General features: G+C 57.9%; 3 protein-coding genes across 5 annotated transcripts in view; 2 read left to right on the forward strand and 1 right to left on the reverse strand.

Annotated features, from left to right (window-relative positions):
- The window catches only part of SNX7 (sorting nexin 7), a 16,694-nt gene extending 12,037 nt beyond the window's left edge, over positions 1-4,657 (forward strand). For both annotated transcript variants that reach the window (XM_045586823.1, XM_036453101.2), the window contains 2 exons: positions 1,294-1,446; positions 4,270-4,657. In XM_045586823.1, coding sequence (XP_045442779.1) covers positions 1,294-1,446; positions 4,270-4,347 — 231 coding nt within the window. In that variant the 3' untranslated portion in view covers positions 4,348-4,657. The remainder of the gene's footprint in view (positions 1-1,293; positions 1,447-4,269) is intronic.
- Positions 4,658-8,813: 4,156 nt separating this feature from the next.
- On the reverse strand, positions 8,814-37,481 carry PLPPR5 (phospholipid phosphatase related 5). Its single transcript, XM_036452692.2, has 6 exons — positions 37,253-37,481; positions 25,725-25,857; positions 24,729-24,979; positions 18,728-18,904; positions 16,457-16,576; positions 8,814-8,957 (listed from the first exon to the last, which is right to left on the reverse strand). Exons 1-6 carry the CDS (start codon positions 37,454-37,456, stop codon positions 8,925-8,927), a joined length of 918 nt encoding a protein of 305 aa, XP_036308585.1. The 5' UTR covers positions 37,457-37,481; the 3' UTR covers positions 8,814-8,924.
- Positions 37,482-59,524: 22,043 nt separating this feature from the next.
- The window catches only part of PLPPR4 (phospholipid phosphatase related 4), a 17,438-nt gene continuing 7,213 nt past the window's right edge, over positions 59,525-69,749 (forward strand). For both annotated transcript variants that reach the window (XM_036453103.2, XM_045586825.1), the window contains exons 1-2: positions 59,525-59,692; positions 65,780-65,965. In XM_036453103.2, coding sequence (XP_036308996.1) covers positions 59,615-59,692; positions 65,780-65,965 — 264 coding nt within the window. In that variant the 5' untranslated portion in view covers positions 59,525-59,614. The remainder of the gene's footprint in view (positions 59,693-65,779; positions 65,966-69,749) is intronic.

Here is a 69,749-nt window from a genome sequence, read left to right on the forward strand (position 1 = left end):
ACTGGTACACACGTGTCCAGGCGTGCACACTCACCCTGTGTATGACGAGAGAGGAACACCGATTGGCTGCCTCCAGCACGCCCTCTATCGGGAATGGAGCCCACCACCCTCGCCCCCCCCCCTCCCCACCCCGCGCCTGTGCCCCGCCAGCAACCCTCTCAGTGCCAGGCCAATACTTTACCAGCCGGGTCACACTGGCTAGGGCACACGATTCTCTCTCCAAGGGTTTCTCTCAAGAGGACTCCTAGAGGCAGTCTGACATGACTCCGCTTCGGTCTCATGTATTGGGGGCGCCCCCTGTGTGCAGAGGACTCAAAGGAAAGCATGTCCTAAAAGGGGGCCCCAGTGTTAGAGGGAGTCACGGGGACCCTCTGTCTGAGGGATGCTCAAGGCGCCTGGTCCTGGCTGGGGAGGGGACGTGTCCACGGCTCCTGTGGTGTTTCTGCTCCCTTGTTACATGTCACTGCTCACCTTCCACTGGAGCGCCGAGTCCCCGTGGGCGGGGGGGGAGGAGTGCCGTCGGCGAGGAAGGTGCTGCTCAGTGACCCCACTGCTGCCTCGGCCTGTCTAACCGGAGCCCCCTCTCTGCGCCCCTCTCCCCGCGCTCAGAGCAGCAAACAGCAGCGGTCCTCGCTGAGGGCCTCGGCCGCCTGCGGTGTGATTTCTCTGTGAGGGGGCGGGGGTGGGGGCGGAGGGGGGCTGTCAGATCCGAGTCGGCTATTGTCTCCTGGCAGAGGCCCATGGAATCTTTTTGTTTAAGCGTATTGTTTTCAAGAACGTTTCTGCGTTCTGGCTCTCCTGATTATGAAGAGATGTTCAGCGCTTGAATAAATGGGGTGGTTGATTTTATTCCATAAAAGGAAATAACAGAGAAGCCACTTCACCAAAAAAAAATCAAGGTCCCCCTCCCCCCAGTCAGAATAGCTGTGATGCTCAGATTGAATTGTTCCGCTCAGAAGCTGTGTGCCTCTGGGGTGGGGGCAGGCCCGTGTCAGGTGTCTGTGGTTGTATTTATTTATTATCATTATTTATTCATGAGAGAGAGAGAGACGTTGACTTGTTCCACGTTTCGATGCCCTGACAGGGGGTTGAACCCGTAACCTTGACCTATCGCGATGTCGTCGCTCTCGCCAACTGAGCTGCCGGGCGGGCCAGGCCTGTGTTTCTGTGATATTTTAAGTAAAGAAAAGAAACCTTGGGAAGGCGGGAGGGAGCAGGCCTCGATTTATTACCAGTATTTTCCGGCCTAGACTCGCCCACAGACCCACCTCTCTCTGTGTCCGTCCCGTCCAGCTCCGGGAGGAGGTCGGGAAGCTGGAGGACAAGCTGGAGTGCGCCAACACCGCGCTGAGGGCCGACTGGGAGCGCTGGAGGCAGAGCATGCGCCTGGACCTCACGTCCGCCTTCGCCGCCTCGGCCGAGCGGAACGTCCGCTACTACGAGCAGGTGGCTGACCGGGATGGCGTCCTCTGCCCTCCGCCCCCGCCCCGGCCCCGGCGGGGAGAGTGGGGAGGAGGCAGGTGCCACGTTCAGGGGCCTCTCGGTGCCCACAGACTGGCCAGGCGATGGGTGGCGCCAAGCCCGCCCGCTGAGACACGCGTGGCGATGACCAGGGAGGAGGGTGTGTTTTCTGTCTTCCTCTCCCGCACAAGCCCCCGGGGGGCTCACGCAGCCGAGCGCACCACGCGAGGGCATGCCGCTGTTTCCTCTGTGTCTTTCTACTCGTCTCTTGTTCTGGAGGATCCGGATTCCTGATGAGCACTTCGTCGTCTCCTCCCTCATTTCCTCTTTCCCTCCTTTGAAATATTTTAATAGGTTTCAGAGAGGAAGAGAGAGAGAGAGAAACATCAGCGATGAGAGGGGATCATTCACCAGCCACCTCCTGCACGCCCTCCCCCAGGGATGGAGCCCGCCGCCGGGCCTGTGCCCGACCAGGAATCGAACCCTGACCCCCTGGTTCACAGGTCGATGCTCAACCGCTGAGCCATACTGGCCGGGCTCACCCTTTCTTACGTGATAAAGGGTTTGCAAAGTGAGGAAAGAAAAAAACAATTTTCTTAGAAACAATTCAATTAGCATCACGTACCATATTGCCGTTTTGCAAGCTTAACACTTACCTCCAAGTAAATTACAGTTCTTTTTAAATTTTTAAGTATTTTTATTGTGTTTTTAAAATTGATTTTAGGGAGAAAGAGAGAAACATTGATGTGAGAGAAAAACTTTGATCGCTGCCTCCTGCAGCCCCAAATCTGGACAAGTGCCCTGGCCGGGAATTGAACTGGCAACCTTTTGGGGTTTGGTATCATGTTCAGCCATCTGAGCCACACCAGCCAGGGTGTCAATTATAATTATAACGAGAAGCCTGATGTACGAAATTCGTGCATGGGGGGGAGGGGACATGTCCCTCAGCCCAGCCTGCACCCTCTCCAATCTGGGACCCCCTTGAGGGATGTCCGACTGCCCTGAGGTCATTTTGCATATTAGGCTTTTATTATATGGTACGTGTGAACTTTATTGTAACTTCAGAAAAACACCCCCAGTTAGTTTTTTCCCAAGTAACTTCTCAGTGGTTGGCAGGTCAGCCCCAGCCCTTCAGGCCAGGCTCCCTCCCTCACTGGCACACAGACTGTGCGTGGGCCTGGACCGCCCCCCACTGCCTGCTGTTGTCGTTGTCATTAGCTTCAGCATCTCTCAGACACGCAGGGAAGTGGAATGCTCCAGAATCGTCCCCTTCCCTTTGTGAGTTTAATCACATTCTTATGGAAATACTTCTTTTTTCATCAACGTTTGCACAGACAAAGCCCCAGCGGGGTTTGTTTCCAGTGTGATGGATGAAATACAGAACGCACATTTGCCTCTGGACTTACTTTTATGAAGACAAATTGTCACAGCTGGTTTATAACATAAAATTTAAATACCAAAGTGATCGAGGGAAATCAGATTACGGATATAAGGCAGAGGTCTGTACCAGAAGCCAATTACTGTTGTGGCGAAATGTGCTTGGATGTGCGGATTTACCCAGAGGCGGTTGACAGCAAATATAAAGCAGGGATTTTATAAAATGAGGTCATTCCCACTTTGTCCTGTAGGATCGATAAGTAGGATGCATTTATTGAGTCTTTTTCTTTTTTTTTTTAAATGAGAAGAGCAAAACAATGAAACGTCAAATCCAGTTGGACGTGAGTGAATCGTTTCAAAGTCTACTGGTACCCAGGTAGCTGAGGACAGCCGTTCCCTGCCGCAGTGTGAGGGAGCACAGCCACAGCCATGCTGGATCAGCGTGGCCGTTTCCTAGCAGTAGCTGTTTGTGTATTGATGCTGATGATAGAAATGATGGTGTTAGAGATGCTGACATAGTGATGCTGAGATAGAGATGCTGACGATAGAGATGCTTATATAGAGATGGTGAGGGCATACCGCACGTGATGGGCTTGCTATGAGTAAAATGGATGATGATACGATGCAGCGAAAGTACACATGGAAGAGAAATGCCCCCGGATTGGCCCTTCCTGTGAGACTCTCCATGTGAGAATGAGAAGCGGAACAAAGGAAGTCCCTGCTCTCTCTTCAGCAGCCCTGAGTGTGCTCACAGGACAAAGCAGTAAAGCAATGGGCCACCAGGTGGCGTGTCTAGCCAATGAGTCCTTCTGCCTCCACCCTCGCAGTTCCTGTCTTCACAGAGGCACACGTTCACTTAGCAGATTCTTGAGAGAGAGAGAAGCAATTTTTAAGAAAATGCGCAGATCTCATCATTCTTAAGTTATTGGCATTCCTAAAATCGTACGTTGGCAGACGACTCTTAGACGTTTCTAATTCTCTGTCCCTCTCCCTTTGTCTGTAAAAATCAACAAAATATATTTTAAAAGTCAATGGAAAAATATGCTCCGATGAGATTAATAGAGTGTTTTAAAAAAAAAGAATTAAAGTGTGTGGAACATGCCGAAACCGGTTTGGCTCAGAGCATCGGCCTGCGGGCTGAAAGGTCCCGGGTTCGATTCCGGTCAAGGGCATGGACCTTAGTTGCAGGCACATCTCCAGTAGCGGGTGTGCAAGAGGCAGCTGATGGATGATTCTCTCTCATCGATGTTTCTAACTATCCCTCTCTCTTCCTCTCTGTAAAATATCAATAAAATATATTTAAAAAATAAAATAAAATGTGTGGAACAGGACAGGGGTCTGGTAAGCTGGTGGGAGAGGCGTGGGCGGGGGCTGTGGGCGGGTGAATGCTGACAGGAGCCACTGCTCACTCCCTGTGTGTTCCCTCCTCAGTGCCTTGCCACGTGGGAATCCTTCCTGGCCACACAGAGCGACCTCTACGCCAAAGAGCCCCCTGAGGACAAGCCTTAGTCCGCGGCCGCCGGCTTCAGTGGCCCCGGAGAGACCCATCGCCTGGCCAAGTGGTTCCCTCGGGATGGCTGTGTCCAGCAGGGGACGGAGAGCGTTCCCTTCGGTCTGGGATGCCGGCGGGGGGGAGCTGGGAGCTGGGAGCTCAGATGGCTGGCGTGAAGCGGGGTGTACGTGTATCGCCCAGTTTCCATTCCATTCTTATGTTGGTGTGCCCACCGTCCGTGAGATGGAGAATGCTTTGAGTATTTGTCCGTGGAACGCGTCATTCTAAATATATTGTAAAGACGCAATTTTAATAAAACGTTTGATACAAAAGGACGGGCTGTGGCATGTTCTTTTTCTGCAGAACCGGAAGGAGATTCTAATGTGAATTCAGCGGACAGTCACCCTGACCTCATCCCAGCTTCCTGGAGTTCGCTTCTACCTGAAGTATCGATTCCGAGGTCGGGTAGTCATCGCTCTTAGGTGCTCTATCGGAACCATCTGAGATGGTCACGTCTTCTGAAACCCTTGGCCTAACTATCGCCATCCATGCATCCCCTCGGTGCTAAGGCGCTGAGTGCACAGACACTCCCCTGCTGACAGGTGCCTGCCCACCGTCTGGGCGGCTGCAAGCAGTGATGGTCAGTTACAGAAGGGCCGTCAGCCCTCAGGAGCTTTAAGGCCCATGAGGAGACAGACATCGCACACAGACAGCAAGACATCTCCATGGGGCCTGCCTGGGTCCCTAGGGTCACCATAAGAAAGTCCCCCCCAGGACAGCAGGGAAGGGCAGTTAGGGGTGAACAGGTCACTAGGGGAGAGCAGTTAGGGAAGATCAGGTGGGCAGGGAAGAACAGTTGAAGGCGACCAAGCCAACAGTGGAAGGCAGTTGAGTGGGACCGGGCATGCAAGGGAGGGTAGTTGGTGGGGGAAGGGGGGCGCGCAGGCTTACGGGGAGGGCAGTTGGGGGCAACCAGGCCTTCAGGGGAGGGCAGTTGGGAGGACCCAGGGCTGCAGGGGAGGGCAGTTGTGATGACCAGGCTGAAGGGAGGGCAGCTGTGTGGGGGGGGGGCCAGGGCTGCAGGGAAGGGCCGTTGGGAGAGGGGGACCAGGTCTGCAGGGGAGGGCAGTTGTGAGTGACCAGACTGGCAGGGGAGGGTATCTTGGGGTGATTTGGCTGACAGGGAGGGCAGTTGGGGGCTATTGGGCCGGCAGGGGAGCAGTTAGGCATCAATCAGGCTGATAGGTGAGTGGTTCAGGGGTGATCCCGCTGGCAGGCAGAAGCAGTTAGGGGCAATCAGGCAGGCAGACATGCAAGCAGTTGGGAGCCTGCAGTCCTGGATTGGGAGAGGGATGTCTGACTGTGGGTTCATCAGTCTAAACGCCAGAGGGGTCCCCAATTGGAGAGGGTGCAGGCTGGGCTGAGGGTGCACCAGGCCGCTAGTTTCATTATCATCTGCCTGCATTTTGTTGGAGACAGCTCTTGGGGGAAACTCAGTCCAACCACAAATACAATATATTGAGGAGTCAGGGGTGCAATTTTTATTCTCTCTCTGCCCAGTCTTGGCTGCGGGCTGCCAGGGACCTGGAGCTCCCCGAGCAGACGCTGCCCTTTGAGCACGTTCGGCCAGGAGATGCCCTGGTCCGGAGAACGTGCCGTCTGCCCACGCTGGTTTGACTGTGTTTGAGGTTGTATCTTATAAACTGCTCTGAAAATGGCCACTTTATCCAAAACCGCCAACATCTGCACTGAAGAAGGTACGCCTTCCCCATGGACCCCACAGGCACCGGGCGGCGGATGGAGTGTCTCCCCCACCAGCTGGGTAGCTGGACCCTCTGCTCTTAAAGGGCCGGGAGCCGCCATCACAGACGACGCGTGGACACGCCTGTGTCAGGAATGAACGGAGAAGGGAGCTACCCTGGGGCCAGGCAGCTGGGTCGCCGGCGGGGTGACGAGCACGGATGTCCCTGTAGGGCAGTGGGAGGAGGAAACCGGAAAACAGCGCCCACGGGCGCCCACAGAGCTGGGAGTCCTGTCATCGCTCCCACCCGCATGGCGTTCTGCCCCGGCTGCTAAGGGACCCGGTGGATAGACAGCGCGTCACCTGTTTCGTGAGGCCTTGGGGCTCAGGAAGGGTTTGGCAGCATGTGTTTCAGGCCAAAACAACAGCGAGGCCTCCTGGGGTCACTGGTTCACACTGCACACCAGGCAGTGGGTGTACGTGGCCGCTCTGGCCACTAGGAGGAGCTGCAGGCCGCTCCATCCACGGCACATCACCCAGGACTCTGCTCACCTGCAGCAGCCAAAGACTTCAAGTGCCAGCGTCTAAAGCATTGGCATCTGGCCCGGCCAGTGTGGCTCAGTGGAAATACGGGTCCTCCCCTGAAGGTCTGGGCCTTGAATGGAGGTCTGATATCCAGACCGAGATCTGAGCCTTGGGGGTCTGTCTAGTAACTAGAATCTTTCCAAAAATCGGGACTTTTTTAAAACGCGGGACAAATTGTTAAAAATTGGGACCGTCCCCCGAAAGCGGGACATCTGGTCACCTTAGACGAGCCTGCATATTTAGATTCGGTAAAGGAATAGGCTATGGGTTCGAGTCTGGGTGCCTGGAATGGCCTTCTGGTCCTCACCATAAAGGTCTAAGACCCAGATGTAGATCTGAGCTCCGGATGGAGGTCTGGGTTCTGGGAGGGAAGTTCAGGCCAGGGAGGGAAGTCTGGGCCCCTGGGGGCGGTCTGGTACCGCTCCTGGACCTCCGGGTTATGGAAATGGTGTCTGGGTTACAAACTGAGAATTCCCCTGATACAAGACGGGATTCTGTGTTTGCGGCCTGGGCCCCGGGATAATCTTCTTGGCCCCGCCCTGATAGTCTGGGTCCCGGATGTAGGTGTGAGCCCAGGTGGAGGGCTGGGTGTTCTACCAAGGTGTGGTCACTAGGGGGCGCTATGGGCCCAGGTGGAAGTTTGGGGCAAAGGCAGGTATGATGAAATGGTGATCAGGACTAGCCTGGGTATGTGGACTCCAATTAAGGAAGAGGCACTGGCTTCCAAATGGTTCCCGCAATGGCCTCCTGGTCCTCGCCCTGGTCTGTGACCAGGAGGTAGGTCTGAGCCCCGGACGGAGGTCTGGTCCTGGGAGGGCCTTGGGGGCCAGGGAGGGACGTCTGGCACCTCAGCTGGACCTCTGGGTTATGGAAATGGTCTTCATGTCGCTAACTCCTCCCGTAAGCGGAACCAGAGGTGCAGGGGGATGGGCGGCAGGGCGGGTCTGGGTGGGACTTGGATATGGTAGGGCCGGGATAAACTGAGTGAAACGATGAAGGTTTAAGGAATGAATCTCAATTTATAACAGTATTGATTCCGATCAATGGCCACTTGGACCCTTTATAGACAGCTGGTCTGGCTCCCCTTGCATGGGTGCCTCCCCACATGGTCACATTCAGGCAAGGCCAAGCAAGGCCAATCAAGGCCAGGCAAGGCCCAGCATACTTGTTGTGCCTTGGGCAGTGGGAGGTGAGCGGAGGTGGTGTGTGTGTGTGTGTGTGTGTGTGTGTGTGTGAGTCTGGGCAGACCAAGGGCTGGCTCTCTCCCTGGGCTCTGGCCCCTGTGCGTGTCAGAGCCGTGCTCCAGGCCGTGCCGCGTGTCTATTAACACTAGGTGCAGCCGCAGGGCCCTCAGTGGCCGTGCGTGCGAACCAGGAAGAAACAGGGAGCACTTGGGGCTGAGATGGGGGGGCCCCTATGGAACCCGCCTGAGTGAAAAGCCCCTCATGGAGCTCTGACCAGTCTCGGGACACTGCCATCAACGGGAGACCCTGCTTCCTGCTCAGGACGCCGGGCCATCACTGGACTCCGCTCCTCCAGACGCCCAGCCCGCCGCCCCGTTCAGAAGCCGCCCGTCCACGGCCACACCGCAGTCGCCAGGAACCCACGTCCAAATAAATAGCTTTAATTATGGTACATTCCTGATTACAGCAGAAATTGGCATCTCCCCTTCCGAAGCAGAAGCACCAGTCTGAGAGGGACCGGGAACGGTGTGGTCGGGGGGTGGAGCGGGACCACGTGTGCACACGGGGCTCGCCCAGAGCACACGCTCAGGGGAGGGCCGCTCGCACACGGAGCTCGGCGGGCGGCCTGGTGGTGCCATGCGGCCGAGGAAAGGCCCCCAGGCACTCCGCGTCCGCCCGGCCTCCTCCTCGGCCGTCCGACGTGAACGGTGACAGAGCCAACGGCCCCGCCCGGAGGGGTTCCTCAGGCAGGTGTGACCCGTGAGTGTGCGGCGGTTTCTGTCCCCAGAGGCTCGGGGATTCTGGGAGAAACCCGGGGTGCTTCACGTCAGGGCCCAGGGGCTCAGCTGAATGCCTCCTGTGCGCCCTTCGTGCCGCCGGCAAGGGGACCGGGGAGAGGGGCCCAGCCGCCTCGGAGGAGCTCACAGTCCAGGGGGGAGACGGAGACGCTGACACGGACTTTAGACGGAGGAAAACCATCGGACAACAGGAGCCGCTCCTGCGCGGCCGGCCGGACGCTGGGCGCTAGGAGTGGACGGTGAAGAGGGACGCCGTCCAGTGCAGGGACGGCCCGGCGGCTCCGGCATCATGTGACTTCCGCGAAGGCCGTGATGTGGTTCTGCGGGGAGAGAGGGAGGAGTCAGGGACTGGGCGGGAATCAGTGCCTCTGCCTACCGTCCCCACCGGGCGGACGGCCGCCGCCCATGGGGGCTCAGGCTGCACACACACACGGTGTAAGTGTACGCTGTTCACTTAGGACGTTTTTTAAAAAAGGGGTGTGAGGAGCCCGGCCAGCGTGGCTCAGGGGGCGAGTGCCGACCTCTGAACCAGGAGGTCACGGTTTGATGACTGCTGGGAAGCAGTTAAGAAATGAACTGGAGACTCCTCCCTCGGCGGCACGGTGGGGAGGGGAAGGCGAGGCGGCGGCAGCTAAAGAGGAAGGAGAGGAGTTAGAGAGAAGATGGGAGGGGGCACGGACGGTACGCGGGCGGCCGGGTGCCGGGTCCCCTGGGCCTGGGTATGAAGGAGGAGGCACGGGCCTCTGCCCGTTCCTCTCATGGCCAAAAGCAGGCGCAGCCGGGCGGCGACGTGGAGGGCGGGACCGCTGATCGCCGTCAGCTTTGCAGAACGCGATGGCTCCCCTCGGGCCCCAGGCGGCTCTCCTGACGGCAGCTGGAGGGGACGAGCCAAGGACTCCGGTCCTCCCCGCCCAGCAGGCCTGAGCGCCCGGACGGAGGGCAGCGGGCCGGGCGGGACGTGTGTGCCGGCTCCGTCCCCACCAGCACCTCCTCGGGGACGTGAGAGACAGAACTGCGGGTGACACTCCCAGGTAGGTCACCGTGTGGGGAACGGGCTCCCGGCACACAGGGCCCGAGCGGTCTCCTTCCCGTCCGGCTGCACCGCATCTTGCAGCGGCCGATCTTACTAGAGAACCGTGCAAACATGCAGGGGCCACGCCAAAACACTCAGAAAAGCACGTCACTCAGAGTCCCGAGAAAAGGAGGTGCTCAGGGCGTCCCCCCAGAATGTGCGCCCCCTCACGGCGGACGGCTCCGCGGACGCCTCTCTCTTTCGGACTGAAAGCGTTGCAACGGGTAAGCATTCAGAGTGCAGGCGTTTTGGGGGGACACCCCACGTACCATGTACCAGTTCGACGGCTGCTTCTGCCGTCACACAGTCAGAGGCTTGGGGTCGGGGGGCAGGCGGGAGCCAGAGCTGAGAAAGCGCTGCCCCCCTCAGAAAGCATCGCCCAAGTTCACAGCAAGTCCACGAGCCAAATACCGAACCCAGTCCCTGAGGGCAGAACCCAGGTGGAGGGAGCCAGCACAGGCCCTGAGAGCAGCCCCAGTGCCGAGGGCCAGGCAGCTCGCCAACTTCTGAAGCTCTGTGCTCTCCGCGAACATCTGCATCCCAGCCCTGGCTGGTGTGGCTCAGTGGAAAGAGCGTCGGCCTGTGGACCAAAGGGTCCCAGGTTCGATTCCGGTCCAGGGGGCATGCTGGATCCCCAGTAGGGGGCGTGCAGGAGGCAGCCATTCAATGATCCTCACTCATTATTGATGTTTCTATCTCTCCCTCTGCCTTCCTCTCTGAAATCAATAAAAACCTATTTAAAAAATAGTCTGTCTTTCACTCTGGTGATTTCAGACAGCTCTGCGTTTACTTATGACCCGCAATGTGGGGGTGACTTGCCACCAGACAAGGCATGCCACTGGCGGTTTATTTATTTGCCTTTGGAAAAATGGGGGGAAAGCAAAAAAAAAAAAAAAAAAAAAAAAAAAGAGTAATTCATGTAGGAAAACAAGAAAAGCCATTCCAGCCCAGCCAGCATGGCTCAGAGGTTGAGTGTTGACCTGTGAACCAGGAGGTCACGGTTCGATTCCCGGTCAGGGCACACGCCCAGGTTGCAGGCTTGATCCGCAGTGTGGGGTGTGCAGGAGGCAGCCGATCCATGATTTTCTCTCATCACTGATGTTTCTCTCTTGCTCCCTCTCCCTTCCTCTCTGAAACTAATAAAAACGTGTGTGTGTGTGTGTATATATATATATATATATATATATATAAAACAAGAAGAGCCATTCCAGCGAGGGCTGTTGGGCTGGGGGTGCTGAGCTCCGCTCACGCGTGCACGCCCAGCGGAAGATAAAGGAGAATGGTGACGGGACCCAGACCCGTGGGCCTGCCCAGAGGGACGCGTTTCCGTATTTGCCTGAGCTGTCAGCTCAGCTCACACCAGTGCGCGCGCTCGGCGCACCTGCGTTTATTGCCTTATTCGGAGGTGCTCCCTGCGGCCCAGGCCCAGGAGCCAGCCGAAGAGCCGAGCCAGGCAGTCCTTGAAGGGCCTCCCCTGAGCGTGCTCGTCGCTGCCCTCCGCAGGCTGGCCGTGGGACACCTACAAAACGCAGCGCAGCCGTTACCGGGTGCCCCTGTCCCTGTGACTCACTCAGCGGGACAGGCGGAGTCTGACGCCCCGGGTCCCGGTGTTAGGCTGGAGGCTGAGGTCAGGCACCGCCCGTCTCCTTCCCTTCCAGCTGCTCAAAGGCAGCCTTTGTGTTTGAACAGGAGGCTGTCAGCACTGGCACAGGTTTGGGGCCTAAACAGAAACCAGGCTCTGTGCGGCAATGTCTTCCATTCAAGGACTCAGTCTTCGCTCGGCCTGGGGAAGCTGTGTGGCCGGTGGGCTTTGGAGTGTTTGCATGTGGGCCCCGACCACAGCATGTTCACATGTAATGCAGCCTCTCTGAGACCCGGCTCTCCGTCCGTGCAATGGGGGGAAGACCATTTACACATGTGTGTGTGTGTTTTTTTAATGAAGAGCAAGTGAGATCATATACACACACAAAGGCCCTGGTCTTCCCTAACATCTCATTATCTCATTATCTCATTATAGGCGTCTGTAAGAGCCACCGAGATAGCCTGACTACGTGACTCAGTGGTTGAGCATCGATCTATAAACCAAGAGGTCCCAGTTCGATTCCCAGTCAGGGCACATGCTTGGGTTTGGGGCTTGATTCCCCAGTGGGGAGCGTGCAGGAGGCAGCCAATCCATGATTCTCTCTCATCACTGATGTTTCTATCTCTCTCTTCCTCTCTGAAATCAATAATATATATATATATATATATATATATATATATATATATATATATTCATTTAAGATATATTTTATTGATTTTTTTTTAAAGAGAGGAAGGGAGAGGGATAGTTAGAAGCAGTGATGAGCTGCCTCCTGCACACCTCCCACTGGGGATGTGCCTGAAAGCAAGGTACATGCCCTTGACCGGAATCAAAACTGGGACCCTTCAGTCTGCAGGCCGACACTCTATCAACGCGGCATGCGGGAGCAGAGGGCGCGAGGAGGAGGGCGGGCGGAGAGTCCACGGTCTGCACTGCCAGTGACTCCTTCACCCGCGTCCTCTGACCGCCTCCCTGACTGACGGCCGCAGGAGCCGGGATCCGGAGATGCAGTGGGCAGCTCGCTAGCTATTCCCTCCACAGAGATGAGCAACATGGCTTGTGCTCAGAGGGAACTTACTGAGAAGATGCTTTCATGAAAGGCCTGTTAGATAACGCTGAAAACACCCGGCTTTTAATCTGTTGCAGAGTAGATTATAACTTGTAAACAGCGTGGAGAGGGAAGCACTGGATGTGGGAGGGCACACACAGGGAAGGGGACACGGCAAACCATAGCCACACGCGTGTGTCCTCCGAGCCCGCCATGCTGATGCCCACTGGGACATTTCACTCCCCTTTTCAATGGGCTCTTTAACGCGAAATGAAACGAGACACAGGAGAGCCGAGCGCAGCACGCCAGTGCTGACGGACGGCAAATACGTCTCCTAAGTGCTCGAAGCTCCGGCGAGAAAAACGGGCGAAAATACGAGGAGACTCAGTTCCTCGAACTATTCCAATAGCTGGTCCTTAATAACATGGTTCTGACAAGCTCCTACAGAGCGTTTCCGTTACAGCTCGGCGGCTCAGTAAAAGGAAGATCTGCACTTGAGAAAAGCAAGCACGACGTAGATGCATTCCCAGGCGTATCCGTGCAGCATGCGGAAGCCTCAGAGGGCCTTCTCCCAGTCAGCAGAGTCACGGGTAATCCCACCGGCCTTGGCAAGGAACCACACGCCTGTGTTGCTGTTGCTATGACACTAATCTACTCGGCATTTTTGCTATAAGACTTCCTGCCATATGCTCTACGCATGGCACAGACAATCTGCAAAAACATGCAAGTCCACAAAATAGCTCTGTGGGTATCCCAGTGTGAAATACAATGGAAATCCTAGTGAGGGAGTCACTCGTTTTCCAGGAGGGAGCTACTTTGATGTATGCACCAACTGCGTGCCAAGAAGTTTGTGACCTGTCATTTCAAACAGAGAGTGTGTGTGTGTGTGTGTGTGTGTGTGTCTGTGTGTGTGTCTGTGTGTGTGTGTGTCTCTGTGTGTGTGTGTGTGTGTGTGTGTGTGTGTGGGTGTGTGTGTGTGTATATATATATATATATATATATAGCTAATATGCAAAGTGTCCCTTAAGGAGTTTGACCAGGGACTGGGAGTTCGACTGCTCGCTATAATGTGCGCTGACCACCAGAGGGCGGTGCACCATGAAGGAAGGCCCCAGCTGGCAGCTGGAAGGCTCCCGATTGGCCCTGAATGCCGGCTAGGGGACCTAACTGTGCATGAATTTTGTGCACCGGCCTCTGGTTACCCTATAAAGGAACCATAATTGTACCCATTTTTTTCAGGTAAGGAGAAAAGGGGGAATTTGTCTGATCCTATTAGACTTTATGTAGCCAAGCCAACCCTCCACCCCAGGGCTGCCCTGCAAAAGCGTGGCTCTCCCTCCCCGCCCCCCGCCCCTCTGCCTAACCTGCAGCTCAGGCTTCACCTTGACACTGTGATGTTCTAACCTTCGAAACAGCCCGTGTGTTTGCTTCGCTGGGTCATTGCGAGTCCCCTCAGAACATTCCTGGCCATGTAATTGCCCTACACGGTTGCCACGGGAACGGAACATGGTAATTTCCGTCCGAGGCGGCACACACTCCCTGGCTTCCCCCGCTCTGCTCGCCACCTGCATTCAGGCGGCGCCAATCTCAGCCACGGGCGCTCCTACACGCACAGCATCTTGGGTAGTCAGGCTGGGGCCCTGTACCGGAACCACAGGGCTGTAATTTGCAAACTATTCCTGGCATTCGCTCCCCTTGCTTGTCCTTGGCAAGGAGGACTTCCCTTTGTTTCAGTGAGATCACCTCAACCCAAGAGAAAAGGAATTATGTTCTCAGAAAGCATTTCCTAACCGCTGACTTACCGCTCAGCGTCATCCCGAATGGCCGGGCGGCTCCGGAGGCCTGGCCTCACTGCCAATAAAGCCTGTAGATACCGATTCCTCTGAGATCGGTTGGAACTATCCAATCCCACCCATGGCTTACGTTTATTTTGAAAGGTTTTGGGGAGGAGAGAATGCCCCTTCCCTCAGACGTTCTGTACGGCAGCCCTGGGGTCAATAAGGCACAGGCGTGCAGGGCTGACGTGTGCTCGCCTGTGCAGAGCTGAATGCCGCCTTACAGGGAGACGCGTGGGGGCAGGAAGGACAGGACAAGCCTGCCCAGCGCTTTGCGGCTGCCATGACAGCAGCCTGGCCCCAAGGGTCCTGGGCCAATGCATGGACTCCCTGCGATTAGGTCTGGGCAAGAAAGCCCTCTGAAGGGAAGACAGGAAAATGCGGTAGGTGAAAGGGCAGAGGGTGAAAGGGCAGAGGGTGAAAGGGCAGAGGGTGAAGGGGCAGAAGGTAAAAGGGCAGAGGGTGAAAGGGCAAAGGGTGAAAGGACAGAGGGTGAAAGGGCAGTGGGTGAAGGGGCAGAGGGTGAAGGGGCAGAAGGTGAAAGGGCAAAGGGTGAAAGGGCAGAAGGTAAAAGGGCAGAGGGTGAAAGGGCAAAGGATGAAAGGGCAGAGGGTGAAAGGGCAGTGGGTGAAAGGGCAGAGGGTGAAAGGGCAGTGGGTGAAAGGGCAGTGGGTGAAAGGGCAGAAGGTGAAGGGGCAGAGGTGAAAGGGCAGAGGGTGAAAGGGCAGTGGGTGAAGGGGCAGAGGGTGAAAGGGCAGAGGGTGGAAGGGCAGTGGGTGAAGGGGCAGAGGGTGAAGGGGCAGAGGGTGAAAGGGCAGAGGGTGAAAGGGCAGTGGGTGAAGGGGCAGAGGGTGAAAGGGCAGAGGGTGAAGGGGCAGAGGTGAAAGGGCAGTGGGTGAAAGAGCAGAAGGTGAAGGGGCAGAGGTGAAAGGGCAGTGGGTGAAAGGGCAGTGGGTGAAAGGGCAGAGGGTGAAGGGGCAGAGGGTGAAGGGGCAGAGGTGAAAGGGCAGTGGGTGAAAGGGCAGAGGGTGAAGGGGCAGAGGGTGAAGGGGCAGAGGGTGAAGGGGCAGAGGGTGAAGGGGCAGAGGTGAAAGGGCAGTGGGTGAAAGGGCAGTGGGTGAAAGGACAGAGGTGAAAGGGCAGTGGGTGAAAGGGCAGTGGGTGAAAGGGCAGAGGGTGAAGGGGCAGAGGGTGAAGGGGCAGAGGTGAAAGGGCAGTGGGTGAAAGGGCAGAGGGTGAAGGGGCAGAGGGTGAAGGGGCAGAGGGTGAAAGGGCAGTGGGTGAAAGGGCAGTGGGTGAAAGAGCAGAAGGTGAAGGGGCAGAGGTGAAAGGGCAGTGGGTGAAAGGGCAGAGGGTGAAGGGGCAGAGGTGAAAGGGCAGTGGGTGAAAGGGCAGAGGGTGAAGGAGCAGTGGGTGAAAGGGCAGAGGGTGAAAGGGCAGTGGGTGAAAGGGCAGAGGGTGAAAGGGCAGTGGGTGAAAGGGCAGAGGGTGAAGGGGCAGAGGGTGAAGGGGCAGAGGTGAAAGGGCAGTGGGTGAAAGGGCAGAGGTGAAAGGGCAGTGTGCTTGCTGGAGGGCGATGGGTGGTTTTCTCAGTGACCCCACCAGCAGCAGGTCCTGTGCCACAGGGGTTCCTGAGCGGGTTCAGGGGCCCGGCCTTGGCTGCCCCGGAACGCACCCCCGGCCCGCCTACTGCTGCCGCGGCCTGGCCGGCCACCTGGGAGCGGACGCGCCGTTTCCGTGATGAGCAGCACACGCCGCCCTCTTACCGCACAGGGGGCTGCTGGCGAGGACGTGCCCTGAGCCAGTCCTGGGGAGAGAAGCACGTTTCCTCATTTGCCAACAAACCTGCTGGACTGGACCGGCAGGTCGGACCGTCTTGGTCACGGCCGCCTGTCCACGGAGGAGGGAGAGGGCCGTGTTGTAGGAATGAGCGCACGTCCTCAAGCTCAGCCCCCTGTTCTTGGTCTCTGCAGGAGCCCGCCGCCCCGGGCCGCCCCGCGCCGCCCCGCGCCCCGCTCTGCACAGCCCCGGCTCTCCGGGCGGTGCTCAGCGGGCGGCGGGGGCGGGACGTTTTGGGGGGACCGCCCTTTCCCCCCGGGGGTCAGGGACTGAGTCCTCGCTGGACGCCGCTGAGACAGGCCGCCGTCGCGGTGAACGGGAAAGGACTGCGGTGGCACCGGGGCCAATCCTCCTCCGCTCCGGGCGAGGACACATCCCGGACCTCACCATGACATCACCATGACATCACCATGACATCACCATGACATCACCGGCAGCGTTACCTTCTCCAGGGGGCTCGCCGCCCGCGGGATGCTGATCGTCCGCGCGTGGGCCAGGGCCGCCCCGGGCGGGTGCTTGCTCTCGGGCTGCCTTCCTCGGAAGTTGTTCACCACGCACACCACCTGGCGGTCAGAGGAGACGCAGCGTTAGCAGAGTCAGGCGCTCTCGATGATGACCTTGGAGTCTCTCCGTAAGTCGAATCCTGATAAGGAAGCACTAAAACTACTTGACTATGACGTGTACGTGACTTCACACCCAGGCTTCGCTGGTATAAACCCGAAACAGTTACCCCAGGTGCGTGTGTGTGTTCAAGAAAATCCATCCATCAACGTTAGCTCAGCCCGGGTGCAAGCCCGCGGCTGAGCATCACCCTAGGAGCCGGGAGGTCAGGGTTCGATTCCTGCTCAGGGCACAGGCCCGGGTTGTGGGCTCGCTCCCCAGTGGGGAGCGTGCAGGAGGCAGCCCATCGATAATTCCCTCTCATCATGGATGTTCCTCTCTCTCTCCCCCTCCCATCCTCTCTAAAATCATTACAAATGTCTTTTTAAAAATGCTTAACTCCGTTAGTCATGACAACGTTACGATTCCAAAATGTTCATTAGATTAGTTAACAGCCCATGCGCAAACGAATCCAAAAATAACGTCGTAACCTAATAAAGATGCAGAGCGAGCTGACCTTTCCCGGCATGGCTCACCTACAACGTAATTTAAATGCTAATTATTTCCCCTCGAGCCAAGGTCACGGAGCACTCCGCAGGAACAGCGCACACGCGCCTCCACCTCCGACTGACTGAGCCTGGCTACTCTCTCCGATCCTGTCGCGTGTGGACGCGGCATTTCCCCAGCAGCTCAGGCCACTCCGGAGCCGCAGGCCTTTCTCTGAGAGGGCGGCCCCATGCCAGCCGGTGTACCCCAGGGACCCAGGGCCTCGGGCTGCGGCTCCCGGCCCCGCCTGGGTGACACCCCGGGGTTCCTGGGTGATGCCCTCTGTCTGGTTTGGTTTTGCTCCCCGTGAACCTGCCTCCATGTGGAGCGCGAAGGCAGCCCTGGGTCCATGGGCTGCTGGGCAGGGAGGGGGCGGGAGGGACCCGTCTCCCGGGGCCTGGGGGAGCCAGAGGGATGGCATCGGGAGGAGAGCAGCGGGGCGCACGCTGGGGACGGGACGCAGCGGCCCCTCTACACTAAGGTGACCAGACGCCCCGCTTTTGGCGGGACAGTCCCGATGTTTAACCATGTGTCCTGTGATATCTTTAAAAAGTTCCGATTTTTTAAGATGCCGCAGGACGCGGGACAAAATGTTAAAAATTGGGACTGTCCTTGCCAAAACTGGTTTGGCTCAGTGGATAGAGCATCGGTCTGTGGACTGAAAGGTCCCAGGTTCGATTCCGGTCAGTCAAGGGCATGTACCCTGGTTGCGGGCACCTCTCCAGTGGGGAGTGTGCAGGAGGCAGCTGATCGATGTCTCTAACTCTGTATCCCTCTTCCTTCCTCTTTGTAAAAAATAAATAAAACATATATATTTTTTAAAATCGTGACTGTGCCGCCAAAAGCAGGACATCTGGTCACCTCACTCCACCCAGGGCGTCCCCGAGGAATGGCCTCTAACAGGCCCGGCACGTCTGGTTCCCACGCAGCCGGCCCCCCGCGGGGCATTCCACGGTGGAGGCGGCAGGGAGCACGGGGGACTGCGGAGCCACCGAAAGGAAACCGGACGGGAAGGGAAGAGCATTCGGCGTCGCCGCGGAAGCGGGCTGCAATGGAAGTGGGCGCAGCTTTCCATCGGGGTCCAAGGTCCGCCACTCCTGCGGATGGACCGGGAACCCCGCAGCGGGCGGGAGTCATCTCCCAGCAGCCATCGCTACGAAGCGCTCCGGGAAGAGTGCCAACGAGGAGCGACGGCTCAGGCCGTCCCCGTGTGCCCTCTAACGCCTGCCATGGCCGCTGGGAGGAGCCTGGCCTTGGGAACATGGGGTTTGGTTACCGGAGGGACCCAGGCCCTGTCACCAGGGAGGGCCCCTGCTGGGGAGACTGTGGCTGGGACAGGTGCTCGTGGAGGGTGCTGGCACAGGGGCGCCCACCCTCATGGCAGGCTCCACCCTCGGTCCTGGTAGCAACCCATCGGAGTGTCCCTCTCACATCAATGTTTCTCTCGGTCTCTCTCTCCCCCCCTCTCCCTCCACGCTCTCTAAACAAACACTCAATGGAAAAACATCCTCATTGAGGATGGACAGCAGCAAACACGCCCCACGCTCTGCCAGTAACCATGTACTCACCAGGAACACGGCGATGGAGATGCCGACCAGGAAGCCGGCGATGACGTCGGCCCAGTGGTTGCGGTGCTCGGCCACGCGGTTGAGGCCGGTGAGGAAGGCCAGGCACAGGAGGCCCAGGCACAGGACCGGCTTCGCCAGGCGCGTGCCCTTGGCATTGACGGTGCTGGTGATGTACATCTGAAACGCAACAGAGACACGCTGTGCACGGGCAGGTCCACGCGGGCGCCACACGTATGTATGTGCACATGTGTCTACAGGCGAGCACATGCCTATGGGGCTCAACCCTTCATGCACTTTATGAATTCTCTGGAGGACGTTTCCTTAAAGCGGAATTTAAGGGCAGAGGTTATTTAATTTATTTGCCCCAAATCTACTAGTAGCGAGTTCTTATGTGATATGTTCATCCCTCAGGAACACCAGGCTCAGCCCTTCCACAGGGCCTTGTGTTTTAAGCATTCAGTGCTCCTGTTTTATATGAATTTACATTTTAGATCAATGTTGTTAGCAGGGGAACACTGAGGAAAACATGTTATTTTTTTTTTTATTTTATTTGAGAGAGAGAGAGAGAGAGAGAGAGAGAGAGAGAGACATCGATGTGAGAGAAACAGATTGCTTGCCTCCTGTATGTGCCCCAACCGGGACTGAACCCAAAACCTAGGTATGTGCCCTGACCGGGAATCAAACCCACCACCTCTGGCATACAAGATGATGCTCCAACCCACTGAGCCACACCGGCCAGGGCTGAAGACACGTCCTTAACATCTCCATTTCATACACCATCTGAGTGGACGCATGCTGGACAGAAGCAAAACTTGTGGATATAGTCATAAAAAGCGAAATGGAGCAAACTTTTACTACATAGCACATTGACGATGGCATTTAAGGTTCAACACGGTGCCAAGACCTGTTTTCAGGTTGGTACCTGAAATTGCAATTTCAGGTGCAATGACTTTACATTTTATTGGCCACAATTAGGGCAACACAGAAACTTAAATACAGACAGAAAATGCCAGCTAAAAACAAAACAAAACAATGAGCAGATGTGTACATATGTGGTATGCTCACATGTGCAAAAAGAACATGTCAGCTGATGGTAGTGAGTGGCATGTCCTCCAGTGGCCAGCATGACGCTCAGGAAAAACTCATTCTTCCCTGCATCTGATGGATTCTGTAGCGCAAGTGCTCATCCTTTACCTCTTGTTACTATGGAAACCAGTCGGCTGACGGCAGGGGCGGGGCCCGTTATTATTCACGTCACGTGAGGGGATGATAAAAGGATGCTCTGACTGCCGTATGTTTTTAGGGTGTCGATGTCGGTATGTGGCTGATGCCGATAACACAGACTCAGAAACACACTTCCTGGGGTCCTGAGTCCAAGAAAAAAGGCGTTTGCCCACCACGGCCGGTGGCTCCATTGTGAGAGCGTCATCCCCATAGGTCAAGGTTGTGGGTTCGATCCCCGGTCAGACCACTTATAAGAATCACCCAATGAGTGCATAGATCAGTGAATCAACAAATCCGTGTTTCTCTCTCTCCCTCTCTCTAAAAATAAAAAAAGTTGCCTAAGAGAGGAAACAAAGACCGACGCTCACGGTGTCTGTTCCTGGCCCCCACTTTAGAGGCTACGAAATCCGCGATCACCTTCTCTCCTGTCGCTGGTGATTGTGTTTTGCTTTTTCCTGGGCCAAGTCTGCGGCCCTGTTGGCTGTGGCAGAGGCTGTCTGATGTGAACAGCGATGTGACCCACAGCGTCTTTCCCGCCAGCTTTCAGCCCGTCTGCCCCAGGTGCCCGTCTACCCCAGGTGTCATCCCAGGTGCCCGTCTGCCCCAGGTGCCATCCAGGTGCCATCCCAGGTGCCCGTCTACCCCAGGTGCCCGTCTGCCCCAGGTGCCCGTCTGCCCCAGGTGCCCGTCTACCCCAGGTGCCATCCAGGTGCCATCCCAGGTGCCCGTCTATCCCAGGTGCCCGTCTACCCCAGGTGCCCGTCTGCCCCAGGTGCCCGTCTACCCCAGGTGCCATCCAGGTGCCATCCCAGGTGCCCGTCTACCCCAGGTGCCCGTCTGCCCCAGGTGCCCGTCTGCCCCAGGTGCCCGTCTGCCCCCGGTGCCATCCTCCAGGGAGAAACAGATGCTGTTTCCGGGCTGGCAGGTCTGCACACTCCCCGCTGGGCGAGCTGCCTAACCCGGGGTCGTGGGGGGGAGCGCAGGGAGGGGGCCCGGGAGGAGAAGGCCCGCTGCGGCTGTCCTGAGAGGCGGTGAGCGCACTGCCCACAGGGACAGCCAGTGAGGACACGGCCGCCTCGGCCTCCGGGAGCGCATCTAACGCTGCAGCCCCAGCGCGGCTCCTGCGTGAGCAGGGAGGGAGACCGGGGCTGCTTGTGAGAGTTTCATTCACACGGTGCTGAGGCTGATAGTGGGTTTTTTAGAGAGAGATAGGGAGGGGGAGAGAGAAACATCCATCGTCTGTCTCCCGCACCCCCCTCCCCCGGGGGATCCAGCCAGAAGGCAGAGCGTGTGCCCGGACCGGGAATGGGATGGGGAATGGGACCGGGGACCCATTCAACCAGCGGAGCCACAGAGCCAGGCTAGCGAGCTCTCGTGTTGCATTTCTTCACACCTGTGAGAACTCTAGACACAGGAGGAAAGTTCCAGAGCTTTCCCTTACCCCAGGCAGCCCTGCGGTGCTCCCCGGGCGCCTGTGAGTCAGTCTAATGCTGTTATCTTTACAGAAAGCCTGTCTGATCCGAACGGGCAGGAGAGGGAATCATGGCGGAGGAACGGAGTGAGCGAGTTGGACACGGGACAGGAATTGATTATTTATGCTCGCTTGGTTTTTAATTCACTTAGGAAGCCATCTAGACTAACCAGATGTCAAAATGCAGCTAAAACAAAGCACAAACAGAAGGGCCCAGAAGGGCTGGGAGTTCAGGAGACTGCAAAGAAAATGGATGCAGAACGTCTCACCGGTATTTTCATGCCTAACTTACCGGCAAGGGGGCAAAGGGCCTTAGACGATTGTATTTGAGAATCAAGAGTGACCATCTACCCTGGCTGATGTGGCCCAGTGGATAGAGCATCGGCCTGTGGACCAAAGGGTCCCGGGTTCCACTCCGGTCAAGGGCACGTAGCTCGGTTACAGGTTCCCCCCTGGCCTGGGCCCTGGTCGGGGCTCCTGCAGGAGGCAGCCCATCGAGGTGTCTCTCTCACATCCGCGTTGCCCTCTGTCTCTCCCTCTCGCTTCCCCTCTCCCTAAAAATCAACGGGAAAACATCCTCAGGTGAGGACTGACAACAACAGGAAAGAGTAGCTGTCCTCTCTTTGGCAATGCCCTGGGGGCGGGGATTGTAAGGGGCACCGAGGTGCTTCCCCCCAGCGGGTCCTGAACGGGAGGCAGCAGGTGGAGCCGCACGCGGGAGCTGAGAACAGCCTCCGCGCTCAGGACCAGCCGGCCGCGCAGCGAGGGTCGGACGGGCCCAGGGTGGTGGCCGTCCCGGGCCAATGGCCGATGGAGGCTCGGCCTGAGCAGCAGCCCCTTTGTGGCCCACACCGCTGCCCCGTTCCCGCCGCAAGGCCCTGGCTGGCTCCACGGGGGCCCATTCTCCCCCCCCCCCCGACCCCCTCTCCCTCCGGATAAATATACTGTCCCCACGGCCCTTCGCCCATCGGCCAGGAGAGCAAGAGCCCTCGGAGGGGGCGCTGTCTGTCATCCGCAGAACGGAGAGCCACGCCCAAAGTGCTTCTTTAGCTGGGATACACGTGTTACATGGCTGCCTCCCGCGCGCCTCCACGGGCGATGGAGCCCACAACCCGGGCCGGGCCCTGATGCGACAATCGCACCGCGGCCTCCTGGTTCACAGGTCGGTACTCAACCCCTGAGCCACAGGGGCCGGGCTGAAGTCCATCTTACTCTCCCTGGGAAATAAACTTGGCCCGTTTCATAGGAAAACACACGCCACCGAGCTAAATTTAAATAGCATCCCAATGCCACTCACACTGGATCGCAGACTCAATGACGGAGGGATCGATGACCTTCAGAACGGTTTTCCCCTCCTGGGAAACCAGCCGCATTTGCAGAAATGGGCGTAGGGATTTCCCCCTAATAGTTCTCAGGGAAGGAAAAGGGAGGATGTCTGCGATCCAGTTACCCCCAAGCCCTTAGGGAAAGCCGGGCGCTCGGGGAGAGACCCGTTCCTTCCTGTTCTTCCCTAAACCACCAGGAGGAGCATCAGGCAGACGCCGGTGCACACCCACAGGCGCCGGCACAGGGCTCACCGCTCCTTCCCCGCTCACAGCCAGCTGCCCCCGAACGCGGGGCGCGCCTGTCCCGCCATGGCGGAATCACTCCCTCCGAGATTTGCCTACTTAGCACAACCTGGCAGGCGCTTCCCCAGACCGCACTGGCCGGAAACACCCGGCGCGCCTGCTATGGGGCCCCCCGAGCTGCCTGTGGGGCGGGAACAGATCTGCACAGGTTCGCGGAGAACAGCACGGCGGCTGGCGGTGCCCACGCGGGCAGTGGGAGGCGGGCTGGGTTGCCATGGCAGCCGCCCACACGCCCCTGGCTCCGGGTGGCGGGGGCCGTTCGCTTGGAGCAGCACCTATTGTTACAGCGACAGCCAGCGGCTCCCCGCCCTGTAATTACCTGCCCACGGCCCGCTGTGCGGACGCCGCCTGATGTGAGGTTCCCGAGTGCCGGGGCCTTCCAGAACGTTCTTCCCCGAACGTCTCTGCCCTCTGAACCCCAGCCTCTGACCTCAGGGAGGCCGGGACCGGGCGGGGGCAGGGAGGAAGTCACCTGACCCCCCCCCCCACTGGTGGCGCTCAGGGGTGAGGGACCCCCTCTCTGGAACATTCTGAATCACTGACGTCGGGGCAGAGTGTGGTTCTACGGATCCGGGCAAGTCCCTTGGCCTCATCCTCATCCGTGACGTGGGCATGGCGAGAGGGCGTGCTGCGTGCGAGGAGCCACAGTGAGAGCCCAGTGGGTCAGTACAGAGGACAGATTACATCATAATGACAATAAAGGAAGAATACACTGTAATGATGCCCCCACAAGAATCCTAGCTACCAATATGCAAATTGACCATCACTCCAACACACAAGATGGCCGCCTGCATGTGGCCACCACAAGATGGCCAGCAAGAAAGGGCAGTTGTGGGTGATCAGGCCAGCAAGGGAAGACAGTTGCGGGGAGGGGGATCAGCCTGCAGGGGAGGGCAGTTGGGGGGAACCAGGCCTGCAGGGGAGGGCAGTTGGAGGGAACCAGGTCTGCAAGGGAGGGCAGTTAGGGGTGACCAGGCTGGCAGAAGAGAGCAGTTAGGGGCAATCAGGCCGGCAGGGGAGCAGTTAGGCATTGATCAGGCTGGCATGGGAGTGGTTAGGGGGCAATCAGGCAGGCAGGGGAGTGTTGGGAGCCAGCAGTCCCAGATTGTGAGAGGGATGTCTGACTGGGGTCAGGCATAAACGGGCAGTCAGACATCCCTAGAGGGGTGCCAGATTGGAGAGGGTGCAGGCTGGGCTGAGGGACACCCCCCCCCTCCCGCTTCCCATGCACAAATTTCATGCACTGGGCCTCTAGTTGGTGTATAAATTAGCAACAGTCCAGCACGTTGTGCCTGGCACTAGGACATGCTCAGTCAATGTTATTGTTATCATTACAAACATCCCCGAGAGAACTTAGAAAAGGAGGACCCCTCTCCCAGCCCCATCAGAGCCCATCGGGGCGTGAGTAAGCAGCGAGGAGGCCGGTGAGCTCCCTTCTCAGTGCTCCTGCGAGTTCACGGGGACTGACCGCCCCGGACAGCTGTGTCCATCCCGCCCCGTTCACCACGAGACAGACATGGTCTCCAACGGAAACGCAGGCGGCCATGTTTCCCAACCACCCACTCCCCACGCGGCACCTCACGAGACTCACTTCCCTCCCGGTGCCGACAGCTCCGACCGGGCCGGCGCAGGAGCTGCCACGGGGGCTCCTGGCTGGGCGGGGGCCGGGCCCACTTACCGTCAGGTACACGGCCGCGTACACGCTGAGCGCCGCCTCCTTGGAGGGGAAGGTCTTGCGGGCGCGGAGCACGAGCTCGGGGTCGCCCGTGCAGGCCTCCTCGCCGCTGATGAACTGCGTGAGCTGCTGGCAGCCCAGCGCCGTGTAGTTGGGCCGGCACAGGGCCAGGAAGTGGGGAGCCAGGTTCCCCGTCACCACCTGCCCCGCGTTCGCGAAGATGTCCGTGGCGAACAGGCCGAACGTGTAGACGCCTGGAAGCGAGAGGCAGCCGTGAGCGCCCGGGGCTGTGTCCCGGTCCCCGGCGAGCCGGCGAGGAGAGACCCCAGGGCCCGCCCGGAGGCACCCATCCCGCCGCACACGGCTCCCCAGCACCCTCCTCCCCTCCACCCGCCCCGGGCCCTGGAGGCGGCGCTGCGCCAGCGCACAGCCCGGCCGCCACCTCCGCGCTCGGTGACGCGTGGCGGGCTGTCCGACAAGAAGGCGCCTTCCGAGCCTGCGTGTGGGACTGGGTTTTTGTGAATGGAGCCAGGGCTCCCGAGCAAGGCCGCCGTCTGTCACCTCGGTCTTTATTAGTCCCCGTTTTGAAAGTATTTTTTTTTTAAATATATTTTTACTGATTTCAGGGAGGAGGGGAGAAGGAGAGAGAGAGAGAAACATCATTGATAAGAGAGAATCATGGATTGATGGCCTCCTGCATGCCCCACACTGGGGATGGAACCCAAAATATATATATATATATATATATATATGAGAGGGAGAGAGAGGGAGAGAGAGAGAGAAAGAGGGAGGGAGGGAGGGAGGGAGGGAGAGGGGGGGGAGAGAGGGAGGGAGAGGGAGAGTTAGGAAGAGAGAGAAACATTGATGGGTTGCCTCCGTATGGACCTCACCAGGACCGAACCCGCCAGTTTCTGGTGCCCGGATGACGCTCCCGCCTGCGAGCCGCCAGGGCACCAGGCTGTTTCCAGACGGAGCCAGCGCAGCTCGGCGCGTACGTACCGAGGAACCGCGCCGTCCGCCGCACCAGTGGGTTGATGTAGCAGCAGTCCCCGGTGAGGACGGTCTTCTCCTGGCTCTCGAAGTCCCGCGTGGCCAGCTGCAGGCAGAACACCGCCGTCTCGCCCACTATGATCTTGCAACGAGACAGAAGGTGAAGGACCATGCGACTCTGACCCACGCGAAGCGGGACCTTGTATCCAAAGAGCAACAGAGGCGCCTCCCGGCGTGGCAGGAGTCTCAGGGTCACACGGATCGCCTGCCTCGCGGGGCCCGCGACGGTAACGGAGTCCCCTTGTGTAGAGCCCACACTTCTCTCGGCCAGGGGAGTCCGCGACGGGTACGCTATGGGCACGAGGGGACGGTAACAGCCTTGCCCCACGGAAGACCGTTCAAGTGCTGGGACTCTATCCTAAGAACACCGTCAGAGGAACGCATGCATCCCCTATGTTCACAGCGGCACAGCGGACAACGGTGAGATCTGGAAACAGCCCACCTGCCCATCGGCAGGTGAGCGGATAGACCAGCTGTGGTGAGTGGAGGGAGGAGGAATTGGTAAGATACGTACACATAGAATGCCTTAATAAAAAAAAAAAATGAAAAAAAATTATAAAAATAAAACAGCTGTGATACACCCTGGAAGACTACGCGGCTGTGAACACAGCAGGATCTCTGTGACAGGATGGAGGACATGGAGAGCATGATGCTGAGCGAAATAAGCCAGTCTGAGAAGGACAAGTGTCACATGACCTCACTCACACGTGGACTCTCATGAACAGCATAGCCCGATGAACAGAATGGCATTGGAAGCATGGACACCTGGCCCCCGGCTGGCTGGTGCCTGAGGGGACACCTCCCCTTTGCCTCAGTGTCCTGCCCCTCAAACAGCGATGCCAGAAGCTCCGCCATCGCGGCCTCGGGGGGTGGGGGGGGCAGGTGCTTAGGTCCCCTGAAGAGGGCCATGGGGGCGGGCCCGCAGCTCACACATGGCCCATTCGATGGCCTTGGAGGCCCCCCACCCCAGAGCCTCCGAGGGGCTGGCCCTCGGGGTGAGGGGAGCCTGGGAGAGGGTGCAGCAGAGAAGTGGGTGTTGGGCACGTGGTGCCAGAGACAGAGCCGTCACCTGGGAGTCCACACGTGCACCGCTGTGTTCATGTGGACCAGCGTCACCCCAACACATTTAATCAATAAAAATAAAGGACATATCTTTGTGGGGGAAAACAGCAGCTGAGAGAGCGGGAAGTCCCAACAGGAATCTCGTGTGTGTGTGTGTGTGAGTGTGTGTGTGAGAGAGAGAGAGTGTGTGTGTGAGAGTGTGTGAGTGTGAGTGTGTGTGAATGTGTGTGTGTGTGTGAGTGTGTGTGTGTGTGTGTGAGTGTGTGTGTGAATGTGTGTGAGTGTGTGTGTGAGTGTGTGAGTGTGTGTCTGTGTGTGTGAGTGTGTGTGAATGTGTGTGTGTGTGTGTGTGTGTGAGTGTGTGTGTGAATATGTGAGTGTGTGTGAGTGTGAGTGTGTGAGTGTGTGTCTGTGTGTGTGAGTGTGTGTGAATGTGAGTGTGTGTGTGTGTGTGTGTGAGTGTGTGTGTGTGTTGATGGGGGCTGGGGGTAGGAAGGAGGGGTTCCACTCCAAGTCCAAAAAAAGAGCTAAAAGTTACAAGTTGTAAGCCTGAGAGTCACAGGAGCACAAGCTTCACATTCCCAGCTGCCCCGGGGGCACCATTTCCCGCCGTCGTTTCACAGAGGAGCATGGGCAGCGCGGAGGCTGTAGCTGAGGGAGGGCACTGGGGAGTCAGTCCCGGGCCAGGGCTCCCTCCGCCGGCCAGCTCCGGGCCGGCCTGCCTGGCGCCGGCTCGGCTCTGGCTCTATTTTGGGAAGACGCGTCTGGCGGCTCAGAGCTCTCCGGCGTGACTTCCGCGCGGAGGAGTGTCGCTTCCTCCCGTTAGCTCTCCCGTGACAGCCGCGGGCCCGGCGGCCGGCATCACGCTGACGGGGCCTGAGGAACCCGTGTCCTGGGCACGGTCCTGAGGGTCCGGCCTGGCCTGGGTCCCAGACCCGCTGGGGAGAGTGAGGAAACGCCAACGGCTTCTCTCTTCTTAGGAGAGACTGGCCTTTGGGGAGGACAATTGAGCAAAAGCACCAGGCTCTGCAAGAAAGAGAAGCTGAGAAAGGCCAACTCCATCGCCCCTTCCATGCCTAAGAGGAAGAGGAGAGGAGAAAAGCAAAAGAAAAAAAGAGGCTGGCCAGTATGGCTCAGTGGTTGAGCATCGACCTAGGAACCAGGTCAGGGTTTGGCTCCCGGTCAGGGCACAGGCCTGGGTTACCCAGTGTGGGGCGTGCAGGAGGCAGCCGATCCATGATTGTCTCTCATCATTGATGTTTCTCTCTTCCCCTCTCCCTTCCTCTCTGAAATCAATAATAGGAATATGTTTTTTAAGGAGAAAAGAAAGCCAGGGTTCGTTCACACAATGAGAGAGAAAGCTCTTGCTCTGACCAGGGACACAGGTGGGAAATCTGAGGGCATTCAGGTGGGGTTTGAAATGTTACCTGTGCAGCCTCCCAGCGCCCAGTTTCCAACCCCCATCCTTTCCAGGGCCCGGGCTCAGTGCTGCACCTGGCGGCCGAGGGGCCATCTATCGAAGCTGCGTGCCAGGCGCTGCCTGCCCACACGCCCGGCTGCCCCCTCGCCTGGGCCTCCTCGGTCCTCACTGCACTACCGGCTCCCAGGCTCTGCCATCAAACCCCGGCAGGTGCCAGGGCCGCTCCAGATCCCTTCTCCTTTGGGAAAATGAGACCTCCATCCGGCCCTGGCCGGCGTGGCCCAGTGGATAGGGCGTCGGCCTGCGGACCAAAGGGTCCCGGGTGCGATTCCAGTGACGGGCATGTCCCTGGGTTGCAGGTTCCTCCCCGGCCTGGGCCCTGGCCACCAATCGATGTGCCTCTCTCACATCGGTGTTTCTCTCTGGATCTCTCTCTTCCCCTCTCCCTTAAAAATCAATGGAAAACTATCCTCGGGTGAAGACTCACAACAAAAACCCTCCACTGGGCATCCTGCCTCCCTTCTCCTGGGCCAGCTCCTCCCACCTGGCCGCGTCCACCCTGCAGCCGGGCCCCGTTAGCGCCGTGCGGATCCTGCTCGCCGTGCCCTTCACCGGCTGCTCTCCCCGCTCCTCCGCAGCCCGCCATGTGCCTTCCCACTGAGCCCCTTCTCTTCTCCCTTCTGCGCGAACGAAGCCAAGGCGCTAACAAGCGTGTGCACATCACAACCGTGTGTAGCCCAGCGAGTCCCCCAAGGCTGGCCGTGCCCACGCCGGCCACAGGGACCCTCAGTCACCGCCCGGCACCGAGCCCGCCAGGACAGGACTGCCGGGAGCCGGACAGAGCGTGTCCTTCGCTCCGTCACCGGGACCAGCTCGGGGCTCCCCCACCCAGACCAGCACGGCTCCGCCTCACGTACGCTTCCAGCCACAGTTCCCGAGAGAATCCCAACAGCGTGTCCCCAGGTGTCCACAGCCACACACAGGTGTGTTTCCCTTAATTTCCAGAGAGGAGACGGAAGGCATTCATCGCACAGGCGAGCACACTGGCATGCTAATTAGGAAACGCAAGTCAGGCCGCCGGAATTGCAGAAGCAAAGCAGCGACAGGAGCACTAACAGCCTTGGCCGTGGAAATGTTAACTGTGTGTATACGCCAGCTTCCACGCGTGTACCAATATTGACCCGTTAGCTAAATGTTTTTTATAATCGATTTTAGAGAGAAAAGAAGGGAGAGGGAGAGAGAGAGAGAAACACTGATGAGCGAGAAATACTGATCGGCTGCCTCCTGCACACCCCCTGTTGGGGACTGAGCCCGCCACCCGGCCTGTGCCGCCCGGGAATCGAACCGGTGACCTCTCAGCGATGGGACGACGCCCAGCCCAGAATCGAGCCGGCGGCAGAGGCTCTGCGATGAACCCGGAAGAGGGAATTACTGCGCCCCGCTCCCTGGGCCTGCCTGAGTGGGCAGGTGCTCAGGTGCCCAGGCCTCACATTTCACTCTAACGGGAAATCCTGGATTTCCGGGAAACGTCCCCATGGACAGTGAAATCCTGCTCTCCGTCCCCCAGGCCCCCGAGGTGAGTGGCAGTCATAGCGGTGATGGCCGGCCCGAGCAACACGGAGAATCCTCTCTATGCATCAGCGTCGTTCTGCAGAGTCCCCCACTTTTTACCGGGTCCCCCACTTTTTACTGGCTCCCCCACCCCCAGAAAGCAACGCCTGTCAGAGAGAGAGCTGCCTGCGCCGAGTCCCCGTGTCCCCTCTCGTCCGATCGCTGAGGAGAGGTGCCGAGCTGAGTCACAGGCCGGCCGGCCGGGGGGAGGGATGACTCACTCAGCGCTCCGAGCCCGGAAGCAGGTGCCAGGCCCCGGGCCGCTGTGGGCAGGCGGGCGGCTCCGCTGACAGGACAGGAAGGAGGAGGTGCCCGGTAAGCCGGCCAGGGCGCTGTTTGGGGAAACGGTCCCGGGACAGAGAGCGGGTCTGGGGAAATGAACGTGGTGGTTCCAGAGGGGCCATGCGAAGGTTTTCACGATGTTCTAAACCAGGCGTCTTCAAACTACGGCCCGCGGGCCACATGCGGCCCGCAGAGGAGTCTGATCCGGCCCGCCAGGTTTTTTGGGCAGTGAGCGCAGCCGAGGTGTTACAGTAGGAATTAGTAGTTCATATAGTCCGGCCCTCCAGCTCTCTGAGGGACTGTGATCTGGCCCCCACTTTAAAAAGTTTGACAAAGCGGCAGCCCAGCCCGTGTGGCTCAGTGGTTGAGCGCCGTCCTACACACCAGGAGGGCACGGTCCGATTGTGGATCAGGGCACAGGCCCAGGGTGGGGGCCCGATTCCCAGTGGGGGGCGGCAGGAGGCAGCTGAGTAATGTTTCCCTCTCACATCAATGTCTCTCTCTCTCTCCATTCCTCGCTCTAGGATCATAAACACATCCTTGGGGAAGGATTTATTTAAAATTTAAAAGGAGGGCCGAAACCGGTTTGGCTCAGTGGTAGAGCATCGGTCTGCGGACTGAAAGGTCCCAGGTTCGATTCCAGTCAAGGGCATGTACGTTGATTGTGGGCACATCCCTGGTAGGGGGTGTGCAAGAGGCAGCTGGTCGATGTTTCTCTCTCACCGATGTTTCTAGCTCTCTATCCCTCTCCCTTCCTCTCTGTAAAAAGTCAATAAAATATATATTTTTTTAAATTTAAAAGGAGGGAGAGCCTCGCCATGACTAAGAAGTCCCAGCTAACCAGCACGCTCTCTCACGCTGATCACACGTCTCTTCCCAAGGGGGTGCCCCCAGCCTCCGGATCTGTATTCCAGACTGCACCCCTGGGACACAGAGGGGACCCCGAGGCGTCACGTGACGAGGAGCGAGGGGAGAGGAACAAGGGCCTCTCTGTCAGAACAAAAGGTTGTCCGGGCTCTGGTGTGGGCCACGCAGGTGCGGATGCCACGCCACTCGGCTGGCTGCCCTCTGACCTCACAGCCTGGCCGCTCCGGAGCGTTGCTGGGACTGTGGAGAAGGGGGAGGCTTTCCTCCTGGGTGGGGCCAGGTGACCTCGGCTATCTTTATCTTCAGGTATGCTACCCAAGGAGGCATTCCACCAATACTGGTCAAGGAGGGGAGGGAGGGAGGGAGGGAGGGAGGAGGGGAAGGAGGGAGAAGGGAGGAGGGAGGAGGGGGCAGAGGGGAGGGAGGGAGGGAGGGAGGAAGGGAGGGAGGGAGGGAGGAGGGGAGGGAGGGAGGGAGGGAGGGAGGGAGGGAGGAGGGAGGAGGGAGGAAGGGAAGGGAAAGAGGGTGGGAGGAGGAGGGAGGGAGAAGGGAGGAGGGAGGAGGGGGCAGAGGGGAGGGAGGAGGGAGGCAGGGAGTTCTGGGTCTCACCAGCATTTATCCCCAGGGTCCCACCCGAAGAGGCTGCTGTAAGCCTCCGCTGTCTTGCTGTTAATTAACACGGACTGAATGAGCATTGTGGATATTTTAGAAATTATTTTTATTGATGGAAGTAGTGACTTTAATCAGCCTGACGAATGCTAACCATGGACTGTGTTGGTGCAATGACAGACGTGCAGGCTCTGGGGGTTGATGGAAATCGCCAGAGACACTTCCCGCCAGGGAGTGAACAAGCGTAAGGTGCGTGAGGAATACAATAAAAATGTATTCCTGCGAAAAGGAGCAAATGCATCACACACACACACTCATGTCCCATATAATAAGAGAGGAATGTGCTAATTACCCTCACGGCATAATGACTGACCTTGTAACGACCGGATCACGGGTCTGCAGGAGGGTGGAGCAGTGAGCTACAAGCAGGCGGTGGAGACCAACAGGAGGGGGCAGGGCGGTGGCTATGGGGGTGGGCAGGGGGAGCTGCAGGAGGATGAGCCAGTGGGGGGAGCCGCAGGAGGGCGGCAGTCACTCCTGGCACAGGGATTTGTGTGCAGGGCTGCTAGTATACATATAAAGTAATAAAAGCATAATATGCCAATCAGACCGGTCCTCCTTCCTGATAAAGCCAGGTCTGGGAGGGAAGCCTGATTCCTGGGTGGGTGCCCGCGGAAAGCAGGGCTGGCTGCCAGGAGAGGGAAGGCCTACTCCTGCATGAATTTCACTCATCAGGCCTCCAGGGTACATACACCGAGTGGCCAGATGATGATGATCTCTGAAGGCATAATAATCTGGCCACTCAGTGTATGTATGTGTGTATGTGTGAGGCTTGGTGCATGAATTCATGCATGGGTGGGGTCCGGCCAGCCTGGCCAGCGGGAGGGGACATGGGCAGTTGGCTGGCCTGCCTGCTGGTCGAACTCCTGGTCAAGGGGACAATTTGCATGTTAGCCTTTTATTCTATAGGATATCCACTGAGTGGCCGGATTATGATGCATTCAGAGGTCATAATAACCTGGCCACTCAGAGTGTGTATATGTGTATGTACACACACACACACACACACACACACACACACACACTGAGAAATGTCCACCCAAGGACTGTGTTAATCGTCTTAAATACACCTGGTCTGCAAAATAGATTTCCTTCCACAACTCTGCACAGAACAGCAGGCGACTGTCCTGACAGAGCCTCTCCACTCGCCCCTGTCACAGGTGACGCGAAGGTAGCCGCCCGCCGAGGAGCGGCCGCCGTCCTGCGGGAGGGCCCCGTCTGTGCGAGGAGTCACACCCGAGGGAGCCCGGGCCCAGAGTAACGGGTTCCCGCCCTCGATGGGCGTGTGGCCACCGGGGCAAACGCGCCTCAGCTCCTCCGGGAGAGGGAGGGCGTGAACAGGAAATGGCGCCTCCCCCACCCTCAGGCGCGATGAGCACACCCCGTCCTTCCCTGCACACAATCCATAAACACTAGCTGCGTCTGTGTGAGAAGAAGCTCCATCACTACTCAGTATGGCACGCATGCGTACTGTGAATCCTTTAAAAAAATTATATATATGTTTATTGATGTCAGAGAGGAAGGGAGAGGGAGAGAGACATAGAAACATCAATGATGAGAGAGGGTCATTGATTGGCTGCCTTCTGCATGCCCCCCACTGGGGATCAAGCCTGCAACCAGGCGTGTGCCCTTGACCAGAACTGAACCAGGGACCCTTCGGTCCGCAGGCCGACGCTCTATCCACTGAGCCACACTGGGGTGTGGGCTCCATCCCCAGGTAGGGCAATAGAGTGATTCTTAGGGAGCATCCACTATGGGCCAAGGGTGGTATTTGCCTATGAAATCTAATTTAATACTAAAAATCCTGGGACTTAGAAAACTGAGGCGTAAGGAGCAACTCGTCCAAAGATCCTTGTTGTCCAAGGGCACCCTGATGTTCAAGGTCACCCAGCAAGAAGGATCCCCAACTTTTAAGACAACAGCAGGACGGACTTGGAATCTAAAGCCAAATTTGTTAGACTCAAACCCGGTCCCCAAGTCACCACCAGAAAAAAAATGACAGAACTGAAAAGCTGCATTGCCTTCGATGCTGGGGCACCCACGTGTACCGAGCACGAAGCCCAGCCTCCGCTGGGGCAGTGAGAGGAGCCTGAAGCTTTGGAGGCGCGTCTTGGACCTGAAGCCCCCTCTCCAGAAGACCCTTCCCCCCCCCCCCCGCAGCCCCTGAGCGGTGAGCGCTGAGGAAGGACAGGGAGCGCATGCCTGGCGGAACGCCGTCCGGGAAACCGCGTCCGCCTGAGGCACGGGCCCGGCAGAGCCGGCCACACTCGGGGCCCAGCGTGTGAGGCTGTGGTCTTGGGCAAATGACTTCGTCTACGTCCCCTCTTCCCCAGTGCCAGCTGACAATAATAATAACAATAATTGCTTTCAGTCCGGCCAGTGTGGCTCAGCGGCTGAGCGTGGACCTCGGAACCAGGAGGCCAGGGTTCATTCCTGGAGAAGGGCACAGGCCCGGGGTGTGGGCTCCATCCCCAGTGTGGGGCGTGCAGGAGGCAGCCGGCCCATTCATGGTTCTCATCCCTGATGTTTCTGCCTCTCTCTCCCTGTCCCTTCCTCTCTGAAATAAAAATATATATACACATTTAAAAAGATAGTAATTGTTGTCAGAGAGAACGCAAACACGGGGTGGGTAGAAGGTAGCGAACTCAACCAGGACGGCAGCGCTGCCATGACCATTAACAACAGCGTGTTCACCCACGTGACTGCCACCCCAACCGCCCGCCGGCCCAGCCTGGCACACTGCCCGCCGTCCCAGCCACAGAGCCCGGGCCAGCCGAGGCCCCCGCCCAGGGAGCCCTAAAACCAGCCGCCCTCCGCACACGGACCCCAGGCCCGTCCCCAGTGCCAACGAAACAGGGCACACACGTGGGCCAACCAGGCCCGCCCCTCAGCCACCTCTGGGCTCCCTTCCACATCGGGAGACCTGACACGGGTCTCAGGGCACCCCCTCCCCCCGCACCTGCCCTCTGCTGCGGGGCCCTGGCTCAGGCCGCACCTCAGGGTCCTCCACATCCCATGGAGAGCGTGTCCCCAGGAGGGGGCTCTGGAAGCGCATGCGGCTCTGGGGACGTGGACACACACACACACACACACACACACACACCCGCACTGAGCAGGCACACCCCTTTCCCCTCCTCAGTCCGCCAAGCGGCCAGAAGTCAGACATCTTCGGGCCTTGGCGTCTCCACTGGCGCCCGCCACGGCGGGCCGAGGAGCGGAGGCTCGGAAAGTCTCTCGTTTCAGTAAAACCCGCCCAGCACGGCCCAGGCGAGCCCGGCCTCACCGGTGATGGTGCCAGGGCACCGGCGTCGGAGGACAGGCTATTTCCCTAAAAACACGCCACCCGGGAAGACACGGGAAACACGTGCTGGGACCAGCGCCTGCAGGAACGGCCTCACAGAAAGCTGACTTTTTTCCCAGTGGGAGCAAGAGAGCACCCCGGGAAGCCGGGCCGGGTCTGGGGGTCTCTGACACACGTGAGCGAGTGACAGCCAGGCCAAGCAGGACATTCCGGGTGCGAGGGCTGCCCACACCGGTCACCCATGTCAGCCCAGCCGAGGCCAAAGCCCCAGGTGCCCGGCGCTGTCCGTGGTGCTGACTTACTGAGTGTTTCCCCCTAAAACCCAAGACAACACCCATATCCAAGCAGATGGTCCCAGCATTCCTCACTGCTTGGGCAGGCCCAGCCCCCGAAAACAACACCGCCTGCTGGCTTTTAATTTCCTGTTTGTTATCTGTGTTTGTGTAGGGAGAGGGGGAGGTTGGGGAAGGGGAAGACAGAGGAGGGAGGGGGAGCCGTGGGAATGGAACCTCCAATCCTCTGACCAGATCACAGGAACCACAGTGTTTTCTGAAGAAACATACCAATCCTCCCACCAGGACCTGGGCGTCCTCTCCACATGTGCAAACGATCACATGCTTATTAATAGAACATGTTGGCTCTATGGCATTTGCATATCAACCTAATAACTGTCTCTGCATATGCGTGCACATGGGAGTCCGTACACACAACACACACACACACACACTCACACACACACTCACACACACACACTCACACACATTCACACACACTCACACTCACACACACACACTCACACTCACACACACACACTCACACTCACACACACACTCACACACACACATTCACACACACTCACACTCACACACACACTCACACACTCACACACTCTCACACACACACTCACACACACACACTCACACACACACACACTCACACACTCACACACATTCACACACACTCACACTCACACACACACACTCACACACTCACACACACACACTCACACACACACACACACACACACTCACACACTCACACACTCACACACACACACACTCACACTCACACACTCACACACATTCACACACACTCACACTCACACACACACACTCACACACTCACACACACACACTCACACACACACACACACACACTCACACACTCACACACTCACACACACACACACTCACACATTCACACACACATATACACACACACTCACACACACACACACTCACACTCACACACACACACTCACACACACTCACACACACATTCACACACACTCACACTCACACACTCACACTCAGAGTCTCTGAGCCCAAGAGGCCTGTGGCCAGCCAGGCTGTGGAGTCGGGAGGGAGCAGCCCAGTAGATGCTGGGCTAACAGCGCCCCCCAGCACCTCCCAGCTCAGCCTCTCCATCTGGGGGCCTCTCTGCTCCTTTAGGGGGGCTGCGCCCTGGTCAGGGGAGCCCCAGGGGCGCCTCCATGGACGGGGCAGGAGGCGGTGGAATGGGAACAGGCGTCCCCACTGGGGAGACGGTCCCCTCCACACCCCGGCAGTGGATCCCCTGTTCCCGTCCAACCTGGGAGCCAGCTCCGCGGCGATGGAGTCCAGATGCTCCCCAATGCTCACCCGCACCCCAGCCCCCAGCCCCCACCCCCACCCGCCTCTCCTCAGCCCTCCGCGCCCCTCCCCCGCCGGCTGCGGGACCACAGGGTGCGGGTGGCACGGGGCGGGGGGGGGGGGGGGGAGGATGGGAGCTCCCTCCGCACCCACGGGGACGCCCTAGGTCCCTGGGGAGGGGCGGCTGCCCGCCTCACAGACACACGGGAGGCCAGGGCTGGGGCCCGCTCCCCGCAGGAAGGCAGCGGGGCCGGGCGCGGGGCGCGGGGCGGGGGCCCGGCCTGGGCTGGGGCGGGCGGCGGGCTTACCAGGAGCGCGGGGCCGGGGCGCGGGGCGGGAGGCACGGGGCGCGGGGCCGGGCTCCGGGCCCGGGCGGGAGGCGCGGGGCGCGGAGCGCGGGGCCGGGTTCGGGATCGGGTTCGGGGCAGGGGCGCGGGCCGGGGTCGGGGGCGGGGGCGCGGGGGGCGGCGGGCTTACCACCGGGGCCAGGGCGCGGGGCGGGGGCGCGGGGCAGGGGCGCGGGGCCGGGTTCGGGGCCCGGGGGCGGCGGGCTTACCACCGGGGCCAGGGCGCGGGGCGGGGGCGCGGGGCCGGGTTCGGGGCCGGGTTCGGGGCCCGGGGGCGGCGGGCTTACCACGAGCGCGGGCACGCCGGCGGCCAGCGAGTAGAGCAGCGCGGGCGGCACGGCGCTGCGGGCCTCGGGGCCGGGGTAGGGCTGGCGGTAGGCGCTGTCGTGGCAGAAGAAGCCCTGCACGTTCACGGCGAACGTGTCGGTGTACTCGAAGTAGTAGGCCAGCATCACGGTGCCCGCCATGATCACCGCCTGGAAGTAGAGCATGCTGCGGGCCGGCTGCGCCTCCTCCGCCCGCCGCTCCGGCGCCCTCCCCGCCCGCCCTCCGCGGCGCCGCCCGCCGGGGGGAGCGGGGTCCGGGGGCGGGGAGCGGGGTCCGGGGGGAGCGGGGTCCGGGGGGAGCGGGGTCCGGGGGGGGCGGGGTCCGGGGGGAGCGGGGTCCGGGGGGCGGGAGCGGGTCCGGGGAGAGCGGGGTCCGGGGGGGAGCGGGATCCGGGGGGAGCGGGGTCCGGGGCGGGGAGCGGGGTCCGGGGGGAGCGGGGTCCGGGGCGGGGAGCCGGGTCCGGGGGAGCGGGGTCCGGGGGCGGGGTGCGGGGGAGCGGGGTCCGGGGGGCGGGGAGCGGGGTCCGGGGGAGCGGGGTCCGGGGGCGGGGGCGGGGTCCGGGGGGAGCGGGGTCCGGGGGGCGGGGGAGCGGGTCCGGGGGGAGCGGTCCGGGGGGGGAGCGGGGTCCGGGGGCGGGGAGCGGGGTCCGGGGGCGGGAGCGGGGTCCGGGGGCGGGGAGCGGGGTCCGGGGGCGGGGAGCCGGGTCCGGGGGGAGCGGGGTCCGGGGGCGGGGGGCGGGGAGGGGTCCGGGGGGAGCGGGGTCCGGGGGCGGGGGGCGGGGAGCGGGGTCCGGGGCGGGGAGCGGGGTCGGGGGGAGCGGGGTCCGGGGGGAGCGGGGTCCGGGGGCGGGGAGCGGGGTCCGGGGGCGGGGGCGGGGGCGGGTCCGGGGGGAGCGGGGGTCCGGGGGCGGGGGAGCGGGGTCCGGGGGCGGGGAGCGGGGTCCGGGGCGGGGGCGGGTCCGGGGGAGCGGGGTCCGGGGGGAGCGGGGTCCGGGGGGGCGCGGGGGAGCGGGGTCCGGGGGGGAGCGGGGTCCGGGGGCGGGGTACGGGCGGCGGGTCGGGGGGAGCGGGGTCCGGGGGCGGGGGGCGGGGAGCTGGGTCCGGGGGCGGGGAGCGGGGTCCGCGGGGAGGGGGTCCGGGGGCGGGGAGCGGGCGGGGAGCTCCGGGTGCAGCGGCCGCGGTGAAGCCCCCGGCGGCGCAGAGGAGGCGGCGCTGCGCCCCTCGGAGGGCGCGGCGGAGCGGGGGGCCGGGGCCCGGGGACCAGGCCGGGGGCGGGGGCGGCGGAGCGGGAGCCGCTGGGAACTCCCTCCGGCGGCGCGGGCGGCTCGGGAAGCCGCGCGGCGCGGGGAGAGGGGCGCGCACGCGTCTGCGGAGCAACCGCCGCCGGGAAGCGCACCCCCGAGCCGGCGCTGCGGGCCGCCTCTCCCCGGCCCCCGCCTCTCAGCGCCCCTCTGCCATGGCCAGCCGCCTGGGAGGCAGGCCGGGCCGATTCCGGGGTCCAGGGAAAGGGGGTGCGGGGGGCGCCAGGGGGAAGGGCGTTTGGCTGCTCCCTGATTCCCTGGGGCCAGGAGACCGGGCGGGCACACCGCATGCACACGGACCATGCACATGGAACACGCACACAGAACATGCATATGGAACATGCACAAGGAACATGCATGCGTAACGTGCACACGGAACGCACCCTGCGTGCGCGGACACGCGTGTGCGTGGAGGGAAGTCAGGGTGAACCCCACATGTGCGCAGAGCCCGCTTCCTGAGCCAGGTGGGTGCCTGTCTTGCAGGATAATGTTAAGCGGCACATTTTGGGGCGGAGGTGGGGCTCCCCAGAGCCTGGCACTTCTCACAGGCCCCGCCCCAGAGGGCAGTAAGGAGCAGGTGTAGGAGGCAAAGAGGTGGAAATGTTCCTGTCCTTCTCAAAGCGCGGCACTGCCTCCCGGGTTTCTGGAATGTTCGTCTTAAAAGGCCAGTTACATTTGCAGGGGACGGCGGTTTGGGGTGCTGTTCTGATCGCGGTGTGAGTCCCCCCACATCGCCGCAAACATGTTCAATAACGCGGGCCCAGGCGCTCCCCAGGCAGGGGCGCCGGGCAGCGGGCCACTGGGCGGTGCAGTGACCGCCCCGCCACGCCGGTGCCGGGAACATTGGCTGCACAGACGTGGGGCTGCCTCGGGGGCCATTCATAGAGCCACTCCGAGGCTGCCAACGCTCCTCTCCTCCGGGGACTCCCCACCCTTCCCCCTGAACGGAACTTCCGGAAGGATGGTGTTCGCTTTTCAGTTCGCACCGTTTCCTTGGGGTGAGGGAGAGTCTCCTGTAGGGGGTATTCGCGCATAACCTCCTAAATGAAGATGCATTGTGGTCCGCTGTGAAGGAGTAGTGAGTGCCCAGCACAGTCCATAACAGAGGGCCCTGCTGTCATGTCCCCGCTCTGCCCCCAGGGGGAGCCCCGCCTGCACCCTGTGGGTATTCCAGAAGGACCCCTTGAATAAATAAAAATAAACCAATGAGCCTACTCCTTTAGGAACAGCAGGGGCGGGTTCCCACATAGACTGTGTGCGTGCTGTGCGGCTTTGGGAGGACTTAGGGGAGCGGTCGGCAAACCGCGGCTCGAGAGCCACGTGCGGCTCTTTGGCCCCTTGAGTTTTTAGCAAAGGCCAGCTTAGGAGGACCCTCGTTGAGGTAATACTAACATTGTGCCTACCTACCGATATAGTTTAAGTTTAAAAAACGTGGCTCTCCAAAGAAATTTCAGTCGTTGTCCTGTTGATAGTTGGCTCTGTTGACTAATGAGTTTGCCAACCGCTGACTTAGGGGAAGAGAAACAGAACGTTGCTTATTGTTTTTGTTGACTCTTCTGATTGCTTGTCCCTGAATTGGGTTCAACAAATCACACCTCATTGTACTAATCCCATCATCGTGAGGAGTGCGTCCACGGGGAACGGCGTCTTCCGTGTAACGCGATGGATCAGAACAAAGCACTGCGGTCCGGGCTCTGCTCAGCCGGGGACTTGCTGTAATATTTTCTTGACTCTTATATAGATAGAGTTCGGATAAAAATAGAACACGGAGAGTGAAACCTTAATTAACTCCGCGAAAGCCTCCTGCAGAGAAGGGTGCCCAGGGGGAGCAGGGCGCTGATTCCTGGGAACCTTCCCACGATCGCCAGGACTCTCCCCTCAGGCGCCGAGAGGTGGGGACCCCATTCATCTCTGCGATCTGACAGGAGCTACTCGCTGGAAGCGCCGTCTCACTGCTCATTCCTGCGGTGACACGGGTGCGGGAGGCGGGGTTTTGTCACTGTGACGGTGGGATACACTCTGGACGTTTTGAGGGGGAAATGCCTAAAATAGATGCTTGTTTTCTTAAAACAAAAAAAGCATTGATTGAGTGACTACGATACACCAGGAACAGGGGTGTGTCTTACTCAGATATCTCTGCCCCCCCACGCCTACCCCGGTGCCCCCGAGAGGTGTTACACCTCAGACTTGGCTTCCGTGTCTGTGGGAGCCCCCACTCACCCTCATCCACTCGCTCCGGGCTTCGGGGTGTGGCGTCCAGGGTGAGTGAGGCGGGTTTTAATCAGACACCTACATACAAAGGACTCATACAACTCCACACCAACAAGATGACGGACCCAACGGACCCTGGACAAAGGCCCTGGACAGACAGGTCTCCACAGCGGACGCACCGACGGCCAGCCGACCACGGGAAGGTGCTCAGCGTCCCCAGCACCAGAGAGGCGCAAGCGGGAGCCACCGGGGGGCGTCCCCTCCAGCCCGTCGGGGCGGCCGCCGTCAGTAAACCCGCACACGCGCGCGGGCGAGGAGGATGGGGGGACCAGGAGACCCTCGTGGCTGCGGTGGGAGGGCAGGCGGTGCGGCCACCGTGGGAAACGGTGTGGAAGCTCCGCAGACTCTTGTTTTACCCTCTCCCGTCCTCTGTTCCTAAAGCTTCCTGTAGAAAAGGGTTACATTCCCAAGGAAAAAACAAAACGGAACAAAGGCGGTGCCACCGAGAAGGCCGTAACCCGGGTCTACGCCGGCAGGTCAGCCGAGGTGACTGTACCCAGAATGGCAACGAACCGAGCCCACGGACGCCAGGCCGGTTCCTGGGGCTCCGTCACAGCCCCCCCGCCACCCCCCAGGCTGCCTGAGCGGAGCCTGGGCCGGGCCGGGCTTCCCAGGGGGAGCATTTGGGCAGGAGTCCCCACATCTCCGAGCTCTGGGCGCAGGAGGCAGGTGCGCGGCAGGCGTGCTGGGAACTGGGCGTGTCCAGGCTGGGCCCCCGCACTGGGGGAAGGGGAGACTGTTGGGACTGGGAGGCTGAAGCAGATGGTAGCGAGCCTGAGCAAAACAGGCCCAGCTGTGTGAGTGTCACCCCCAAAATAACGGGGCGACATCTAAGCCGTTTCCCTAGGAAACATGCCGTCCGAGCGGCGCCTGGTGAGGGCTCGGTGGACGCTGGTTCGCTCCTGGGCGGCAGGGGCATGAGGGGGAGCGGGCAGCGGGGCCAGCTCTGAGCTGCCACCCCACCTGCTGCCCTGGGGAAGCCTGAGGCCTCACTCTCCCTGCCAACAGCCCGCCTCCTCCCCAGCATCCTGCAGCACCGAGGTCTGGCCTGCAGAGGGAGCACGTGAGCGGCGTCCTAAAATAGACCAGGCAGCCCAGCTGGAAAGCTGAGCATTAGGAAGAGGCACAGGGGAAGGGAGCTGGGTGTCCCGGTTTGAACCCAGCCCCCCTGAGAAACCAGCTGGGCCCTGAAGTTGAAAGGCTCCCTCCTACTTCCTGCCGGCCCCTCCGCCCCCAGCCCCTCCCCCTCTGCCCTTAGGCTTTGGGAAGGAGGGATGAGGGGGGGCAGGGGGAGCACCAGGGCTCAGCACACGTTTCTCTCTCTCCTTGAGCAGCTAGAAAGCATCTGGTGACTGAGGCTGCTTTCTCATGACCCTCCAGCGGAGCAACTCAGTCCTGCCAGCCCACCGGCTGTCCCTGCTTTCTCCCCAGGGCTGAGCTCAGCCCTGTGCCACCCCGCTCAGTGCATCTGAGACACAGGCCACGCGGAGAGCGGACCCCTGGCACCGTCCCTCGCTCGTCAGTGAAAACCGGGAACGTGTAGAGAAAGACAACACACCAGAAAGACGAACATGAAGAAAAAGCCATTTCGTGTGAAAAGCAAGAGGCCAAGGCCATGCGGCTGGTGGGGAGATGGGTGACGTGTAGGAGCCAAGCGTTTCCAGAAAGATTGTCTCCCGGCAGCGAGCGGCACAGGGACACCAGGCTCCCCGGGTTAAAAGCAGGGAGATGAAGGACCGGGAGGAACAAGACAATTCAGTGATTTCCACCGACTCAACAAGTTCTTATCAATCAGAATGGGCTCTTCACATGCAAGCATGGGTAACAGGAGGTCCGGGCCCTGGCAGCTCCCGGGTGTGGGGACAGAGATAAGAGCTTTGCCCTCATCTAAATAATGCCGTGTGGCCCTAGCCGGTGTGGCTCAGTGGATAGAGCATCGGCCTGCAGACTGAAGGGTCCCGAGTTCGATTCCGGTCAAGGGCATGTACCTTTGTTGCGGGCACGTCCCCCCCAGTGGGGGAAGGGGTGTGTGTAGGAGGCAGCTGATCGAGGTTTCTCTCTCGTCCTCATCAGTGTTTCTAACTCTCTATCCCTCTTCCTTCCTCTCTGTAAAAAAAATCAATAAAATATATTAGAAATAAATAAAGAATGTGTTTGGGGCATTATTGTGAGACAGTCAGGGGAAATCTACAGCTGAAATGTGCGCACAGCCGTTAGGTTGTGGCTCTCATTGGCGCAGCGCTTCTCCCGTGCTGGCCCGTAGGAGCGTCCTCACGCCGGCTGGCTGGCCCTTCCGATGGAGTTCTAACGCCCGGGGCTGGTTTCCCAGCTTCTGGGGGGAGAGGAAGGTCCAGGACCGCCCCAGCTGCGGGCTGGCCCATCGCACAGGCTGCCGGGGGTGGAGGGGGGGACCCCGGGAGGTGGTTCCGGCAGCGCGTTGGAAATGACACCCCCCTCCCCCATCTTCCCACCCCCTACCCCCACCCCCAGCTCAGAAGAGCTTTCAGGAACTAGGAGCTGCTCCTACTACCATCGACCTTGACAGACGGCCAATAGAGGCAGCGTGAGGTCAAGGTCAGCCTCCCAGGGAGGCCGTCTTAGTACGGGAGGCGGGACTGACCCAGGAGACGCAGAACGGGGGCCCCTGGGCACGGATTCACAGGTCAGGGAGTGGCGCCCCTAATTAGACCAGGAGTGACGGCTAGCCCGGACCCAAGGGACAGCTCTCCAACAAGGCTGGCAGGGCGTGGCCGCGCAGCGAGGTGGAGAAAAGTAGGACGCGCGGGTCGCTGCTCCGAGAAGGGCCTGGGACTCGGCCTTTCGGAGTTGGGGCGGGTTAGACGTTAGCTGGCTCCTTTAAGAAGCAGTAGATGCCTGTGCTGCGGGTAGAATTATGTCGGTTCTCCCCCCACCCTACCCCCTCGTAAAGATAGGTAACCCCGGGGGCCTCAGCATATGACGTTATTTGGAAACAGAATCTTTTTAAAAATATATACTTCATTGATTTTTTACAGAGAGGAAGGGAGAGAGACAGAGAGTCAGAAATGTCCATGAGAGAGAAACACCGATCAGCCGCCTCCTGCACACCCCCTACTGGGGATGTGCCCACAACCAAGGTACTTGCCCTTGACCGGAATGGAACCTGTTACCCTTCAGTCCGCAGGCCGACGCTCTAGCCACTGAGCCACACCAGTCAGGGCTGGAAACAGGATCTTTAGAGAGATAATCGATTTAAGAGGAAGTCGTGAGGGTAGGCTCCAGTCCACGGGACTGGTGTCCTTATAAAAAGGGGAAATTTGGCCCTAACTCGTTTGGCTGAGTGGATAGAGCATCAGCCTGCAGCCTGGAGGGTCCTGAGTTTGATTCCAGTCAGAGGCACAGGCCCGGGTGGCAGGCTGGATCCCCAGTAGGGGGCGTGCAGGAGGCAGCCGATCCATGCTTCTCTCTCATCATGGATGTTCCTCTCCCTCTCCCTTCCTCTCTGAAAGCAATGACAATATATTTAAAAGAAAAGAGGGTGGGGATTTGGACAGAGATGGACACACACACAAGGAGGACATGAAGATGGGGTGAGGCACCCACAAGCCAAGGGTTGCCCCAAACCCTGAAGCTGGAGGAGACCGGCCGGGCCAGCACCTGCCTTTCAGACTCGCCGCCACCCGCTGGGAGCTGGCACAGCTCTGCTGTTTTCCTCCACCGGCGTTTGGGGCTTGGTCGTGGCGGCCCCAGGACGCCAGCCACCCGGTGACACCAGTGGCGGCGGTTCTCCGAGATTGCAGATGCATCTGCCACACTTTCCGGAACATCACAGACACTGGACTGGTTCACAGGTTCATGAAGCGCCATGGCCTGGTCATCACACCAGCAGCCTCTTGTTGCGTGAGATGATGCTCAACCCACTGGGCCACACCAGCCCCGCTTGCACATGTTTTTAGAGTAGAAAAGTTTGGAAGATTGAACACCCGTTTGCCTGGGTATTTCCCCATCTCTCCTCCCCCGGGAGCTTGGTTCAATTAAATGCACAGCAGCACGTGGGGCTGGTCACACGTGTTACCGCTGTGGTGTGGGTGTTATTCACACACACACACACACACACACACACACACACACAGCCCAGAGGCCAACATGAGTGATGTCCGTCCAGACGCCATAAAATGGCCCGTACAGACCCTACGGCAGAGCCTCCGGGTTCCCTTACCTCCACGAAGACGAAGCAGGGCACCATCGTGCGGCTCCTGGCCTCCCGTCTCGGAGGACTCGGAAGCATGTTTCCCTGTGGGGACGGCGGGGAGAAGAGGGTGGTTTTGAAATCAGCTTGTACCTGGCCCTAGGCCCGTGGCCGGCAAACTCATCAGCCAACCGAGCCAAACACCAACAGCACAACGATGGGCGTTTCTTCGGAGAGCCAACTTTTTTAAACGTAAACTTCTCCTAACGCCACGTCTTCAACATAGACTCGCTCAGGCCGTGGTAGCGCGGGACTAAGTTTTTAAAAAGGAGCTTATAATTTAGTTTCCAAACCTATTCTTTTTTTTTTTAAATATGTTTTATTGATTTTTTTACAGAGAGGAAGGGAGAGGGATAGAGAGTTAGAAACATCGATGAGAGAGAAACATCAATCAGACACCTCCTGCACACCCCCTGCTGGGGATGTGCCCACAACCAAGGTGCATGCCCTTGACCGAAATCGAACCCGGGACCCTTCTGTCCGCTCTATCCACTGAGCCAAACTGGTTAGGATTCCAAACCTATTCTTAATAGGAGCTGGACAGGCACATTTTAAATTAAGTGTTTTCTGAAAGGTGATTATGAGGATCTACACCAGCAGTTCCGTCTACCAGTGTAACGTATATGCTCATATATCAAGGATACTATTATATACCAGCCACAGTGACCTGATATATGATGACTCCGGCTGGGCCATTATTCAATAATGCTGTATACATCTTTGCTATCGGATTCAAGGAGAGCCTGTAACTTCTATATTTTCGTAGTTATTCTCCTTTCAAAACGGCGCTGCTCCGAGTACACTCCCTCGGAATGTCATTTTACAAATTCTGGATCATCTTGCAAACCTTCTCTATTGATTTATTCATTTTTTAAAAAGCTGTGCATATTTAAGAAGGAAGCAATTAAGTGCAAGGATGTCATGGTTTCTTCTGGAAGTGACCATGGAAATGAAAATCAAGCAGAATTCTGACTCCTTTTACAGCTTACTTTACTGATCGGCCATGTTGCTAAATTGCTGTTGACAGGTAGACCAGTTGGCCGCCGTTTCCATTGCTAACAGCCTGTTTATAGGCATCAACATAAATGTTTCATGGGTTGATCTCCTGTCGCATTTTGACTTAAAGCAAAATAAGGATTTTTTTTTTTTTGTCACCGAGCATCGGTAGCAATGACTGTACGACATGCAGAGGTGGGAGTTGAGGCTCCAAACCCACAGCTACAGGGAGCAGGGGTAGGAGTGAGTCAGTGCCTGCTAGTGGCAACCAATTGATGTGAAATTCTCACATCGATGTTTCTCTCTCTCTCTCTCTCTCTCTCTCTCTCTCTCTCTCTCTCTCTCTCCCCCCCCCTCCCTTTCTCTCTTCCACCCTTTCTGAGAAAAAAGAAAATCAATGGGGAAAAAAAACCCAAGTGAGGATTAGCAAAAAATAAATAAATAAAAAGGAAAACAAAAAAAAATTTTAAAGGAAGCAATGAAAATTTAAATGGTTAACCCACATTTCTATCGTGATCCCTCTCCTTTCCTCGCTCTCTAGAAATCAGTGAAGAAGTATTTGAAAAAGAAAAAAGAAAGGGGTAAACCCCTATCCTTTGGCTGTAATTCTGTCCACTTTTTCTACCCGAAACTCTTATAGACGTGTCCGTAGATCCGACGCTATGCACCGGCTGAACACAGGAAGACAACTCACTGGAACGTGGTGTTTTCTTGCTCCCAAAGTTGCGCAGAGATCAGAAATATATTCCGCATTTCCGGCTGTTCCCCATCGTATTCCGGCTTCTTCCTTTGTTGGGAAGTGGTTAATTTCCCACGGTCATTTCTCAACGGGGCAGACAGCAATAGGAGCTCACAGACCTACTTGGACTTTCCCGCTGGCCTCAACCTCTACCGGTGCTCCCATTGCTGGGACCCTCCTACTCCTCTTCCTCCTCCTCCCACCCGCCTGTGCATCTGCACCATCTACAGCTTTGCTAGGAAAGACTGTGGGCTCCCTGCCTGTTCCAGAAATCACCAGGCGAGACACTGTCTTTATCCCTCCTTTGTGATCGTTATTTTGGGGGATCATTTCAAACAATGTAATCTTGGGGTAAACCTGAGGGCAGATGCTCTGCGCAATGAGTCAGAGAGAGACAAGCCCTGCATGGAATCACTTACATGTGGGATTTTTAAAAAGCCAAACCCAGAAACACGAAGCAGAATCCCGGGGACCAGGGGTTGGAGGTGGGGAGACGGTTTTAAGGGGGCCACCTTGCAGCCAGTAGGTAAATAAGTCCTGGCGATCTAGCGCACAACTTCGTGTCACAGACAACGGCACAGCCCGGAGTTGCTAAGAGACCGGATGGTAATTATTCCCCCCACACACAGACATGGAGGAGTTCGCTAACTCTACAGGGGTAATGAGATTGCAAAATATCAACACCAAATCAGCACGCTGTACACCCTACACACACACCATGCTGCATGTCCATAAAAATAACTGTAAGCCCAGCCGGTGTTGCTCAGTGGTTGAGCATTGACCTATGAACCAGGAGGTCAGGGTTCGGTTCTGATCAGGCTCGTTCCCCATGTGGGGGTGCAGGATGCAGCTGATGGATGATTTTCTCATCAGTGATGATTCTATCTCTCTCTCCCTCTCCCTCCATCTCTGACATTAATAAAAATATATATACTTTTAAAAATTAAAAAGTAAATAAGTGTAAAAGTGTCACTATGACCTAGCTGGCGTGGCTCAGTGGTTGAGTGTCAACCTATGAACCAGGAGGTCACGGTTGGATTCCCAGCTGGGGCACCTGCCGGGGTTGCAGGCTCCATCTCCAGTAGGGGGTGTGCAGGAGGCAGCTGATCAGAGATTCTCATTATTGATGTTTCCATCTCTCTCTCTCTCTCTCTCTCTCTCTCTGAAGTCAATAAAAATATATATTAAAAATAAATAACAATGCCTCTGTGAGCAATCTTAAACTTGGTTATAATTAAGAATCAATTATAATTTTCACCTGGAGGTGACCACTGAACCGGCAGGTGTGGCCGCTGGAAAGTCCTGCCACAGCCGGGTCAGCGGAGGGAGAGACGCTGACCGTTGCCCCGAGCCTGAGCTCTCTGCAGAGCAAAGCGGGGAGGACAGGGGCGACCGAGGTGCTCCCATCGCAGCGCACCAAGACAGCACCCCGACTTCCCAACCCGGAGCCCAGCGAACAGGGTGCCAGGCCGTGCGGGGTAGGGGTGGGGGGCAGTGGGTGTGCGAGGAGCAGGTGGGGGGATAAAGCGAGGAAGAGGCCAGGGTCCGGGGAGGCGAGAAGGTCGGAGGCCCCCGTTCCCTCCCGGAGTGAACATGGACCCGGAGCCTGCGTGTCCCTGCTGATGCTGTCGGTGCAGACACACACACACACACACACACACACACCCGCGCCTGAGAGTGGTGAGGCGTTTTCCTAGCAGTGGTCGGCAAACTCATCCGTCCACAGAGCCAAATACCAACAGCACAACGATGGGCATTTCCTTGGAGAGCCACGTTTTTTAAACTTAAACTTCTGCTAACGCCACTTCTTCAACACAGACTCGCCAGGGGCCGTGGTAGTTTGTGGAAGAGCCACCCTCGAGGGGCCAAAGAGCCGCATGTGGCTCGTGAGCCGCAGTTTGCCGACCACAGTGCGGAGGGGCCAGCCAGGCTCGCAAAGGCACTGGCGCTGGCGCTGAGCCTTGAGCCTGTTCTGGAGAGAGGGGAGGCGCCCCGGAGGAGGGGGACCCGCCTAAAGCATCATTCCCTGGAAGGAGGGGTTTGTGGGCGCAGTTCTCCCCCTCGCCGCTAGGGGGCGGGCGTTTCCAACCGCAGCCAGAGGGGCCGCAGACCCTGGGCCCGCAGGACAGACACCTTTCCTGGGCCCGCAGCCCTCGCCCCACACCCGCGTCCCATGTCCTCCTCGCGGCCGAGCACCGTGACTGTGCTTCCGGGACAAACCCGCGTGCAAACATGCAAACGGGCCTGCTGAGCGGAAGCCCCCGGCCCTCGGACCGATGGAGCCGCCCTCTGGAGCCGCAGAACCAGGCCAGGGAAGTGGAGCAGCCCCAGCGCAGATCTCATCTCCATGACAACCTTCCCGGTCCCGCACAATTAAAGCTGCAGCAGCATCTGGTCAGGAAGGGGGAATATCAGAGTCCTAGCAGGTATTCACCTCTCCGAGGGGTTTAGAGAGATTAAGCGGATTCTAATCAGCGAGCCTGATTGGGGGTGAGCGGGGGGCATAGATTTGAAACAGCTTTACCTGAGCAGCCCAGGCTCTCCCCTCCATCGGCAAACAGAGAGATGTAATTTTTTAATTTATTTATTTATTTTTTGCCATTTGACGCGCTGCCATGATCTCTTTCTTCGACAACAGCTCTTCCGCGCCAGCATTCTCAAAACCCTTGGCTCCGGCGCCCTGAGCTGTGCTTGTGGACGGGGAGAAGCCCGCTCCTCCCAACAGCGATCCCTGCAGCCGGGCGGACGGCCTCGTCTGCAGGCCTCAGCCCCCTCTCTGCTGGAAGGCGCGCCCGGCTTCTCGTTGTTGGCGGGACCACCCGTGGGCTCAGGTTCCCTCTGCCCCGAAGGGCCCCGAGGAAATGCTTAGGGGGTGAAACATGCCATCGGCACAGAAAGGTCGGCGGAACGAGGAGTCTGGTACATGACGAGGGGATGATGGATGAAGGATTTTACGACAATGACTTTTCAAGCATCTATAATGGTATTTGATGAAGAGCATCAAGACCACCAGCTCCTTCAAACATCCCATCTAATAAAAGAGTAATATGCAAATTAACCATCACTCCAACACACAAGATGGCTGCCCCCATGTGGTCAAAGATTCTGCCCCCATGATGGACACAAGATGGCCACCACAAGATGGCCTACAGGGAAGGGCAGTTTGGGGGGGGGGGGGAGCCAGGCCTGCAGGGGAGGGCAGTTAGGGGCAAACAGGCCGGCAGGGGAGCATTTGGGCATCAATCAGGCTGGCAGGGGAGTGATTGGGGGGTCATCAGGCTGGCAGGCAGAGTGGTTAGGAGCAATCAGGAAGGCAGGCAGGGGAGCATGGGAGCCAGCAGTCCCGGATTGTGAGAGGGAGGGATGCCCTAAACAGGTAGTCAGCCATCCCTCGAGGGGTTGGAGCGGTCCCAGCCGGGAAGGACAGTCAGAGAGGCCCACGTTTCCTGGCGCCTGGCCCTCGGCACTCTGGAAACCAGACACCGTCTCCCCGGACGATGGGTCACCGGACACCGGCCGCCGGGAGCTGGGCTGCGGGAGCCGGGCCCTGGCCCCCTCACAGCACACGGACCGACCTCCCAGGAGGACACCCAGCCCTCAGAGGGCTGCCCCCCCAGAGCAGCCCGGCCCCCAGTTCGCACGGTGACTCCGGCAGCCCTCCCCGTCTGATCCGCGGACAATCGAGATCGCGGTGGCAATTGCCGAGCGGGGCCGGGGGAGCCGGGGTAACCGGACCGTGTCTGACCGGCACCCGGTACCACTGCCCGGTCCAACGCCTTCACCGCGCGGCCATCTGCGGGCCCTGGGGCCCGGCTCGTTAGGCCTGGGGCGTGAGGGGGAGAGGAGGGGGGCGGTGGGGGGAGAGGAAGAGGGGACGTGAGGGGGAGAGGAGGGGAGCGGTGGGGGGGAGAGGAAGAGGGGACGTGAGGGGGAGAGGAGGGGGGCGGTGGGGGGGAGAGGAAGAGGGGACGTGAGGGGGAAAGGAGGGGGGCGGTGGGGGGGAGAGGAAGGGGGGCCGTGAGGGGGAGAGGAGAGGGGCGGTGGGGGGGAGAGGAAGGGGGGGCGTGAGGGGGAGAGGAGAGGGGCGGTGGGGGGGAGAGGAAGGGGGGGCGTGAGGGACAGAGGAGGGGGGCATGGGGGGGGAGAGGAAGGGGGGACGTGAGGGGGAGAGGAGGGGGGCGTGGGGGGCGGGGGCTGCTCGCAGGCAGTGACAGAGACAGCGAGGGCCCCGGCAGATACATGGTGATCGCAAACCCGCTGACCAGGACGCCCTGTCCGCTCCAGCTGAGCTTTCAGAGCCAGTGAGAAGAAACGCTCTCACTTCTGGGGGAGACTTTCTATGACAACAGCTTCAGACGCGGCCACAGCTGGTCCTTTGAAATGAGAGTCACATGGACAGTGCACACCCATCAGGAGGTAGAGCTGAAAGAACCCTCATCCTCATAGAAATCAAACACACACCACACACACCATACACATACCACACCACACACACCATACACTGCACACACCACACACATCACACACATCACAAACACAGACACCATACCACACACACACACACACCACACACACACACCACACACAATACACACATCATACTCACACCACACACACATGCCACACATACAACATACATGTAGGCATACACCACACGTGCAGACACACAGACGCACACACAGGCCCAGAGGGGGCGCAGGTTTCCGAGCCCGAGCTGGCTGTCATGCCACCAGTGCCCCTTTGCCAACATAGTCCGAACGTGACCCGTGGACGAGCCGGCCAGCGTGCCGGCTCCCTGAGCCACATGTGAAGCCTCCGGACGGGGCCCAGCCCGCCCGCTGCGCCTGCGCCCCTGCGTGCTCGCGTGTGAAAGGCAGGCCTGCTGGTCTGCACCACCCGTCACTCCGGGCCGTCGGGGTCCCCCCTCCCCCCACCCCTCACCCCGCACCCCACCCGAGGGCACGCCCGGAGATCAGGAAACGCGCCCTCACCCCGGCCCTTCCCCGGGGCGGGGGCCACAGGCCGCGTGGGCACAGGTGGTGGGGTGAGCGACCTTCGAGGGGCCACCCCAAGGGGCTGCTCCTCCCGCCCAGGAGCGTGCAGACATCACTCGAACCCCAGCCACCGGCCGCCCTCCCCGAGCGGCCCCCCTGTCCTGGGGCCGCAGGAGCCGGTGCCCCGGCACAGCCCGGCCGGGCACAGCCAGCCTCTGGGGCACGTGGCCGCCTGTCCTGGCAGCGGGCGGGCGGGCGTGGGGCAGGGCAGCACCGCCAGGAGGACAAGGCGTCTTGAGTCTCTTACCTGGGCCTGCGCCTGCCGCTCCCTGGCCGCTGCCCAGTGCCAGCCCCGTCACGCCCGCAGGTGCCAGGCAGCACCATTAATACTTAAAGGGGGACGGGGGCTGGGGAGTCATCTTCTCCTCTCAGCGGCCGGAGTATCGTCTTTCCTGCTCCAATGACTGATCATCGCTTCGGAGCCCGAGGACTGAAAGCCGAGGCCTGAACAGGCTTCTCCACGTGAGCGTGGGCATTCAGAGGGAGCGGGGCGGCCGCTGTGGCTCAGGGGGAGCGTGGACCCTGGGGCCAGGAGGCACGGTCTGAGTCCCGGTCAGGGCACAGGCCCGGGTTGCAGGCTCCATTCCCCATGGGGGACAAGGTGCAAGAGGCAGCCAATCCGTGATTCTCTCTCATCACTGATGTCTCTATCCCTCTCTCCCGTCTTCTCTCTGAAAGTAATAAAAACAGTTTCTTAAATCCCTTTAAAAACTCACTGGGTAGTTGGATGAAAATGGTGACTCTGAAGAAAAAGGAAAGTTGGAAATAAAAAGAGGGTATTAGGAGATGCTTGCCATAGAAGGAAGAGAGGGAATCGGAGAAGAATCCCTTTTTAAAATATATATATATATATTATTGATTTTTTTTTTTTTTTTTACAGAGAGGAAGGGAGAGGGATAGAGAGTCAGAAACATCGATGAGAGATGAACATCGATCAGCTGCCTCCTGCACACCCCCTACCGGGGATGTGCCTGCAACCAATGTACACGCCTTTGACCGGAATCGAACCGGGGACCCTTCAGTCCGCAGACCAACGCTCCACCCACTGAGCCACACCGGTTTCGGCAGGGGAAGAATCTTTGATCATCTAATTTTATTTCGATATTTCTCTGATGACATTTATGTCTTCTCCAAAATGGAACCTCGTTGTTCCGGAGAACAAAGGCAGCAGCTTAATTGTCTTTTTATGTCCTCATTCTGAAAGTGCTGTTTCCCCCCCAGTTTCCCAAGCGCACCCATAATCTCTGCCATCCAGCCTTTGATTGAAGGACGATGAAGCGAAATCTGCCACTCTTGTGTCTAACACGGTCATTACACGCTTGGAGATACAGTAATTACCTTTTGTTGTTGTTGTTTTTTCAAGTGTTAGTGATGTCTGGGCTATAAATAAATGGATGTTCTCTGCTCCGAAACAACTTCCATCTGGGACCCAAAAGGAAAGTGCTTTTGGCCTGACATGGACGCACGCATTGCCAGCATCTGAGATTTATTACAGAGAGAGGCTCCATCGACGATTAACTTGTTCTAGCCACATGCTCCTGAGTTTTCAAATAATTCAAAATGTCTTATGTACTCAGATGCCTTTTGTGCAAATATATCTTTATAGCAACCACTTATTTTTAAATTTATTTCCCACCCTACAGAAGCCCTAGATGGCATTATCGCTGTGAAGAAAACCTCACAGGTGATACACTAGAAGAAAAGTATGGTGAAGACAGAGATTGCATGAAGGAGGGTATCCCCCACGTGTGGGGTTAAAAAAAAAAAAAGTTCAGTTTTCCTATCAATTTGTCTGATTTCTCAGGAATCTTTGAGTTAACGGAACACCTGAGAGCTAGGACTGCCAACGAAGTAAGCAAGCATGTTCCCCAAATTAGGGCATTGAAAATAAATGCGTTGTTACGACAGTCCTCTTGATTGCATACAAAGCCCTCTGGAACCAGCTGAATCAAGGCTTCCACATGGAAAATACAGGGGAAAAGCCATGTGATTGGTATCAATCAGATGTTAATTGAAAAAAGCCAGGTGATTGGTATCAACTGGATATTAACTGAATGAGAAAAGTCCCCGGCCGCCTTTCACACGTACACGTTTTTCAACATGATTTTCACATGTTCTAGTTCCTCGCGGAAAAACAGCAGCATATGGAGAAGTAAAAATAAAATTAAAAAATTATTTTCTTATTGACTGTCAATAGGACAGATCGGAAACCCAAGAAGACAAAAACAGTGTTGCTTTCAGCCAACCAAACAAAAACGCAGTGAGATCGCCTTGTTTGGAGGGAGAGGAGGAACCGGGGGGCGTGCTGACGGCGAGGAGTATGGCCGTCGGACAGAGCTGTCCACACACTGTGGCCCTGTCTGAGGCCGGTTCTAAGACCTTATCCACGCCCGCTGCGGCAAGGTCCCGAGTTACAGAACGCTGACCATGGAGAGCTGCCGTGGTCAGTAACACGATCCCAGCCTGAGGGAGGTTTAGGATGGAGCCCAGGCGGAGCCAGCCTGGGGAGAGGACACACGCTCCGCACAGCCCTGGTGGGAACAGGGTGCCCATGGCCGGTCCCTGTTGGCTGGAGACCTGGCGGCCGGGCCCCGCCTGGAGTTGTGCTCGGAGGAAGGAGGGGAGAGACGGCGAAATGAGGCAAAGGCTGTGCCATGAAGACGAGGGAGGCTCCCTTGCTCAGCCGGGGCCTTTGGGAGCGGAAGCCCTGTCTCGGAGGGAAGTGTCCAGGAGATCGACGGCCCGTCCGTCGAAGTCCGGCCCCCGGGTGGCCTGGCCTCGGGCTGCCCGCTCCCACAGCCCAGACACAGCAGGACTCCGGCCACTGGTGCTGGAAATGGGAAATGTTTCTGTGACTCCGGGGGCCCTCTAACCAGAGAACAGCCCCCCTCCTCCCGGGGAGGGCCGCCCCCCCCCCCCCAGGCATCCGTTAGCCAGGGGGCTCGCAGGCCCTCCGGGGAGCTGTCTAGGGGCATCTGTGTCCTCCATTTCCACGGACAGAACAATGGGTTCACATCCAACGAAAAAGCCAGTGATCCCTTCCTCACGACGGGCTGAACGGCAAGTTCACCACACCTGGCTCCAGAGCTGTTTCTGAGCACAGCTGGTCTGAAAGCTGTGGCTGAGCCCTGGCTGATGTGGCTCCGTGGATAGAGCGTCTGCCTGCAGACTCAAGGGTCCCAGGTTTGATTCCGGTCAAGGGCATGGACCTTGGTTGTGGGCACATCCCCAGTAGGGAGTGTGCGGGAGGCAGCTGATGGATGTTTCTCTCTCATCGGTGTTTCTAACTCTCTATCCCTCTTAAAAATCAATAAAATGTAATTTAAAGTAAATGAACAAATAAAAGCCGTGGCTGAGTATGTACGGCCATGGGAAGAGGTCCCCGGTCTATCTCCGGGTGAGTAGAGCAGCAGACAAAGTAGTATGCCATGTACAGTGGGGGGAGGGTGCAGAGTAGCTTTACATGTGCGGGTGCACGAAACAGCTCATTCTCACGTCATTACGTATTGATTCCCGCATCACTTCTCATATGGACGGCTGTCAGCCTGTTCGCCCACCCGCCCCGTTGTTTCACCGAGTGAGACCACGTGATAGTGGAAGGACTCCTCAATGGTTGGTCTTTCGGTAACAAGAGCCGTGGTATTTTTCCTTTGTGACTTTTCTGGTGTGTGTGTGTGTGTGTGTGTGTGTGTGTGTGTGTGTAAGCAGTATTTTTGCTGTGATATTGAGGATTCATATTGAAATGTTATGTCCATAAATAATTGAATAGAACTAAACCATCCAAGAGATGCGTTTATCCCTGCGTGTGGGCGATGTTTACAGAACAAAATAGTCCCTGACACTGTAAGACCTGCCGTTTCCTCGGGGATTGGAATGTCTACCATAAAAGCATAAGATGGATCCGGGACAACACGTTCGCCTCCGCTGGGGGAGAAGGGCCGTGTCTCCAAGATCCGATCCGGAAAGCATAGGTGTGCCTGGTCCGGGGGTGTCCCTTGCCGATGGGCACGGGGATCAAACGAGGCCGTGCATCCCCCCGCCCTCCGCTTCCTCCTTCCCCGGTTGCCATGGGCACGTCCCGAGGCCCCGCCTGGCTCTCCCTGCTTCAGATCAGCAGATGGGGTGGAGGCAGAACGTGCTGCACCACACGCCCTCCTCCCACTCAGGACCGGAGCCCGCAGATGCCCCGGCATCCTTCCCTCCGGCTGCCTCTGAGCCAGGACCACGGCGGACCCGCCCGCCGTGCGCAGACAGGGTGGTCGGTCACGTTCATGGCGACAGCGACCGAGCCATCTTCTTCCGAGACCATCACTCTCCCTCTGTGCCTGCCGGGACCCGAGGGCGGCGGAGAAGACAGAGAATGGGATAAACTTCCCCCTCATTCTGAATTTCTTCCCGAGACCAAGAACGGCCGGATGGTTTCATTGCGATGCAGTTCATCTGCTCTCCTATAAGGGAGCTTATAACCCGGGGTGGGGCAAACGCAGGGTTACAGTGTTTGTTTGGGAAATAATACAATAATTAACAAATAATAAGAGCCGAAACCGGTTCGGCTCAGTGGATAGAGCGTCGGCCTGCGGACTGAAAGGTCGCAGGTTCGATTCCGGTCAAGGGGCATGGACCTTGGTTGTGGGCACATCCCCAGTAGGGGCTGTGCAAGAGGCAGCTGATTGATGATTCTCTCTTACCGATGTTTCTAATTCTCTATCCTTCTCTTCCTCTCTGTAAAAAAATCAATAAAATATTTTAAAATAAAATAAAATAAATAATAATACCAGAATAAACTGTGTTTCTGCACGCTCACAACTGGAAACCGGCCTTTGCTCCCCTGTGTACTAGCCACTTTGAACAGAAGACAGGTCATGACATGACATAAATGACTGGGAATAAAAATGCCCTCAAATTTTGACATCCCGTCTCAGTCCCAGGGCGCCCGTCAGAGTCCCCGGGTACCAGCAGCAGGAACCGGCGTCCAGCCGGTGTCAGCAGGAAGGGATGTGCTCTGAGGCTGTGAGACAATCTCCGGGCATCGCCAGAGAAGCGGGGCTCGGAGAAGAAGGAGGAAGGTTGGACGGCCAATATCTGGGCAGCCGCCCGCAGCGGGCACAGCGCCGGCTGCGGGATGAGTCGTTCCAATCTCCAGCGGCAGCTGGCGGTCCGGCCTGCGCTCCGTGGTCTGCCGGCATGGACGGGGCTCCCTCTCGGTCTGCGTTCAGTGCCCACGAGCTGGTGGCCCCGCTTCTGGACCTGGGCTGCCACCGCGGGCCAGGCTGTGATGCCCGCCACCCAGGGGGCGCGCCCGGCCCATCCACACCACCGCTCACGGCGGGTCCCAGCGCGCGAGAGACGTGCCCTCCCCGAGGACGGGGGTCACTGGTCACCCCCTGGACTCTCGCTGTGTGGTATCAGGTCCCAACACGCAATCCAGGATGGGACGTGGGCGATGTGAACTACTGGCTTTAATTCGTTAGGATCAGTGCCTCCTCCTGGGGGGGCGTTAACGCTGGTTGGGTTCACAGTGTTAAACGTAGTGAATTTTAACCCTAAAGAAGCATGAAGTGATGTCTGTGTCACAGCCCTTGTGTCCATGCCTCTGCTTCCTGTTTCACAGGTTAAAGAATTTTGGCCTTTCCTCTAGATTTGGCACAGATGTATACATTTCCACTTAGCCTTGAGGAGCCAATTCCAAAAAGAAATAATTCTGGTTTTATAGCGCTCCTTCTACTCCTACGTCAGAGACATTTCTCTGGAACCCAACTCGACATCTCTTGGTGCATGGGACCAGGGCCCAGCCCACTCGGCCACCCGGCCAGGGCTCGGCATGCTGGTAACTGGCCAACAAGGGGACACACTGTTATTTTCACCAAGCCCAGCATGTTCCTTGCTAATCACATACCAGTTGGTGTCTGTGTCCCAATGGCATGGAGACCCGGCTTCCAGCTGCTTCCCCGTGAAATACCGGATCGTTCACTCTCATCGGCCGGCCGTTGTGAGCACCTTTGGGAGAACTTAGCACAGACTGAACAAACGAAAGCTATCTGTGTCACGTGGCTCTTGCCATTTGATGACATTTCAAAGCCTAAAATTTTTCTCTGAATAACATTTGCAGAGGCAGGTGGATGTCTGAATTTTAAATGTGGTATTAAAAATATTGCTCTGCTGCCGTTTATGGCATATTAGGGGAGAGTTTGCACGTCTGTCAAGTCTTTTTTAAGAAATATCTTTTATTGATGTCAGAGAGGAAGGGAAGAGAAAGAGAGAGGGGGGGGGAATATCCATGATGAGAGAGAGTCATGGACCGGCTGCCTCCTGCACACCCCCCACTGAGGATGGAGACCCCAGCCCGGCCTGTGCCATGACCAGGAATTGAACCGTGACCTCCTGGTTCATAGGTTAATGCTCAACCGCTGAGCTGCATTCCGGAGGAAACGGGTGTCCCCAGAACACCGGTTATAAAGCAACCTGGACTGGGCCCTGGCCGCTCAGTCCCCATCCGTGCTCGCAGCCAAGGACCCCAGCGGCTGGTGGTCACCACACCCTGTGCCAGGAGAGAGACTCGGAAGCTGTGCTGCCCCTTTGCTGCCCCCGGATCCCCCCAAGCCAAGGCAAGCTCAGGGGGGGCTGCTCCGATTCTCCCGTGAGGGGCACCTGCCCAGTCTGAGGCGGCACCCTCGCTGGGACTACGGGTCCGAGTTATCGCCCCCAATCGCATGCGCATCCATGAAAGGAAGAACGGGGAGTGAGGTGGACAGACTGGCGGAGGGTGGGCCAGGGCAGCCCTGAACACCACGCTGGAGACGGAACACAGTTTGTGGGCCCGGAGCACCAGGGCCAGGGGCGTCTGAGCATGAGGCCCAGAGGGGAAGGGGGGAAGGGGGAACAGGATGGAGGTGACACATGTGCTTCCTCCGACCACTCCTGCCAGGGGGGGAACAAGAGAGTATAGTGAGCGACAGGCACAGCCCACCGAGTGTTCGGGGCGCCCTGCAAAATAAGGAAAATAGGATCCCCCACACCACTTCCCCCCCCTCACACACACACACACACACACACACACACACATACACACGCACACACGCACAAACGCCGGCATGCTCAGAGGTTGAGCACGGACCTATGAGCGAGGAGGTCACCATTCCATTCCGGCCAGGGCACAGGGGCACACGGGCATGCGCGCACCTGGGTCTCCGCCCGGTGGTTGGTGGGGGTGCCGGCTGGTGGGGGCGGGGAGCCAGGCTGTGCGCCCCGCACCCTGAGGCCAGCGCTTGCAGGCAGGCGCGGAGCTGCAGAATCCGGGGCGCACCCCTTTCGGGTCCTGACGTCAGGTTCCCACCGGCAGAGAAGGAGGGAGAGAAGAGGAGGGGGAGGGAGGAGGAGAGGAAGGAGGAGGGAGGCGGGAGCCGGGGCCATTGCAGCAACAGTTTGGAGCCGGAGCGGGCCTCTCCGCGAGGATCGGGGCGCGGGCTGAGCTGGGAGGGCGCACGGAGAGGCGGGGACCGGGGCGGGGACCGGGGGACCGGGGGCCGGGAAGACAGGCGGCGGGAGACAGGCGGCGGGGACCGGGGAGACAGGCGGCGGGGAGACAGGCGGCGGGGACCGGGGAGACAGGCGGCGGGGAGACAGGCGGCGGGACCGGCGGGCGCTGCGGCCGGGGAGCTGGGATGTGACATCAGCCGGCGGCGCAGGCGGCTCCTCTGCCCGCGGAGCTCCTCGCCCGGAGGACGCGGCGGCGGGATGTCGGCGAAGGAGCGGCCGAAGGGGAAGGTGGTGAAGGACAGCGTCACCCTGCTGCCCTGCTTCTACTTCGTGGAGGTAGGTGGCCGGGCCGGGCGGCCCTCCCGGCGGCTCCTCCCGCGGCTCCGGGGATGATGGACTGGGCCGGTGCCGTGTGCGCGCCCCGGGGTGCCCATCCCCTCCCCTCCCCCCACCTTCGGGGAGCCCGGTGTGCCTGGGACCACCTCCCCCCCCCCCCGCCGTCATCATCCTCCCCTCCCCCCATCCCCGCCGCGGGGGGCTGCGGGAGGAGGTACCTGTGTGAGTGCCCGGCTGCTCCCGGCCCCCTGTCTGTGTGCACAGCCTCCAGCCTCCGGCTCGCAGGGGCCACGGGGCCCGTACTCCGGGGTTTGTGCAGGCACAGCCTTCGCGGTGCCCCTAGGATTCTGCTGGGTGTGATCAGGAATTCAGAGGCACACAGCCATCCCCCCTCCCCAGGGCGTGTACAGGGCTTTATCACCCCAAATACCCACAGACTGTAAAAGCCTTCCCCTGGCTTAGCCACCACAGTGCTCCCGTCTGCTTCTGACACCGGCCTGCCCTCTCAGCATCAACCCGCTGGCTAACCTTTCCCATGGTTAGCAAAAAAATTATGCATGCACACGCACACACATACATGGACAGTGTGCCTGCATGCACACATCTATGCCTGTATGCACACATCTATGCCTGTGTGCACACATCTCTACCTGCATGCACACATCTATGCCTGTATGAACACATCTCTGCCTGCATGCACACATCTATGCCTGTGTGCACGCATGTGTGGGAAAGGTGACATCATCCGGTCTTAGGAGGTCTGTCCCAGTGCATTTGTCCTGAGCAGGAGTAGAGGAGCAGTGAACCTGCGGGCGGGTACTCCTAAGGAGCCTCACTCACCGGGATGCAGTGCCCTGGGTGGGGGGGGGGGGACCGGAGGGGAGGGGAGCGGGAAGGGAGGGGGAGGGCCCTGGAGACTGACAGGTGCAGTCTCTGGGGAGCCATTGCTCCGGTGGCAGGGCAGGCGGGGAGAGATGCGGTGCTCGGCTGAGGGAATGCGGTGGCGAGGGCCTCGCTGTGCTCTGTGTGCTCAGAGCCGGCGCTGCATGGCGGAGGGAAGATGGTGCTGAATTATACGTCCCCCGCCGCCGCCAGCAGCTCGGCCAAATATGGAGGCTGCGCAGCGAGGACAGATGGCAGACCCTGTGCTCGTTACCGGGAGGCTTGTCGGTGGCGGGGGCAGGGAGGAATCGGTCACGCTGTCTTCGGGAAACAGTGCGTTTGCAAGTGCTGTCTCCGGAGTCACAGACGGTGTTCAGGGGATTCGCTGTGAAGGCAGATGAGAGTGGTTTGCATAAAGTGCCAGAGGAATGAAGGCAGACCCTCACCCACCGCCCTGGGGGCAAAGAAATTGTCCTGTTTATTTAACGTAACTCACTGCCGCCCTTCCTCCTCCGATGAGGGACTGTAGGGTCGTGCTTTAGGCGATTTTACCAAAAGATAATAATTTCCTAAAGACACGTGTGGGCAGCAGAAGATGCCCCAGTGAACAGAGCAGAGGGCCCGGCCGGTGTGGCTCAGGGGTGAGTGTCGGCCTAGGAACCAGGAGGTCAGGGTTCGATTCCCGGTCAGGGCACAGGCCCGGGTTGAAGGCTCCATCCCCAGTAGGGGGCGTGCGGGAGGCAGCCGACCCATGATTCTCTCTCCTCATGGATGTTTCTCTCCTTCTCCCTCTCCCTCTGCCTTCCTCTCTCTGGAATGAATGAAACATTCTTTATAAAAGGGTAAGCGTGGAAGGATGGTACCTGCTTCTGGGTTAAACCCTGCCTGGCCCGCTGTTTGGTGGGAAGGCACTTTCGTTCCCGTCCGGACACACTCCCTGAGTCTGGAGGGGTCAGGTTGATGGTGGGGGCCCATCTCTCCCCCACCCCCCGAGCAGAGCACAGGGAGGTCAGCCAGAGCTGCTGCAGGCGGATGGGAGCCTCGGAGCCCGGGCTTCCAGGAAAATGCCCCCTTCCCCTCGCCCCCAGCGAGGGGCCGCAGCCGGGTGAGCGCTGAGCCCTGGCGGGGCCCAGGCGTGCACTTCGGAGGCACCTGGACCGGGAGGGCAGGCCCTGCGTCTAAAACGTTCTCAGTTCACGAGGTGCCTCAGGCAGGAACAGCGCTGGAAGCTGCTCCTCTCCTCGGGTCGGACCCCGCACCACGCATGCGCCTGACCGGGCGGCTGCCCTCCGAGGACGCCCCGCTCCCTGAGAGCATCCGTGGCGTGGGAGGGGCCTGTGTCTCGGGGTGCGGGGAACAGCCACAGGCCTGGCTTGCGAATGGTCCCCCTGAAACTTCAACACAGGCCTCAGACGGAGGTTAATGATAATGAGGACGATGGGAATAAAAATAAAAAGTATTTCTAAAAATAAAAAGTAAAAAAAAGAAGCCCGGCCAGGGTGGCCCAGGGTTGAGCATTGACCTATGACCCAGGAGGTCACAGTTCAATTTCAGGCCAGGGGACATGCCCCGATTGGGGGCTGGATCTCCGGGGCTCGGGGGCGGGAGGGGGGCAGGTGTGCCCCAGGCACCGATCCACGATTCTCATCATGGATGTTTCTATCTCTCTTTCCATCTCCCTTCTGCTCTGAAATCAATAAAAATATATATTTTTTAAAGCAAAACAACAACCAAAAAAGTATCTGAGGCGCAATCGTTCCTGTTTACGCTGGAAGCGTGTTACCAATATCACAGCATATTTGAGTGCCACCCAGGCTATGTCTCAAGCAACCTCTCTCTTTTTTTAATATATTTTATTGATTTTTTACAGAGAGGAAGGGAGCGGAATAGAGAGCTAGAAACATCGATGAGAGAGAAACATGGACCAGCTGCCTCCTGCACACCTTCCACTGGAGATGTGCCTGCAACCCAGGTGCATGCCCTTGACCAGAATCGAACCTGGGACCTTTCAGTCCACAGGCCGACGCTCTATCCACTGAGCCACACCAGTTAGGGCTCAAACAGCCTCTCTTGAAAAAAAAAGAGGCAGTGCCCCACTCCAGAGTGAAGTCTGCTGAAATCAGAACATCTCCTTTGCTCCTTTTTTTTTTTTTTTTTTTTTTCACCATGAATGAGCAGGTGAGGGCTTGAAAAAGTTAACCAGTCACCTGGGGAGAGAGTTGATTCCGGGTCATGGCTGGGCCTAACCAGGAGCATCTCTAGAATCCCGTCCATTAGAAAGCTCCCCCGGATCACCATGCTCAGAGTACACGTCATTCTCCTGCGACACGTGAGCACATCGGGCCGCTGTGCGAAGCTTGACCCAGACACCCAGCACCCGTGCTTCCCGGCAGCACATGGCAGTCAGTCACACGCTGAAGCGGCTCTGAGGGGCCCTCCTGCTTTCCCCATGGCTGGGCTCTGTGAGAACCACGTGCCCAGCTAACCTCAGGAGATCAGCCCGCCAGGAATCCCACCATCACTTCCCCTGACAGGAGGTCTCTGACAGACAGGAGCGGAAAGCAGTAACATTGGGGAGGTTAGACTGTCATTCACATCATTCGTAGTAAAATAACTTCGCATTTCCCGTGGCAGTTTAATGTCATGTGCTCACACACATTCTCTCACCGGATCCTCAAACCCAGCCCAGGAGGAGCTATGGCCTCTGCTAACAGGCTCGGGGGGTCCCAGGACTCCCCCCCCCCATGCTGGTCACAAGAAAGGATGGGTTGGAGCTGAAGTTTCTAACAACCAGTCCCGCTTTCTATGGCTTCTTCTAGAATAAAGTAGCTGAGAACTTATTCTCCCTGTAACTGCGGAATGGGGCGGCTTTCTCGTGGTGACGTGAGTGCTGGAACACGGGGGGCCAAGGGCAGACGTGCTCGTTGGGACCCAGTCCATGCTGAGGTGTTTTTCCTTCTCACGGGCTGCACATGCTTCTAAGACTGACACTAGGCCGTATGGGTGGAAACCAATGCCTTTGAAGAAAAGATAAACCAGGGTGTCCACCCAGGAAATACAGGGCGTCCCCCAAAATGTGTGCCCACTCTGAGTGATTCTAAAGCCGGTGTTTATGAGCACACAGCTCATTTTCAACACGCGAGAGAACCTGCAGAAATGAACTTTTTTGGGGGGCTGGGGGGACACCTGTTTTCGGAGGATGACATGTGGTCCAGGCTCCGGGTGACGGAAGCAACGGCATCGCGAACATCAGAAATTACTTTGTGTTCGGTATCTGGGTGCCCTCTGTTCCTCAGCGGCGGCCGGTTTGGCAGGGTGACCGTTATCGCTTAGGTACCCCCATAAAGAGAAAAAAGTCAGCCGGCCCGTTAGGACAAGTTTTCTTTGTTCAAAGCTTAGAGCCTGGCTTCACCCAATATTTCAAACCAGTTAAACCTGAAAGGGAGTGAAAATTAAGGGAGTTATCAGTTATTAAAGTGTGTATACATTTTGGGGGATACCCTATGTTTCTCTCACTCTCAAATCAGTAAAACTATATCCTCAGGTAAGGATTAAAGAAAGAATAATAAAATAAAATGGACCACGCCTTCACCCTAAATTATAAAATAATAATAATAATAATAATAATAAAATTGGTGTAAAAAAAATCAGTCTTATCTAGCAAATGTAATCGTTTGGATTGCATTTCTTTTATTGTCCCTGTTCTCGAAGACTGCTCCAGTGTTCTCTTTACAGAGTGCTCTGTTATTATTGCTCACGAGTCCTGAGCAGATGGTAATTATAAGAGTCAGTCTTTCTGAAACTGGTTTCCAGTCCAGGTAATTTTCCTCCCCTGTACTAGTGCAGAGACACAGTGTGGCCCATCCTTTTTTCCGTGACTACAGCTCAAGTAGAGGATGAAATTCCGAATGCGCGATTCCATAGGCCTCTTTAAAAGACTTCTTAAATCTCATCTAAGTGCAATGGAAAGATGCCGGTATGATTTTATTGCGAGCACATCTACTACAAATTTTGCACATACCATCTGCGAAATTTCCGAAGTTCTGCTATTGAGCATTTCAAAGATGAAAGATTGTCTTTGAAGATATATATGTTGGAGGTAAACATTGTCATTTAATTCATTACACTGTCCAGCATAAGATACGGCACAGGAAAGCAATGGATCAAATCGTTTTTCCCCAAGCGGTACAAATATTTCGTTCAAATTCACTCTTAGGAACAAGTTGATATAAAAGACAGAGTAAAAGAGACTTTTTAAGACAAGTTAGAGAAGCAGACATCAGAAAGGAAGAAAAAAATGTGATTCCTAGTTTGAAAATAAATGAAAGGTGGGAAAATGGTGTATCTGGGAAACTGGCAGTTTCCAGCAGAGGCTTTACTGAAGGAAATTATTTCATTCAGATGTTAAATTCTTGTATGTATACTCTGAGTGGCTAGTTATTATGATCTCTGAACGCATAATAGTCTGGCCACTCAATACACACACACACACACACACACACACACACACACACACACACACGAGGCCCAGTGTATAAATTCGTGCGTGGGTGGGGTCCGGCCAGCCTGGCCAGGGGGAGGAGACATAGGTGGTTGGCTCCTGGTGGAGGGGACAATTTGCATATTAGCCTTTTATTCTATAGGACATACACTGAGTGGCCAGATGATAATGCACTCAGAGATCACCATCATCTGGCCACTCGGTGTATGTGCACATGTGTTGGAAGGCTCTCTGGTGTACAGTCACTGCGGAAATACAGAAATGGCGCGATCAGGCCCGAGCCTTCAGGAGAGTTTTAGGTGGGAAGCGGGGCCAAGACTGCAGCTAGCCCGCCCCAGGCCTGGCGGGAAGACCAAGGGCCCAGGAACTCCCTCACAGGGCCGGCGGGGGTTCAGGAGGGAGGAAGTCCCTCTGAGGGTCGCCAGGGGAAGTTCTGAGAAGGGATGAGCGTGTCATTGACTGTTTGAACAGCCATGACAACAACAGTGAGACTCACACGCGTGCACTGTCCTCCCAGCTGGCATGTGGCTGAAGGCAGAGGCAATAGTGCTCATGACTGACGTGAGCTCCGAGCTGGACAGACTGGGGCGGGGGTGGGGATGGGAGGGGGGGGGGGGAAGAGGACACGCTTGTTTCCTGCTTCACGGCGCAGGTTCCGTGTGTGACCTGCGTGTGCGTCACCCGGCCCGTGTCCCTCCCCCCAGCTGCCGATCCTGGCCTCGTCGGTGGTCAGCCTGTACTTCCTGGAGCTCACGGACGTGTTCAAGCCGGTGCACTCGGGGTTCAGCTGCTATGACCGCAGCCTCAGCATGCCCTACATCGAGCCCACCCAGGAGGCCATCCCGCTCCTCATGCTGCTGAGCCTGGCCTTCGCGGGGCCCGCCATCACGGTGAGTGAGCATGGCCCCAGCCTGGGGGGTCGGACCCAGACCCTGCATGCGGAGGCCCACGCCGGCGCAGCCAATGGGCTCAAAGCAAAGGAAAGCGAATCCCAGCCCCAGGCCCGGAGGAGGGCGTCTCTGAGGCCTGGACGGCATCACGTGGGAATGCACCGGGTTTAAGACCACCGGCGTGGATAATTAAAGGGGATGTGGTTGCACACAGGAAGGCTCAATAACGGTTTCTAAATCGTTTCGGGGAAAGGCCTGTAAGTGCTTAACCCTGAGTGGCTGGCCTGGGGCTTCTGGTTCGACATTCACGCATTTCCCACGTGCGAGTGGGCATCGGAGTGTGGACGGCGCAGGGAAAGCAGGCAACTGTGTAGCCAACAGGTTAGACCCTCTCCTCAAAGGGGCATGCTGCCATCTCTTAGCATTTCCCTTTCCAGTTGATTGGCACTTTTCACTGGTTCTGAGCTCTGTGGCCACCAGCTCTAAAGAGGGCATAGCTCATGTGACACACACACACACACACACACACACACACACACAGAGAGAAAATGCTTCAGACGCAGAACAGGCGCTTGCATTTAAGAATATGTAACATATAAAATATATTTAAACAAAAATAAAAAAATAAAAAATAAAAATATGTAACATAAAATATATTTAAACAAAAATAAAAAATAAAAATATGTAACATAAAGAAATGCCCCCCCCTGCTGGAACAGAATTAAAAGTGGAGTTCTTTCTAGGTTGCTAACAGACACGTTGTGAATAACACTCTTTTTTTTTTTTTAATTCTCACCTGAGTATATGTTTATTCATTTGAGAGAGAGAGGAAGGAGGGGCTGAAGACCAAGGGAGCCGGGGACTAGCGAGGCATTTGCAAGGAGCTGAGACTCGGGGGGGAGAGAGAGGGAGAGAGAGAGAGAGAGAGAGAGAGAGAGAGAGAGAGGGAGAAAGGATGTGAGAAAAAAAACAACAACAAACAAACATCAATCTCCAGTACACACCCTGATCAGGGATCGAACCTGCAGTCTTTTGGGTCAATGCACCAAGCCACTGAGCCACCCAGCCAGGGCAGTAGCATGATTTTTTATAAACTCACTCATAAATAGGACTGGCCAACGCTCCCCCATCTTCTGCGCCCCCAGAATCCTAATTACAGGACAACAAATACGTTCCCAGGTTGGTCCTATTCTTTCTGGAGGAGGAGCTGACTGCGTTCCTCCTGCTCAGGGCCGCGGGGGGCGGGGCTGTGTCTGTGAGCGGCCCGCACCCCTCTCCTAACGAGGGGGCCGCCCTGGTTCGGCTCGTTAGCAGCTTTAGGAGAGTCCCGGCATTGACCTTCCAGGGTCTGCGCTCGCACCGGCTGTGAATTTGTTTTCTAAAAACGGCCCCACATTAATAATCATAACGTGCTATTTGCACTGCACATAAATCATACCAAACGCTCTCCGCGGATGGAATTAGAACCTAATTTCCCAGAGAACCTCATCACGCTTAGAAGATCGCAAAACACTTAGAAAATCGATGAGCTGCTGGGGCGCCAGGGACTCCTGCGAGCCGGGGACTAACGAGGCATTTGCAAGGAGCTGAGACTCGGACGAACAGGACACGTTTGAAGTGCGACACCACATTATTTCCCTGCCCCTTCTGTAAGGGCCTACGGGAGCGCCATCCGCCCCTCCTTCTTTCGGAGCAAAACGAATATACGCTTCCACGCGACTGCACCGGGAGGCGTGTCTCCTGCTTGGGGCGCAATGCACAGATTTGTCGATGGGTTTGTGTGTCCACGAGCCTGCCCCAAAGGCTGCTTTTGATACAGTGTATTCCCAGCTGAGGAAGTTGCTTTTCTGTATCCGAGTCTTTCTCCCCGGCAGTGAGGAAAGCAAGTCTAACTGTATCTCCACCGCCCACCCAGAGCCATGCCTCTCCCTCCCTCCCTTTGCCGACACTTCCATGGACTGGGGACAGGGACCTCGGCCTCCTCTCTGTGCTTCTGCTTCTCTGGCTCCCTCGCTTCCCATGAGAAGTTCTTCATATGCCGTGGGAGGGTGCTTCCTGGGGATTCTGGGTCAACGTTTTCCTTCTTGAGCCCTGAGAAATGGCATGGACACAGGCAGACGCGTCTAGGACACATCAGGAAGCTCCCCCCCCTTCCCCCCCCCCAAGGAGAAGTCCGTCTTTAAACCGAATTAGATCATCTGAAAATCCATGCAGTGACAGAGAGACCAAGGGTGAATGGAAGCGTGAGAAAAACGTTGATGTTCTTAGAGAAAGGGACCGTTAGGTGATGTCAAAATGTGAACCAAAAGCCCTAGCTGGTTTGGCTCAGTGCCGTGGTCGGCAAACTCATCAGTCCACAGAGCCAAATGTCAACAGCACAACGATGGACATTTCTTTGGAGAGCCACATTTTTTAAACTTAAACTTCTTCTAATGCCACTTCTTCAACATAGACTGGCCCAGGCCGTGGCATTTTGTGGAAGAGCCACCCGCAAGCGGCCAGAGAGCCGCATGTGGCTCGCGAGCCGCGGTTTGGTGACCGGTGGCTCAGTGGTTAGAGCATCAGCCCGTGGACTGAAGGGTCCCGGGTTCGATTCCAATCCAGGGCACATGCCTTGGTTGTAGGCTCCATCCCTGGTTAGGGTGTTTGCTGGAGGCAACCAATCAACGTGTCTCTCTAACATCGATGTTTCTCTCTGTCTCTTCCCCTCCCTTCCACTCTCTCTAAAAATAATAAGATAAAGTAAAATTTAAAGGTTAAAAACAACAACACACCACTCTATCTATACTCAAGCCGAATAGCCGGAGAGAGTGGTGTTGACACAGGCGCTTCAGCATATCAAGCAGCTCTAACAGAAAACCCCTGAACCCCCAAGGCCGCTGGAGATAAGGGCTGCTGTGCTGTGTGGTGAGACGCCATCCCGCATGGCGTTGTTCCAGCAAGTTCTTATGTAACCTCACATTCGCCGAGAAGAAGTGCATCATCAGTGCAGATGCGATTAAAAAGAAAGAAACAAAACGACCCACAGAACTGTTATTGAAGAAGTGGAAATGACTCAGTCTCTCTCAGCCCCACGACGATGCGTTTCGGGAACGAGTGGGTGGTTTTCTCGCGATGATCAGTTTGAGACAGCTGTTATGCTCCTCCGTGCGCGTGGGGCGCCAGGCAGAACACAGAGCCTTCTGTGTCTCCGTGCCTACCTTAAAGAGACAACGTAGGATGATATTTTTCAAGACGTATAATGAACTCAACGCTCAGTGATTTGGGCGGAAAAAAATCCTTTTGAGTATTTCTCTGTGAGTGACCTTAAAAGCCTAGCGCATGTGCCTCATGATCTTCACACACATGTGGTTCCTGGCAGAGTCTCATTAAGGAACTTGATTTTTGTACAAATGCAGATCCCACAGAACCTACAGAATTAAATGGAGCAGAGCGAACATTGGAAGCAGGAGGCCATGGGGTCCCTATCACGAGTCTTTAAAGCCTGTCACCTTAAATAGTTCATAAAATGTATGCTCAGACCTGGAACTGGGACGTCTCCCTGGAAGAATCTATTTCAGCCCTGACCATGGTCGTAATCCTTTTAAAGGGACATGACCACTTACACTGAAGGGCTGCCGGTATCTCATGTATTCTACTTCTCTCAGATCTGCACGTTTACACAAGTCAGTTCTAATTTCACAACCATCTCTTAGGCACAGTGACCCCAAATCCAACGACCTCTCAGGCACAGTGACCCCAAATCCAACCTCTTAGGCACAGTGACCCCAAATCCAAACTCTTA

This window comes from Pipistrellus kuhlii, unplaced genomic scaffold (assembly GCF_014108245.1).
Source record: "Pipistrellus kuhlii isolate mPipKuh1 unplaced genomic scaffold, mPipKuh1.p scaffold_m20_p_24, whole genome shotgun sequence".
Classification (NCBI taxonomy): domain Eukaryota; kingdom Metazoa; phylum Chordata; class Mammalia; order Chiroptera; family Vespertilionidae; genus Pipistrellus; species Pipistrellus kuhlii.

Bases quoted from the DNA above. Each gene is read 5' to 3' on its own strand.
- PLPPR5 (XM_036452692.2), bottom strand. From the start codon at position 37,456: ATGCTCTACTTCCAGGCGGTGATCATGGCGGGCACCGTGATGCTGGCC. The intron at 25,858-37,252 runs GTAAGCCCGCCG...TCTCGTTGCAAG, and splicing joins CCGGCGTGCCCGCGCTCGTG to ATCATAGTGGGCGAGACGGC. The intron at 8,958-16,456 runs GTAACGCTGCCG...CTCTCCCCGCAG, and splicing joins CGGCGAGCCCCCTGGAGAAG to AACCACATCACGGCCTTCGC.